A 51,594-nucleotide genomic window follows, 5' to 3' on the forward strand; every position below is an offset into this window, starting at 1 on the left:
CAGCAAAGATGCGCTTGAGATCAAAGTGAAACTCACACTGACGCACATGTTGGCTGGGGAGGTGATTCAGAAGACTGATCGTTTATCTCTGTGTTCAGGTAACCACATCTGTGGGTGCTGTATTCATGTTTACATCACGATGATAGAGTCTCAACTAACCACACTGCTTCACTCCTCTCTCTCTCTCTCTCTCTCTCTCTCTCTCTCTCTCTTTCATCGTGACATTGTGTTGTGGAGGACTCATGGATCACGGCCAGAAAGCAGTTCCCCCTCTCCTCCACCCTCCCCTCGCCTCCTTGCTCTCACATCAAACCTGACCTTCAGAAACGAACTGCAGGCCCACTTCAAGCTTGTGTTGCGGTTTTGGCAAATGGCAAAAAGAGGCAATGTAGGAGGGAGATGGTGATAGGAACGCAACAATTACATTGGAGGAGAAAAGATGGTTAAAAAGATTTGATTTGACATTATTCATGCAGCTATGTGGAGGCAGAGAAAAGGATAGTGGAGGGGAACTGAAAAGAAGGGTGGTACAAAGCTGAAATCTGAACTGCTGCCAAAGTATTGTAAGAGTAACTGCTCCGCCTGCAGCTGTCCTGGTAATCTTTCCCACAGCACTCCCCCCCCACCTCCACATCTGTCCTCATTCCTCCTCTCCTCTCCTCTGATGAGGATCCGATCACCAAAACAAAGGAGCATTCTTGGTGCTATAGGAAACCTGGCCACACACTAACATAATCTAAAAGTGGGTTTTCCAAAGAAAGAGAGAGACAAAGTTGAAACGACTCCCGAGCTGATGCACTTGTGTTTAAATGGAGGAGAAAGGAGGGGACGTTAAATGGAAAATGGCTGTGTGCCAAGTGGCAAAGTGCCCTTTCAGCTGTCTGCTTGTTTTATACCGACTCCTCCATCACAAACATTGCCGAGGACAAGCTTTGGTTTATGTGTGCGCGCGTGCAAGCGTACCTGCAATAACTTGTTCTGTTTACCACCCACTGTAAAAGGCCTTGTTTCGCAGACAGTTCAGACGTGTCTGTTTTGGACTGGGGACAGAGAGACATGTAATTTAGAGTGCAGCCTTATTTCCTGTCAAAGACTCATAAAGACAGATGATAGCACACTCGTGAACGTGTGCCTGTCACAGACCTCTTGACAAATATGCTACTATGTGTGTGTGCGTGCCTGTAAGTGCGCAGATCAGTCAAACTCCTCTCTTCCCTGCATGCATTCAAAGAAATGTATTGTCTGCTCTTATCTGTGCATCAGTGCAGAAGGAGGAGAGGAGGAGGAGCTGCAAGGGTGTAGTTAACCCTCCTCCCCCATCCCCCCATCCCTACCCTGCTTTTGAGCTGTGAGATATATTCACCTTTTAGCGCTGACAAAACAACATATAGTGCATGCTACTGAATGATGAATGTTGCTATTGATGGCGAAACTGGTGTCCTGTCCTCTCAGTCTTTGAGACGACTTCAATTAACAAGGCAGAAAATTAAAGATGGAAAAGCAAAGACAAAAATATTATACATATGAATGTTTCCTTACAGAGGGGCTGAATGAGCATACAAAATGTGGACATTATATATATGACCATCATTGTCAGCAGCTCCCAAACTAGGTGACTACATATAAAATGTTTTGAAGAAATATGTTAAACCACATTCATAACAATACAAAATCGTTCACAATGAAGCCAATGTTCCCTTAAGCCAGTACTATTGACGAACGGTCTTCATAAGACCCTTCATGTTGCTCTTTTCCATATCTTGGCATTTATAAGGAAAATGTAACAACATCCAACCACAGTGTATGTAAAAGGTGAACAAAGCATCAACTTTTGGCATTCCTGATTTTTAGAGAAACTTCACAGATCCTGGTGAGTCTAAATGAGAAACTGAGGGATGCTGAATGCTAATACAATAGCAATGTGTGGATTACAAGGTAGCCAGGCTCTAAGAATACCCGGCTTTCATTTTTATTTCATGCTACATGAAATTTAAGAGGCGTTATGTTGAATTAAATAAGACATGAATCTACAAAATCTGAAGATAATCTGATTAGCAAAACAGTCACAGAAGCTATAAAAGTGAGCGGCAGGGACATTTTTTTTCACAGGCGTCTATATAGTTCAAGGATCAAATAAGTTAGCCCCTTGTCTACCATTGAAATCATAATTTCTATATGGTCTGTGCATGGAATAAATATAAAATATGTATTTAGAATATGTGTTTACTAATAGTGTCAAAGAATGCTAATCCACGTAGCCTTTATCGTGGTACCGCTAGCGCAGCCTTCTGGGCAAATAATGGGGAGTTTATTCCTGTTTTGTGGTGAAAGGAGCCACTGGTTGCTTTGTCTTGCTGCTTTGTCTCTAATTCAGAAAATGTTTTATAGCCCTTGTCAGCATGGTGGACTTGCAGCCTTGCATGTCTCCTCATGCAGGATCAACAACATACACTATTAATAAGGGGAACCATTACAAGCAATGTTTCAGAGCAGAACTGAATGAATAAATGAATGCAGTTACACTGCAAGCAGGAAAATTTAAAAAAGGTTAAAAATGTCTAAAAATCTGTGAACTCATCAACATCCTCCAAATTCTTTTAAAAGTCTCCTTCATTCATTGACAGTCAGTGAATGAATATTGATTTCATTTATTATACTTGATTATACCTGAAATTGACTTGCTATTGGAAAAATATAATTACTGCATTAACGTTGTCAAGTAGAGCAACTTATATTAAGACATCCAAAAAGCACAAGTGCATAAAAAACTACTTAACCTCAGTATGAGGGTACTTGTGATTAGTTAACTTCCATAAGTGTTTAAATGTTAAGTAGTTTGAGTTGGCAAACTTGAGTCTCTCAGTACAGTATGGTAGCATTGGTATATAAAACCATTCACTCTGGTACAGTATAAGTATTGTTTCTGCTTAGTTCCCAGCAGAGTAGTAACAACAGTGAATGCAATAAAACAAAGACCTCTCTTTAAAAAGGTCTCTGTTTGCTGTTAAATCCTAGAACAGATCTGGAGGCTTTGCCCAGTATATTCTGTAAATGGTATCAAGTGGGTTTTAGCTGCTATTTTGTTAAGTTAAGATAAGAAACATGCTCAAAATTCCCCAGCATCCAGTATACCCCACTGTGCCTGATTGTCTGTGTCCTGACATGAGAAAGCCTGGCTGGGTACAGGCCAGCTGGAGCAGCGTTGAGCTCCTCTGAGAACCTGAGTTACAAAGACTCACTGTGCTGGAGTGGCACAGAAAACCTCTCCCTGGCAGCAGCTCTGAGGGTTAACCAATGCTGGGCAACACTTAAAAAGTGATTTTCTGTCTGCCTTTCACCTCCACGCTCTTTGCTCTGCTTTCTTACTGGCATCAGCTTTTCTGTCTGTCCCTGTCAATCGGTTCTCTCCGGTTCTCTTCAGGTGGATCCATTTAGCAGGTTGAATGACTCATCCCGTCTTTCTCTTTCCGTCCGTCAACTTTCTCTTTCCTTTCCTGTCTCTTTCTTTTTCATTTGTCTCTGGCTCTCTGTGTAAGTGTGATTGGTTATTTATCCAGCAGCCACTACATGTGATTAGTTTCGAAATAGCTTGCCCTTTTGTCCGTTACTCCATCAGCAGCATTGTTTTTTCAAAAAAGAGTCAGAGTGATTATCCTGCCCTGTTTTTATAAGTGTTTTATACATAATCCCTTGACAACAAGACTGTGATGTCATCACCGTGAGAATTTTAGACCAAGATCAGGCTCACTGAGCTTGAAACATGGCACTAATCCCACTGTAAGTGGCCTAAAATCCAGTCCAGGTGACAACTGAGCAGACGGAGAAAGTAAGGCTGCGGGGAAATCCCTTTCTATTTGGAGATCTGAATTCCCCACCCTCCCACCCGCTCTTCCCCGTCCTGCTGCCGTTACCTTGAACTTAAGCTGTTTACAAAAAATCCCCACCAAAAAAAACTGTCAAAGAGCCAAAGCCCTACCTGAGACAAGGTAGTACACTAGTCTGTCTTTCATTGCCATAGCTACAGAAGTTTTAATCACATTGCCGTTTTGTGGAAAAACACATGTAACCCCAAAAGTTATCTGCAACATTTAACAGGATTTCCAATTTTTCAGATATTTTTGTTTTGTCATTCAGGAGTTAAACGGAAAGCCAAAGAATGTCTTGGACTGAGCTTTGGGTGTAATCCCTTGATCCCTGCTGGTTACTGCAGTGCTCCTGTCCTAAACACGCTAATGCAAATACTACACCGTATCAAGAATAAGACTAAGACCTTTGAGAGAGCCATAAATACCCACTGGTTATTCAAATAAGTCACATTTTATTTTCTGCAATCCAAGAACAAACAGCAAATATTTGACTTTCAGTTTTTGTTCAGCATCAGATAAGCTCAGATCCTACAACAGGTGGGGACTCTCAGCTTTACTACCCTGAAGGTGAGCAAAGACCTGATCAAAGAGATGAGCAAAGGTGACCAAAGAGAAGAGTCATTTTACTGCTAATGGCATGTAGGTTTGTCAAAAGCTTAGCTCTTTTAAGTGTTAATATTTAAAGTCATTATGGTTTGACTGCTTATTTACTTTCCTGCCAAGAGTTAGATGGGAGCAGCTATCCCAGCACAGTAGTAGAGGAATCCAGTCATGTACGTTTCTTCTTCTTCTTCTTCTTCTTCTTCTTCTTCTTCTTCTTCTTCTTCCTCCTCCAGCTGTTCCCTTTAGGGGTTGTCCTTAGTTCCCTCCTCTGTCACACCTTGAGCATCTTTAAAGTTCATTAATTGACAAATTCTAAACAATTTTATTTCTACAAAAACAACAATTTGCCACTTTTTGGAGTCTCTTGGCCAAAAACCATGCTCTTCCAAATATCTTAGCTGGATGAATCGCAAACAACCAGAATAAACAAAATTGCAAGAATAAAGAAAATATATTATTAATTTTGCCCAGACTGCTGAAAATGAAGTGTTTTGCTTAAAATCTCTCGCGGATCTAAATTTGTTGTAGGTCTAGTTCCTCGTGTCAGCAGGTAATAATGTAAAACCTAATCAAGTGTTGGCTATAACACACATGTGTATATTAGTTTGCAAAGTTCACTTGGTCAGGTGACAAGTTTGTATTCAGCGGCACCCTCAGGTGAACTATACCCACATTCATATGGACTTCAGTAAAGGGCAGCTCCTGACCTGTGACCCCTATAAAGGTTTGGGGAAAGCTAGAGGGGATGAGTAGCTGACTTAGTTGACCTGTTTAGCATGTTTAGAGCTAAGGTTGACCTCAGAATCATGGCCACTGGGTCAGTCCAAGGTGTGAAGCCAATGACCCGACATCTAAGCTGTTACTCCTTTGTCTTTTTGCTTCCAGTACAGAAACCCAAGCAAGAAATCGAAGTCACACCAGCTTATTCTCCCTTCCCTGTTTCCACCTTCTCAAATCCCCGGGCCGACCTATGTAAATAAACGTGTGTACACGCGGTCGACTCACCTCTACTCCCCACCATCTCCTACTTAAATAAACATATGGGGGGAAGTGAGGGGTTAATAAGGCCAAGTTTAGGGAGAAGAAGAAGAACGGGGGGAGCGATGGAGGCATGGAAGGAGGGGTGGAAGGTGAGGGAGACCCAGGGGAGCTCATTATACTAAGTCAAAGTGCACACGCACACACACACATTCTGATGCACACCTCCAAACTTTTTTAACACACACACGGAGACTTGTTACTCTCCATGTGTAACATATGCTGGCTTAAAGCCCCATTAACACACAAGTTTTATAAGCGCACTTACTGAAAGCAGTAACCCAAAAACCTTACTGTTTGCTGGTGAGGTGAAGCCCACAAGTGACAAAATAACAGTAACTTTCAAGGATATTAAACTGAGTGTAGCAATGATCTTAGTGTTTTTTTCTCTCTCTCTCTAGAGTTTAAGATAACATTTTCTTCAGGAGCAGGCAGGTATATATGTGTTGCACTACAAATATATTTTGTTTTTTAGCTTTTCTCTGAATCTCTCCAGCTTGGCACTGTTTATTTACAAGTGCTTGTTTTATGATCATCGCTTTAATTGATAGTTAACTATGGCTCTGCACTCCCACTGTTGGATGAACATAAACAAGTGCTAAAGAAAAACACGTGTTACCCTCTCTCAGCTCTGTGTGTGTGTGCATGCACATGACCTGGGGTGTGAGAGCCAGGAAAGCCAGACTGGTTTCATTATGCTCCAAACTAGCCCATTACAGTTCAGGGAGAATCGTCCAAACCTTTAAAAAGTTTCTATGGCATTACCATCTCAACTTCAACTTTCCCCACTCTCTTCTTGTTCCTCACCTCTGCCTCCACTTTCCTCCCCCTCTCTGTCCACCACATGACACACACACAAACGTGCAAATTGCCACGCACGCAAGCTCACGTGCGTGCAAACACACACACACACACACACACACACACAAATGTGCAAACTGCCACGCACACAAGCTCACGTGCATGCAAACACACACACACACATAGAGGAACGTGGCATTCATTCTCTTTTCCCCCAGCGATAAAGTTTCACAGCCACCTTCTCTCTGCCCTCTCAGATTGACTGCCCTCTGCTTAAACATAAATAAACTGGTGGAAAAGTTTTATTTTCATCAAATATTCTTATTGCTGGAGCATTTTGGGCTCCTCACTTTCATTCCCTGTGATGTTCAATTCAGGTTTCTGCGAAAGGGCGACAACAACAGGAGGACTCGCTCTGTCAGAGCCTGGTTAGTGGTCAGTTTTTAACTAGGTCAAGGTGATTTTATCACAGTGGATTCACAGTGGTTCTCAGACTCTAACCCCCAAATAGAAATGTAACAGCTTTTATAGTTTTAGGTCTTTCTATAGTTTAATACTGATAATTAAACTTCAGGACCTGAAGTGGGAGCCCACCATCACCTCCGTCATCAAGAAAGCCCAGCAGAGGATGTACTTCCTGAGGCAGCTGAAGAAATTCAACCTGCCAACACGGACGATGATGCAGTTCTACACTGCAATCATCGAGTCCATCCTCACCTCCTCCATCACCGTGTGGTACGCTGGAGCCACTATCAGGGACAAACAGAGACTGCAGCGTGTTGTGCGCTCTGCTGAGAAGGTGATTGGCTGCAGACTCCCAACTTTGCAGGACCTGTACACCTCCAGGACACTGGGGCGTGCAGCTCGGATCTCAGCTGACCCTTCTCACCCTGGACACAGTCTGTTTGACCTGCTCCCCTCAGGCAGGAGGCTCCGGTCCATTCGCACCAGAACCTCTCGCCATAAGAACAGTTTCTTCCCCTCTGCTGTTGGACACATGAACAATAACCATATGACTGTCCCCGCCACTAACACATGACCCTACGCTGTGTCACTGCATCATTCCATGTTTGGCACTGATCACCACCTGCACTCATGTATATATCTATCTACGTAGCACTTTTAATTCTTATTCTCATGTATATATCTCATGTATATCTCATGCACATATCTTTCTACGTAGCACTTTTAATTCTTATTCCTACTTTTATTTTTTCATGTCTATTTAAGTGCTATTTATGACACTATGTTTGCACTGAAGCACCGCAGCAATTTCCTAATGTTGTAAACCTGCTCAACATTTGGCAATAAACCCCCTTTCTGATTCTGATTCTGATAATGGTGAAATTCATAGACTCCATAAGAAGGATGGATGCTCCCACCAAGTCACCACACTAAACTTTAGAAAGATGACTGTCACCATCTTGCTAAAGTTGTTTTTTAGTTATCAGAAGAAACTTGTCTTTGGATTTGGTGCATCACAAAGATGTGCCTGCTAATCAGTGCCAAGTTACATACAGATAAATACTATGATTTCACTCACCAAAACTAACACTGACACCACACACATGGTTGAGAGAAGCAGTTTGGGGACTCCATTTAACTGAGTATAGGCCCTAATTATACAAAATTAAGCTGCAACAGAATTTAAACCTCTTCAGTTGTAATGAATGGGGGAAAATGTCAACCAAACCAAATCCATTTCTTCTACAAGGCTGGAAATATGTGTATTTGCTGCTCTAAAGTTAGGCATTTTACCACGGGAGTCCATAGGGGTTAACTCCCCTTTTTAGTTAGCCTTAAAATAACTATTGGAGGAACTACCATGTTCACCCTTCCATGTTTGCTTTATTTTTCAGGCCCAGTTGCCACCTGGCAGCCTTACCCGATTTTGCATTAAGCCAAAAAGGAGCTGAGCAAACAAACTGTGTGCTTTTGCCAACAGATTTGACATCAGTTTCTTCATCTAACTCTAACCAACAAATGAGTATGTTTCAGAAAAGTCCAAACTACTCATTTAGGAGAGAAGTAGGAGAAACTGCACTTTCAATAATTACAGTGCAGATGTCTCTGTTGCAAAGCATTTTAATGACTCAAAGAGGTCTAGCACATCTGCGTTGTATGGCAGGGCTGGTGGTCTGTGATTCTTATTGGGTTGTGTTTGATTTCTCATCTTAATGTGCCCTGCATTATGATCGTGCACACATACACATCGCACACTCTGTTATATGAGCCATTTACCGTGTCGCCATGATAAAGCTCTTGGCGCTCTGCTGAAGCTGTTTTAAAGCCCAGACACCCTTAGCCATTACTCAGGTGATATGCCAGCAGCCCGTGATCAATGTGTCTCTAATAGAGAGGATGAGGGAGGGCAAAAAGCGAGAGAAAGGCAGCAATATTGATAGAGAGAGGCAAAGATAAGCACATAGAGGGATTGCACTTTTACCTTCACATTTATCACCTTCTTCATTCAGAGCAATAGCCGGCCCTGACCTGTGCTGCAGTAATAGCCTGTCTGGATGCTGTATTTACGAGGTGTCATCAAAACAATTGCATTTATCTCGGCACCCAGATCATACACTTTCATCATTATGTCTTCACCTCTGTGTATGCAGGTGTGTGTGTGTGTCATGACCCATGCTTCAGCAGGAGTGAGGAAAGCTCAGGGGTGACTGTTGACTGTGATGCGGTTAATACTTCTTAAAGTTCAGCCAAATCCTGAGGTCATCACTCATGTGTCTGACCTTCAATCTGTTCACGTAGCTTATGTCCTATCAGTAAGTCTATCTAAGTCATACTTGGGCGGTCGGTACACAGAAATGCCTTCGGGCTTTGCAGCAGTTTTCAGAATGTAAACACTGTGAATCATAAAGAGGATTGAAGAGCACTGTGATGGAAGAAGAAACAAAGTGAGGGCTTTGGCTGTGCAGTGTTATGTCTGTGCATGGGAAAGGGAAGCTGAAGAAGCGAAAACTTTGATAAGCCGGGTTGAGTGAAATGGGGGAGGTGCCATTGTGTGAGTGTGTGTTAGACTGGTTTAACGTGTGTGGGAGATGTGGAGAGCGGAGCGGGTGAGAGTGCCAGGCGATGTAGGGTGGAGAGAGAGCGGGGGCGCGTCTGGAAAGTATCAAACCTCAGCTTTTCATATGTGTGAGTGCACGTGCATATGTGGTGCGTTGTGGAGCCCCTCTGGTCTCTGGCTTGTTAACCTGCAGGTCACGGGCAGCTTCAGGTGATGAAGTCAATGCCTGGCACACAAGACGAGAATAATGAGCTCTTCCAGAAAAAGCACATGTTCGTGAATAAGAATACATACATACATACATGTGTTCGGGTGTTTTTAATGCTCTTTACATCGAAGTGCTGTTTTCACATTTAGGAAATCGTGCTTACTTGTCAACCGATTCCCCTCTTGTGGCTAAATAGCAACATACACAGCAACCAACTGGCTGTAGATTCATATGTAACCTGCAACATATTTTGACTTACAGTATGATTTTGGCATACCAGGTGCATGCATAAAGCTTATCTCCATTCTATTTAAATCACTTCTCCAGAAAACCCTCATCTGAAGCATCTGAGAGGAAAACATCTTATTTTCTGAGATGGACTGAAGGCCACTCCTTTTAGAGCAGCCTGTATTTCTTTGATCATGGGTAGTGTGTGTGTGTGTGTGTGTGTGTGTGTGTGTGTGTGTGTGTGTGTGTGTGTGTGTGCGTGCGTGCTCATTCTACAGAAAGAAAGAGGCCAGCAGCTGGTATTGTGTGTGTTACCCCGTGAGACCTGGTTGGGGCTGGTGTTGTATTACATGTACTGGTGTTGCTGAGGCGAGGTGGGGTGAGTTGGTTCGATAGCCAAGAAGTGAGGGGTGATAGATGAACATGGTGATGCAGGGTGAGTGGTGAGGGGGTGGATACTGGCCAATTATGCCCAGACATCCAAAGCCGTTCTCATGCTCTGGCACTGGCTATTGTAGTCTGGAATTTGAGAAATCCATTTGATCAGCACGGTGTGTCTGTGTGGGTGTTATTTTGGATGGCTCCTGAGGACAAAACAGCCATCAGACAAGGAAAAGAGAGAACAGACAGAGGAGACACAGTGCAAGGCTTACCTGATGAATACACGAACCTTCAACACACATTTGAAAGCTTAGGCCACGGCCTAAGACTCAACATTTTCATCAGTAAGAATGCAGCACTACATGTTTGGAAAACTGCAAACTATATGCAATCTTTTAGAAAAAAAATGTTGTCCAGGCGATGGAAAAGAAAAAAGAACAACATTCCAGTTCACATTGTGTGGATGACAAGGGTGGAAAGGAGGAGCACTCTGAGATATTTTATCTGCCCCTGCACTATTTTGCACCTCTGCACTCAAAGGGAATCCCATCTTTTCTCTTTGACCTCAGCATTCCTCAGACTGAGAGTGAATGCAAGGTCAGAGCATGTGTGTGTATGTGTGTGAGAGACACAAGTGCTCACCTTCAGACTACTTAAGGTAATTAATTCGATCCTCAGCCATGCAGTTTTGATGGTTGAATAACCCAAAGAGAAAACCTACACCTGGGTTTAATGTCTCAGTTAAGGTCGTCCTGCTGAGATGATTTTTCTGCAGCTGAAAGTTCGAGTCTTTCATCGGTCTCTGGAAGTTTGTGATGCTTTATAGATTTACGAACACATGACTATGTGTCTTTGAAATGAATAATAAAGTGGGGGGGGGGGGGGGGGGGGTTCAGCTATACAAAACTGGAATTATTCATTTCCTTTCTCTGGCTTTTCACTACACAGGGTGCATCCTGCACAGGCCACCCATCTGTTGCAGGGCTAACAGAGAGACAGCAACTCACACTTGCATTCAGATCTATGGGCAATTTAGAATCACCAGTTAACCTAACCCATTTAATTCTGTGTCTTTGGAGTATTGGAGGAAGCCAGAGTGCACAGGGACAACCCATGCAAACTCTACACAGAAATGCTCCAGCCAGATGGTGAAGTCCAACTCAGGACCTTGCTGTGAGGCAACAGTGCTAATTACGCCGTCACCACACCTCTACATGGAGTGTAGGGAGGGGCGGGTAGCTCTTTGGAAGTACTGCTAAAAACCTGAAACTCTGAAAAGTGAAGTGCCTCAATCCCACATCTTTTAATGTTACTCTTTGTGGCTGGAAATCACAAATCCATTATCTAGCAAGGTTTCTGCTTCATAATTCTAAATGTGGTGTTATGAACTAAAGTACAATCAGATAAATAGTAAAAGATTTAGCTTAATTAAAAACATATTCCAGTAGCATAATGCTCATTGGTACATTAAAGACATAATTATGCATAATCTGCAAGCTGAGGCAGCGCAACGAAAACAGAAAAGCGTGAGAAGGTTTTGAAAGTCTGCATATTATGAGAAATACAACATTACTGAAAGTAGAGCTCACCTTTACTACCAGTGTCCTCTATCATCTTTTTAATGTGTGAAAATACAAGTAGTCATTTCATTACATGTGGTACCACTCCCTATCACTGCAGTTGTTGAGAACAAGTTGGTTCTTTTGCCAATAGCTCAGCGAGGATTCCATTTAACACATACTGCCACCTACTGACAGAAAGCACTACTGCAGCAAAGGCAGCATGGTAATATTTCCATGCCAGGTTGTAGGAGGACACCTAGTGGCAAATTACACATGAGGACCTTGTTTAAAACTGTTGAAAAATTGTACAAAAAGGGAAAGGCTCAGAAAGCACAAAACAAATGTGAAAAATGTGTTTATTTGGGGATAAGTAGTTTGGGGATAAGGCATTTCTGCTTCAGTGTTGGAAATGTTGCATGACTGAAAATACAAGTCACCTAACTGGGTACGTGCACCGGATTTATGTGAATTATTAACCAAAGATTTCCAGGTCAAAGAGTAATGTGATTTCAGATGTGGGTGTAGCGCAGGTATTTCTTTCCAGAAGGCACTTCTTCAGTTGTCACACCATTAGGAAACAGAGACGCAGCTTCAGCATCTGAGAGCGAGGGAATGACCATGACTTTGTCACCGGGCTGAAAAACATGTAAGGGTATTTTAGACACAGGGTATACGCCTTTACTATTTCATCATACGACATTCCCCCAATAAACCACTTTTTAGGAATAAACCTAAAATGTTAAATGAAATTTAGGAGGCAGTTAGCCGACCTTAAAAATGGTTGGTGCTTCAGACCAAGAAAAGTTTAACACAAATTTAAAACTGACCCCCCAAAAAACAAGACGTAACATGCTATTGGTGGATTTTGAGTCAGCTAGCTTGGAAAGAACCATTCTGCATTCAGCCTTAGTGCTAGGCCAATTGTCTACTCACTGCAGGCCCATATTTAATAGAACTTAAAAGCACTTTATGAGTCTTTATTAGCAAAAAGTGAATATTTCCCAACTATTTAAATCATTTCTATAAAACACTAATGTTTTATAATATGACAGACTGCTATAGTCTTAGTTGGAGAAAAATTTCAATGGAAAAAATAATAATAAAATAAAATGAACAGGCTGGGTCCCAGGACGATATTTACCAGATACTGAATGTGAGTTTTTACATTTGTCATAATAACATTATTTGCTATTTGCAGTCTAGTTCAATTATGCACACTTGGCATGGATAACTTATTAAGAGCTGCTGCTCAGTAGCTGCGCAGGTGGCGTTACATCAGTTCTTGTTCTCTGTTGATGACCTCGCTTGCTGACTGATGCCTTCACTACGTACCTTCCAGTCAACTGGTGTGGCAACCTTCTTCTGTGCAGTCAGCTGCAGAGAGTCAATAACTCTGAGCAGCTCATCAAAGTTTCTTCCTGTAGTTGCAGGGTATAGGATGGACAACTTCAGCTTCTTGTCAGGGCCGATCACAAACACCTAAAGTGGAACGAGATAACACTCCTTAACCACAACACTCTGGATATACTCTGTGTTTTAGATTTAAAAAAAATTCAATATGTCCAAAAATGCTAAAACAGTAAAAAGGGTTTCCTTGCTAACTGAATTAAAATAATTAAATAACTGGCCACCTTGTTAGGTATGTCTGAAGTTCAATGAAGAAGAAAAGGGGATTTAAGTGAACATTGTTGTTTTTGCCATATGGGCTCTCTGAGCATTTCAGAAAATGTTGAGAATGTTTAAAAAAAGAAAAAAAAGAAAAACATTTTTAAAAACTGTGAGCAGTAGTTCTCTGTGTGAAAAGTGCCTTGTTGATGCCACAGGTCATCAACAATGACACACCAGTCAGGTTAGAACAGGACACTGAGGCTAGGGCTGTTCGATATAACAATATATATCGGATGACCATATAAAAACGTCTATCGTTTCATTTTACGCTATCGTTTGTTTCGTGGTGTCGCAAAACAAACTGTTTACGGCAATATTTTTTTCATCATTTTGATGGCTATATTAATTTCTTAAAGTTCTCTCTTTCTCTTATATTTAATATAACCACACTACGGAAGGACAACCGTGGTTAGCAACAACGACAGTAACAGCATCGCGTGTCCGCTTGTTTATGTTCCACATAAACCTTTCACAATAAAGCTCAAGATCCTGTTGAGACTTTTCAAAATAAACTGAATCACGTGAAAGAGCAGATTATTTACGGATGAGAATTAAAAAAGAGCCGCCAGGTGCTAAAAAAAATAAACCTTAGACTCAAACGTTAGAACAGGCTTTTCCTCGCAGCACGCTGTGTAATAATTACTCACAAAGAAAACGGCGGCCTTTACAACTTATGTCTAAAAATGTATAGTTTCATGCATCGGTTAATTAAAACACTCGACTCCAGCTACATGACGCGCAGCTGGAAACACTTCCCACAAGACGAGCTGCCTGAGATTCACAGAATTTACAGAAAATGTTACATTTTTGTGATTTATATCGTTATTAGACGATAGAATTCTTATATCGGGATATGAGATTTTGGTCATATCGCACAGCCCTAACTGAGGCTACAGTTCACACACCAAAACAGGACAACAAAAAGGAAAGACAATACTGGATCTGATAAATCTAAATTTCGGCAGTGAGATTTGGATAGTATGGTCAACTTTGACATTTGTGTCATGTCACAAAGCTCAAATGATCTCAAACTGGTTTCTTGAACATGAAAATGAGTTCACTATCCACCAATGACTCATTGCTATCCACCAATGGCCCTCTCAGTCACCAGATCTCAAACCAATGAAGCACCTTCAGGATGTGGTGGAATGGGAGCATCGCGTCATAAATGTGCAGCTGACAAATCTACAGCAACTGTGTAATGCGATCGTGTCAACACGGACCAAAAACCTCTGAGGAATGTTTCCAGCACCTTATTGAATCTGAACATTGCCCGGGACTAGCAAGGTGTGGCTAACAGAGTGGCCAGCAAGTGTACATTTCTGTTTAACTGTAAAAATCAATACTTTTTTCAAGTATTAACTACCAGGTATGGTGGGTAATTAAAACAGCAAGTATAAAGCCAAAACATTTCACAAGCATGCAAGTCAGTGCAGATCTTATTGCAAAATAAAAATATGCATCTAATTGTTGTCTGTTCTTTCACAATTATAGTGCTATTTTTTGTTTTACTTTTATTTATTGAAGAAAATAAAAAGTGAATGGGTTTCTCACACAGCGAGCAGTGAGGGGCATGCCATCTTTGTCTTTCTCATCTGGGTCCAGCATACCCATCAGGACTGACAGCTCCCTCTTGTCATCAGCGATGATGGGGAAAGGCAGGTCAGTATCAGCGTTTTTGCTAACAGCCATCACATCCTGTTCAGAGACAAGAGATACAGTCAGCTTTTAAATGGTTGTTAGTTCACATTTCATCCTCTGTTAATAATTGTGTCCCTCCTGGCAGCCATCTCTCCACTATTGCAGCACAGGTTTGATGAGTGATCACAGATCCTCGGCATGTAATCTTTAACTACTGGATAAGGAACAGCAGCATGTTTTATAAAGGCCATAAGTATATTCGCCTGTAGTACTATCATTGTTAATTTGAAGAATAAACGTGGTAGAAGTAGAAGAAGAAAAAGAATCCATAATAGTTTAACTTTCTTTGACAAACAAAATACATTAAAAATAGTTTACATTGGTAAAAAAAAGTTTAAATGATATGTAGAATTATATATTTAAGTCAAAATTAAATCTGTATTTTTATAAAGTAAAAAGGTAAAACCACAGCTGGTGACCAAAGTGCTCTACTGTATTATACTCTATTATAAATACTTAATACTCCAGATTATTTTAAGTAGAAGATTTCACAGATTTAAAGAAAAAGAAAAAGCAGCACAGCTCTGATCCACTCAGAGAAACATTTTGTAGACTATTATAAAAGTTTGGTGCTTTTTGCTTGACCAGGATCAGCTATGATTCCTTACACTCAAAGTAATGTACAAATAACAGCTGTAGTAAAGTCCACATTAAAAAAGTGTGATAACAATAATAATAATATACACTACAACAGAAACAAGAAAAACAAGAAAGAGACAATAATTAAGTAAGTAATCATTATAATAAACATTATTTCTTCCTCAGTGTATTTTACACTTAATATCATTTTCATACTTTAGTTCCAGTTGAAGGTTGTAAATTTACTTTCATATTCCTTCTTTCTTGCCATGCAAAACTATTTCATTACACCCCTTGCTGGTTTTGAAAATAACTACCATTTAGTGCTTCTGATGAGGTGCATGTTTCTATATACTATTTGCAGCACTTAACCTACTGTATGTGCTTCTTACTGGAAACTTAACTCGAGTTGGGACTTGAAGGCTAAATTACTTAATTACTCTTAGACCAGACATGTAGGAGCACTAAAGTTAAGATAAACAGGGTTTTTCTCCCAACGGAGCAGACAGAACCAGATCTTCCCAGTCCACGGACATGAGACAATTATTATCTCTGGAAATGTGAAGAAATTAAGCTTAGGATAGATTGTATAACCTGATAATACCAGGTTGAGTTTGAAGATAATGGTCAATATCTCAATAATATGTACTTTTCAGCAAGGGTGTCCTGAAGAACTTAAAGAAAAAAAAGTTCTTATACAGTTTGTACTTGTGCATTCCTAACCTTGCTCCAGCTGTTGTGATCAGCAACACTGTCAATGGACAAGGCAATCATCTTTACGCCTCGTTTCTTGAACTCATTGCTGATGTTGGCAGCACGGGCGAGCTCAGTGGTGCATACAGGAGTGAAGTCCCTCGGGTGGGAGAACAGGATACCCCATCTGCAGGGGAAAAGAGATGTTGTTCCAACTCAACAAGGCCTCTGTTTGGAGCATCAATTAAAAGTAAAAATAAAATGTTAAAATAAAAAGTTTCAATGTGTTCGATCATCTTTATAACAGTCATTATGTGCAATTCAAATCTTTATAGACAGGGTGTGTTACAAAAATCAAGTTACAAGTTCAAGGTAACCACAAGCTGAAGAGACTTGTAAAACAATAAGCAAGTTTTCATGCTTTCACCACCTTGTGCTTCCAACATGCTTTACAAACTGATACTGAGAAATATTCTGAAAGAAAAAGATAATTAAAGAGTAGGAGCCGAAACAAAAGAAAAAAAAGAAAAAAAAAGGAGGATGAAATAGCAGAGAAAGGGGAACAAAAGGAGGAGAGTAATTTCCAAACACAGGCTAAAGCAACAAGTATCTGTGAGTATGACAGAGAGAACAAGACTTTAAATCCACTAAGGAGTTACCTGTTGGTCTTTTTAAAGTAGCTTTGGAATCATGTGAGTTTGGGGTCTGCCATGACTTCGATGGATTTGCCCTTCAGTCTGTTGTGACCCCTCATCACATGGTTTAGAAGCATTATGATCAGCTGATTATTGGGTGACTAAACCAGTTTGGGTTTTTTGTTTGCTTCTTTGATGTTTTTGGCTAAATATCCTACGACTACCAGGCTTCAAATGAGGCTGAACAAAGTTTGTTCACCTCTTGGGATTAGAATTTGAACTGGTAGGGGGGGAAAAATCCAAATGAGGGGGGAAAGGCACAAGGAAAAGCTTGAAACGGTTTGAACAGATGGCTGCCTCACACAGTCCAACATTTCCGAGGAGGGAAAAATAAGGAAGTTATTATGCAGTCACCAAAACTGGGTGGTGTTCTCATGTTGATGAAAGCTGGAATTATCTGATCCAGTTATACTTTTGATAACGCAATGTGTGCCAAAACTTTAGGATAGCAGAATGACTGTTTTCATTCTTTTTTTCCCCAAATATTCTGCTTTCTCTGGCAAAAACTGCAAGGCGTTTGATTTGTAGGGATATAAAACTGCATATAGGAGAAGCCTGAATTTTGAATGGTTTGCCATAAATCATTGCAAATTATTTTCTTGGGTATTTACAAATCAGCTAACAACTACATGTTTCAGTTTTTCCGAAGGAAAGAAAAACACCCCAGATATTTAAGTAGTGTTGAAAAGTGTTCCTGTTTAAAGCACATCGTTTCCCCCACTCTTCTCTCCTCCCCATAAAAAACGATGTGCTTTAAACAGGAACACTTTTCAACACTACTTAAATATCTGGGGTGTTTTTCAAAGGACGTTGCATCATGTTATTGGGACACCTCACAGCAAAATGTGCATTTCCACATTTCACCTCGAGCTGTGTGTGGGGGTGTGTTAAATATTATACATGCACACAGTGCTCTTTTTTTCTCTGCTCTTTTAACCAATCGAGCCTATTATTGTTGGATGTTTGAAGGATGTGTGCACTGCCAAGTTCAACAATAGGCACACAACAAGGAGTGCAATTAAACCTCAGTGGAGAACAGACTAGAGGGAAAACAAACAGCCACGCACACAACCGTTTCACATAGTTTACACCTCCAGTATCTAATGAACTGCTTCTTGTAGTCGATTTTATTGTCTAACAGTTTACCTGTTAACAGCGTGTAGTTAAGACTGTTAACTAAGTTTTTTGTTTGTGTAGTTGACAAACTACAAGTGTCTCTAAACCAATAGGTCACGCTTGTTTAACGCCGTCTATGTCAGCCGCCATAACTGGCGAGTAAGATCTGGGAAAAATCTGCTAAAGCTTTTAATCGAGAGGAATCGCGAAGGGATGGTAACTGACTGAGCACGCAATAAGCTGCACTGTTGCAGCATTATTACCAAAACCCACTTAAAACAAGTTACAGTGCGACGTCTGTATGCTGCAAGATGACACTCACGAGTTGCCCAGGAAGTCGTGAAACTTGATCCTGCCGATGCTGGTGTCGGCCTCGAAATTTGGGAATTCGTCTCCCAACAGAAGTCCAGGCATGCTCGACTCTCCTGTTCAGCTCAAACACCAGAGATAACGGACAGGAGCAAAATGCTGACCCCACTGCGCAATATGTCAATGGATCCGGATAGAGGCGGATCCATTCGGTCCAGCGTAGCTCACCGACCAACCAGAGAAGAGTCCTAAAACACGTGGGTTTTTTCCGACATCTTTCGACATTAACTATCGAAACAAACAGAGAATAACGACGCAAACGTATTAGAAAAAAATAATTAAAAACTTTTCAAAAAATAATGTGCAAAGTGTAAGAAAGATATATTGCTAATGTAAAAACGAAGACCAAAATTAATAAATTAATTCATTAAAATATGGAGAACTCGTCATAAATTTTAGGCCTTGTCAGTTTGCTATAAAAAAAATCATTTTTATAGAAAATGAATTAAACGAACGTTCTCTAAAAAATAAATAGACTTAAAAACAAAAGATAAAAAAGATTGCAAATATTAAACCGTACTAACTCAGTTTTATAGAAATCAAATACATGCAAACTTAAAACTACTCAATTTTATACATGTATTTATTCAATTATTTGTTTATTTATTTTGAAAATACACAATTTCTACACAATTTTAGTCGCGATAACTTTGCTAAGGGAATAAAATAGTTTCGAAAACACAGCTTCCCAGGATACTTTGCGAGAAGAACAACAAATATGGCGTCACGGCTCATCTTTTCCTGGACGTGATAAGAATTGTGAAACGTACAACAGATGAGCTAAAGAAGCGACAACCGGGACAGCACTGCAGAAAATTTACCGCTGCTGTGCATCTACACTACACATACCTGTCTACGCCGGTGAGTTAACGGACACCATGCCCTCTCCTAAAGCGAAAAACCCCGGTCGCAGCGGAGGAAGCCCGGTGCTCGGGAGCTCCAACGGTCGCTACGAGTTCATGTCTCTGACAAAGCCGCTAAACCGGTCTTCACCGCCACACCTGCTCCAGCGCCAGGGCTCCGACCCGACCACGGCCCGCCTTCGAGCCTCTGAAAGCCCCACTCGGCGCCGGGGCTCCGGCTCCTCCACGGGCTCCGCGAGCGGTCAGGGGCCACCTGAAGAGGATGGTATCCGGCTCAACCCCTCCCTCATTCGCGTAGCGCTCAGCTCCCTGTTGGCCATCGACCTGTGGCTGTCCAAGCAGCTGGGAGTGTGTGCCTGTGAGGACTCGTCCTGGGGCAGTGTGCGCCCCTTAATGAAGCTCTTAGAGATATCGGGACATGGTATCCCGTGGCTGGCTGGTACCGCCTACTGTCTGTACAAGAGCGACAGTGCTGCAGGACAAGAAGTCATGCTCAACCTTTTCATGGGTAAAACTCTGCTTTTTGTGTTCTTTCATGTTGCTTCTTCTTCCAGCATCGTATGTAATCACAGATAAACCCCTCTCAATACATATCAGTGCGCCACTGAGCTGGGTTTGGTGTCACAGCTCCTTGCTCCTTCCCGGTCCTGATTTGTCCTGCACAGTTCTTCTTTCATAATTTCTTCACTTAAGCAACAGAAGAGCTGATCCCACCTCTCATAACGCGTCAGATAATGAGTATATAGGGTTATCTTTGTGTAATTGGTGTTGGCTGGCTCTCACCTGTAGATGTCACCTGTTACACCTTTTGTGATGTTCCTTCACAGCTTGGGAAACTGGTAAAAGTATAAGATTATATGAAATAGGTCTTAATCTGGAAAACTGGATAGCTATGTAAAATGTTGACTGAAGTGCCAAAGTGGTCTGGGGCTTCTTTGCCTCCAGGGAGTGTCCATGTGATGCTGTGTGAAGCCACAGCAAGGAAATGCATGTGATAGTGATGTTTTCAGAAGAGTAGGGTCAAGACCGGAGTATTCTGCAGTGAAACCAGAAATGCCAAAGACCTATATTTGGATTCTAGACCGAGTTATAAACAGTTCTTTAATTACCGAGGTTGTGTTCAGAGTCATAATTGGATTAAGCAGTTGGTATCAGTAAAGCCCACAGTGTCGTGATTGCATGTACTTATTTATTGTGGTTTTACATTATACATTTATTGCTGTTCGGTGGCAGTATTACCTCGGTAATATCATAGGAAAACAAACATGCAGAGTTTCAGAATGTTTAATGGGCTTCTAAGCTAAAAATATGAGTAATAGTTTCATATGAAATTGACCTATGACAAAGTGTGATGGACATTTTCTCTATTTTATGACCTGCTTTCCACTTTCAGATATTAAGGAGAAGTCAGAAACTGAATTAAGCTGCCGTTTAAGCTGGATCAGGCAGAAACTTTATGTTAAGGGGCATTAAATAACAGACTATTGAATAAGGGCTTCCCTAGTTAAACCTCATTTACCACAATAGAGAGATGTGCCCCAAGGGTATTGAATAAAAAGTTCAATATGTCCCCATAGTCTTTCAGTAATCATTTAATATTTACTTGCCAACCCTCCCAAATGCATAATGTTAGTGAGTAAGCACCAACTACTGTGGTTCATATCAGCATTAAATAAACACAAGGCTTTAAGAAGTATTACCTTAAGTAGTTTAGAGCCAGTAAGCATTGGTATTGGTAAAATCCCAGCTCTTCATCAAAACATGTTTGGAACAAGACTCCCTCTTACACAGCACTCTGATGTGGGGGCTAAGTAGTGCACTTACTTCAAAAGAACAGCTTAAAAGGGAAGCAGCAAGCTGCTGTGTGATAATGCAAACCGTCTAAACCCTTTTCTCTCTATGGTTATTAACCTCAGGTCTTAAAAGCAGCAGATAATAATGTAACCACATAGTAGTTGTCAGTAATGATGGATGCAATGTGCATTTCTGTTTTCATTTTGCTGAAGCCCTTTCATTAGATTCGTAGAAGCGAATTGGCTTCATGCCACCTGAGTGTTGCATTAATTTTTCAGTGCTGCAGCCCAGGAGACCAAAGGCTTTTCATTCTCTCAATGCAGAAACACGACTTAAAAACTGCAGTCATTCCTGTAATCAGTGCTGCTGTTGTATCTTTCCCTTTCATCATACTGTGAAATTCTTTGTGATATCATTGTGGTGCAAATAACAGTTAGGTTTTGTTTTTTGTTTTTTTCAATAAGAAAACCCTGGTTCAAACAACAACAATCTTTACCAGATTGCAGATTATTGTAGGCCTTCTACAAGTCTAAAAATCTGCAAGTCAAGTTAACTTTTCACTTTTAATAGGAAAAAATAAAGGTTAACACAAAGTTTAATTCATCTGCTTAATCTTCAAGATCCTGGAGGATTTGCTGGCACTGAAATGGACTAAATAGTCTATGGTCTGGTTCTTACCTGGTGCTTTTCTACTCTACTTGATCACTGTAAACACTTCATACAACATGCTTCATTCACATTTGTTTGTTTGTTTTAATGTGGCTGTGTTGTTGTTGTTGTTTCATGCATTGTAGCATATCTCCATCTTCTTCCCCTGCAGGCCTGCTGCTGGACCTGATCTTGGTTGGCATTGTTAAGGCGGTGGTGCGTCGGCGTCGGCCAGCACATAATCGTATGGACATGTTCGCCACCTTTTCTGTGGACCGCTACTCCTTCCCCTCCGGACATGCCACGCGTGCCGCCATGTGTGGCCGCTTCCTGCTGGCTCACCTCGTGCTGGCTGCCCCGTTGAGAGTCCTCGTTCTGCTGTGGGTGGGCCTGGTAGGGTTGAGTCGAGTGATGCTGGGCAGGCACAATGTGACTGATGTGATGTTTGGGTTCTGGATGGGCTATTGCCAGTACAACCTTGTGGAAATGCTGTGGCTGTCCCCTCAAACACTGCAAGGGCTGCTGGGACAGTCAGCTTAAGGACTTAAGGAAATGGTAGTTTATATTTGAGTAAAGGAGCACGTACACACCTTTTTCCCTTATAGTAATATATTCTCACTGAATTGAAAGCAGCACTATTTCTAAGGTTGGGATCATTTTAAAAATACATTTACTTTGTAACAAAACGATATTTGCTGAAGAGAAATATGAATAATGTTGTGGAGCATAAAGTTGTGTTAAAACAAAAATTGTTTTGTTATAAAATAAATGTTTTTATACATTCAAATAAATATTAAGAATACTTTTTACATCCCATAAGTGTTGTATTGGAGATTATGCTGACACTAGAGAGTAGATCTTTATCAAAAAAAAAACCCCCAAAAAAACGAAGAGTTTTTCATGTTGTGTGACAACTAAGTCCACTACTAGCCCTCTTTCTGAGGTAGCTGCTAGCACGTCTATAACAAGTAGCAGGTTAATCCCAACAGATTACAGGAGAACAGGTTTGACCATTTACCTTGAAGTTCTCTAACTCACTTATGACACTTCTGTAGCTTGATTCAAGGATACAATATAAAGTCTAAACTCAATTTTACATTCACAACACAGTTTAATGGGCTCTTACTTACTTTACACATCCACAAACTTTATAAGCAAGCTCAGTTCAGTCTTTACAAAATCTAGCAAAAAGTTTTTAAAAGTGAAACAGATGTGTTGAACACAATGTTATGCTACCACAACATTCCACCAGTGGCAGCTTATTCGCGTGCATCAAAAGAAGTGTACTTTAGAGTTGCTGCACAGCTTCAAACACTGTCTGAAAGTTTACAGTGAAATAAGTTGTTCAATCTGGAAACCATGGCAAAAACGTATTAAATAGTAGTATTTATTAAACATAACGGGAAAAACTGAATTAAAAATATCCAGAATGTAACTTGTTTTATAATTTATGAATCAGACATGCTGGGTTTTTGTTTTTGTTTTTTAATGAAAGATTGTATAACTACTCTGTGAATAGTTTTTTTTTTTTTCACAATTCACATTTACTTGCTGACATCAAATGAAAACTGCACATATAGCAAACTTGCTTACCTGTCTTCACCTGCCCCCCTCTAGCCTTTCTAGGTGCTAATCATGATATAAGCCCTAACATGTCCTCAAAGCTTTGTTCACAGAGCACAGAGGGCCTTTTTTCTTCTTTACGTGACTACTGATCAGATAAGAAGACATAACATTCTTTTAAGGAGGCACATCCAAACCCTCATAAAGATTAATTGCACCCCATATATTTGTCTGTTTCACTTTAACACTATCTCTCTTTCATTAATAGTCAACCAAAACTGTACATGTAACTGATAACTTATCAGCTCTGAAGGATTACATACACTTAACCGTAATGTTATCAGGTCGTCTACATATATCACTTGCAGAAATTTGCAAACGCAGTATAGTTGGCATATCAGAATTGTACAGTGTATTTGCTTAAAGGGACAATTCACCCAAAAATCAATTGGCTTAAGAGTTGTCTTCACTTAAATGGAATAAGACACTGCACATTTGTCTTTATTAGGCAGGAATGCAGTATAATGCACACACTTGGGTCTTAAGTACTACAGGAGTATATACTGTATATAGACGTTTTCATTGTGAAATTTACTGAAAAACTAATGAAAAAAAGTAACTTGATTCACTTGAATGACTCACAGGTGTGCTGTTTTAAATATATATAAAAGATTGTAAATATATTGCATGGTTAGGTTTTTTCATTCACATTTAAATGCTCTTGGACATTAAATACATAATCGTATATGAAGGGGAAAAAAATAATGATCTGTAGTTTCATTAACCAATTTTTCAGTCTTGTTTTCTGGTTTTCTTTTAAGCCCTTTGCTGCATTAGAACTTTGCACAAAAAGTAAAAGTTTGTTGTATTTCTTTGTTGTAGCAATGCTTCTGGGCGATAAATCTTATACTGCTGGAGAACCTGTTGTTTCCCCCTAAATGGTGCCACATTTGTAAGGGAAATGCATTTGTGGGTTGTGCAGCAGAGTTGAGTATTGCCAAATCTTCTCTGCCAATGCCAAACAGCTTATTCTGCTATTGATTCTTTGTTTTTGAGCTTCTGACTAGCAGCACCAGTGACCCTGCCAGTTAGTGCTCCAAACATGCTACGTTTGACTGATCTGGATAGGGCTCTTGCCAACTTCAAGAGCAACTTCAAGGGGATGTTGTCCAAAATAAAATTGCAGCATTATTTGGAGTGAGCTCTAATACCTTCTCCAAATTAAAGATCAAGTTCCATATAACGGATGAAGTCAGAAGTAGGCCATGAAGCGCATGTCACAAGAAGACAACACCACATGAAAACCGTTTCCTCACCCTGTCAGAACCTCGAAACTGCAGGCTGTCTTCTACAGAGGACAAAATGCTGGACAATATGGTGAGACAATCCAGAACAGACTCCACACAGCCAGTCTTATGAGGCCGCCAGGAGGCCTACCATGACTGCCCTTCACAGTAAGGCCCATTTGCATTGTTGGTGTGAGTAACATGTGCACTGAAACCTGAAAGTGTGGAGGAACATTCAGTAATGCGTCCAGATTCTGTCCACAGCAGTCAGATCGCCTCTTAAAGTATGGACTCACTACTTTTGAACATTGAACGGGGTCCTTCCAGAGTTTGGAAGTTGAGAGGATGGTGTTCGTTGATTTCCAATGAACACATATGGGATCAACTTGTGCGTGCTGTTTGTGCGAGAGTTACCAGCACAACCAGACTGGCTGATTTGTGACAAATACTGGTTGAAGAATGGGATGCGATCCCATAGCAGTGTGTGACCAACCTGGTAACCAGCATGAGCAGGAGATGCCAGGTTATTGTGGCTGCGTATGGTTCGTCCGCATGCTACTGAAGCCCGATTGTTAATTTACAAACTGCTAAATTGCCAACATGTCTTGTGTCTTCAAACCTCAATAATTCAACTCAATAAACGACACAAACAAGAGTAAAGAGCAGACTAAGTTTTGCATTGCCAGAGGAGATTTGGCAAGGTTTTCATGGGGGCAAACCACGTACTCAATACTTCTGCTCAAACCACAAAAGCATTTTTCTTACAAATATGGCAGCATTTAAGGGGAAATAAACAGGATTTCCAACGGTATGAAATATATAGTGTTACAACAAAGAAATAACTGAGCAAACACAAATTTCCTGACTTTTGTGATAAATTTGGAAGCAAATTAGAAGATAGCTGCAGGGGCGTAATTTCCAGGGGGGTTAGGGGTGTTATGACCCCCACCCCCCCCCCCCCACCCAATAATCAGACCCAACCAATATAACCCACCCAATAAAATTATGAATTATCTTGCATACATAGACTGTTTATTTTCTTTACTCATTTCAGTTATTATCTACAAAATAGTTGGATGTTTAATCATCTGGGAATTTACCCACATTTATTTATTTAGACAGAGATCTTGACACCCCCCCCCCAAATGCATGGAATGCATGGGTAAACACCTGGAATGAAATAATTTCCTCAAGTCCATACCTGATTGCTCTGTCTGAAAATTAAAAATTTCAGTCCAAGAAAATATTGCCTAAAATGTTCTTATTGAAAATTTGTCCTAATTCCTACACTGTGAAATAATTCCTAACAATACTAGAGTTTTACTTTTTTACTTCTTTTTAATGCTCCACCAATGTTTAAAAAAATGAGGGCAATAATCTAGATAAGTAAATAGAAAACTAATAAGCTGATTTCTTTTAAATTACACAATTTATTTGCCACTTGTGCCAAAGCAGCAAGCAGTTATTTTGTTGGTATCACATTTAGGTGATGCCATGTTTAGGTTTACTATTTCATTTATTATGTTATGATATGGTGTGTGCTGCAAGGGGTTCATGGATGAATGGACATGAGGTATATGGTTTTGTTTCTGCATTGTACATGTACTAAGATGCATCGATAAATGTGGAATATGCATTTGTGGAAATCGCCATCGCCAAAAGGACTGAATAATGTCTCTTTTTCAACTACAATAATGAGTGATATAATGTTCGTAGATTATATATTTGATGACCTGGCTCTTTTACCTACTGAACCCGATGTGAATTTCAATTTTTAGTCAAAACACAAGAAACAGTCATGTTTCACTGGGTTAGGTATCACTGGGTTAATAATTATCCACACCGACCCAATGACTGAACCTGTACACGAAGTTTTTCAGTTCACATATTGCTGTATTTCCCAGATTTATTTTGATGTTTAATCCATTTTGGTGCAATGCCACTATCAGTAGTTGATTAAATGCCCAAGTGAGGTCCAACATTAACAATAAAATTTTAAATGACGCAAGTAGTTAAGATGTTGTAACTGAAATGTGTGTTTGACGTTGGCATTGTCACAGAGGCTATTGACCCTTCCCATTAGAACGTGGAGGGCGTGAGAAGAGACGTAGTTAACCTTTTTGTGTCCTTGAAGCTGCTCCACTTGTGTGCCAAATCTGAGTGAATGTTTATTTCTTCTTCTTCTTCTTCTTCCTGGTAAAATTGCAGTGTTATTTAGGAAATTTTGCTTCTACTAGGGATGCACATTGGCTCCATAGATGATGGCAGTGGCTAATATTTAATCTGTAATCGGTGCATTCATTTTGCACTCACTTACTGTTCAAAGATGTGGGATTAGAAGGTGAAAGTACATTTTCAAATAGTTTTTTTAATGATAAATATTTTTTTCTTTCCCAGTACAACAGAGAAAATGAAGGGATATGAACATTAGCTGCCAGTCGAATCAATACTTCAAATAGCAGTATCAGCTAATCACCATCAGTCCATCATTATAAAACTAAGCTTAGTAAGTTGAATGGGAATTTTAAATCCTTTTTGATTGGTTTATAATTCAAGAAAGGAAAAAATAGTTGTGCTAGTACTACAAAGAAAAGCAAAGAAACATTATGAATATGTTTTTGAATCTGTGAATGAGTTTTAATGCCGTGTTTGAAGTGTATGGCTAAACCACTCTGTCAGGAGGGAGAAAATACTTGAGTCAGTTGCACAACAGCTTGCTCACTTCAAACACACACCTCAGTACTGCCAGAGACAAGAAGTTACATCAGTTTTTTTGTCCTGTATTACGTGTATTTGACAAAAAGAAAGTTTCGTGTCCGTCTCTGGGGTCTTTTTTTTTTCCCACCGGTTTGTGCTAGTTGGTCTAAGCCAGATCCAGATACCTGTATGAACTCAGCAGACTGTTCCCACTCAGATATTTTATTGACCTTGTGCAATCTGTGCTGTCTCTGCAATAACTAACCAATGATCTTCCCAGTGCCAGTGAGAAAGGTTTCAGCTTTGAAGATTTTCACTTCATTACACTTTGGTTGTAAATCTAAATATGCTGGATGGTAATTTTTGTGACCAAATAATTTTTATGATTGATTCTTTTCTTTTTTTAAGACTAAAAATGTTTAAAAAAATTAGTTGTGTATGTTGTGTACTGAAAGATTTTGCACATTTCTCATAACCTGTACTGTAACAGTTGAGAAACTTTATGAACAAAATGTATTTCTTATTCTATACATTTTTCAAACATGAAGCTTCTATACATTTTACTGCACTCATTGCCTGCTAAATACTATGAACTTCACTGTACATCACTTGTATAGATCTTATAATGTACATTTATGTATACGTCTGTGTGTGTGGTTATGCTGTATTATAGTCCGTGGATTTGAATTTGCTGTTGAAAATTATCCCGTAATTTGATTGTAAGAATTTGTAATTAAATGGGGAACCAATCTAAAACTGTTTTGCGTCATGTGTAATAGATGGATACATTAATAGAGTTCTGTGCGTATCATTATTGCTCCTTCTTCCCATTGCTCACTATTGTCACTCATTTGCACTCCTCTTCCTACTTAAAATAACACGAATTGAACTTTAGTCAAAGTCAAACCCATTTTGATTTTGGTAAACATGGTTCAGCTTGGTAGCTTCCTTTTTTGGACAGGACTGAGAGAAAGAAAAAAAGAGTGTGTATAGTTACCCTCTCTGTATAAAAGTCTGTGCTCAGGTGATGCTTGCCCCACTTGAGAGGCACACCAAATCACCACAGGAAGATCAAGGTAAGCAAAAAGAGACACTTTCTGCAATATAAAGCTTCCATATGTGTGTCGGGATTTTTAAATCAGCAATATTTCTAAGTGTGTCATGGGGTACAAAGGGTTTAAAATAGCTTGTGATTACTTGAATATAAGATGGCGTATTTCTTTTAATTTATTAACATAATTTTGCATTGTTATGATATTGTTATGATAACCATGCTCCAATGATATAATGACAAAATGGTAAATGGCCTGCATTTGTATAGCGCTTTACTCAGTCCCTAAGGACTCAGTCCCTAAGGACTTCACACACTGGCAATGGCAAGCTACGTTGTAGCCACAGCTGCCCTGGGGCGCACTGACAGAGGCGAGGCTGCCAGACACTGGCGCCACCGGGCCCTCTGACCACCACAAGTAGGCAAACATGGGGTTAGTATCTTGCCCAAGGACATTTGGCATGTTTGAGGTCTTTCAAAGAACTTTGATGTCACCTTTGCTCTTCTGTTTCTGAGAAGAATGTTTTATGACAGATGCCAGGATTAGGAATTTGTAGAGTTCAGTCATGTAAAACATGGTTAAACCATCAATTGCTCTAAATTGTTGCAGTCACTACTTTAAATCAAGTAAACTAACTGAGGATTATTGGAAAGGGATTGCCACGTGACCGTTTTATCTCGGTCTGGTAAAAATCTCTCGAGCATTTTAAACGAGCTGGAAACTAATTTAAGCTTCATTCTTAAACAGGAAAACTGTTCAGTATTAATACAGTTTTCTATGCATGTTTTCTTTTGTATTTCTTTTTTAACATTAAGATCTTGTCACCTGAATATAGTGCAATTGACGGTTTCCTTGGTTACAAATTTACATTTTCATACTTAATTTCACAAATGTTCAAAATTACAGGTACATTTTCCAACATCTGGTTGCAGGTCCATCATGGTGCACAGAGTAGCAGTGATCGGGGCAGGCCCCTCTGGTCTGACCAGCATAAAGGCTTGTCTGGAAGAAGGCATGGAGCCAACCTGCTTTGAAAGTAGTGACGACATGGGCGGACTGTGGAAATTCAAGGCAAGTCTACATTTAAGAAGACAAACATGTTGACAAGCAAACTGTTCGTGTGAAACTGAGTAAAATTCTTTGTTGTCTTTTAAAACTATTTCTCTGCAGGAAGTTTCGGAGCCCAACAGGGCTAGTATCTACCGGTCACTTACAATCAATATCTCAAAGGAGATGATGTGCTACAGTGACTTCCCCATTCCCTCTGATTATCCCAACTACATGCATCACTCTAAAATCCTGAACTACTTCCGAATGTATGCAGACCACTTTAAACTCCTAAAATACATTCGCTTCCAGGTAATAAAAACAAAGAAGAGTAGAATGAGAGAAAAGCACATTCTTCAAAACTGTTTTGGTGACATTTGGCAGATATCTGAAAACCTGAATCGGCCTACATTGTTATTTTTTAGACCTTAGTGAAAAGTGTGAGAAAAGCACCGGACTATTCTCGCACTGGCAGGTGGGAGGTGTTGACTGAAAAGAGAGATGGACATGAGGAGAGGCATGTCTTTGATGCAGTGATCTGCTGCTCTGGTCACTACACCTACCCTAACCTCCCACTCAAAGATTTCCCAGGTAAAATGTTTTGCATTTATCCTGAAAAGGCTTTGATTAAAATATGGCTGATTTTTAAAAATCAACCCTTAAAAAAATAACTGTCTTGTTTTTATACCTTTGTGTGTTAGTCTTTTCATATGACACCTCTGTTATGTTGCAGGAATTGAGACATTTGAAGGAAAATATCTCCACAGCTGGGACTACAAAGGACCTGAAGACATGTATGGAAAAAGAGTGGTGGTAATCGGAATTGGAAACTCTGGAGGTGACATTGCTGTGGAAACCAGCAGAGTTGCAGAGCAGGTTGAAGAAAGCTTTTTCGTTCTTCTTATCTTCTTTTGATTAGAGATAGAAAAAAAACTCCTTCATGAGTTTTGGTGAATTCTGTCTTTCCCATTCTCCAGGTGTACATGAGCACTCGTCGTGGTGCTTGGATCATCCGGCAAGTTTCCGACAATGGTGTGCCAGTTGACATGAAGTACAACACACGCTTTGTTCATATCCTGTTTCAGCTATTCCCAATCAACTTCTTCAATTGGTTTGGTGAGAAGAAACTCAATGCCATGTATGACCACACCATGTACGCCCTAAAACCCAAACACAGGTAGGTGGTGTCACGCCCACATAGATTTTGACTCAGGCCAAGGTAATGAGATCAATCACAGTGCGTTAGTTCCCTATAATATACACCAATCAGGCATGACATTGTGACCACCTGCCCAATACTGTGTTGGTCCCCCTTTTGTTCCCAAAACAGCCCTTACCTTTTAAGGCGCTGACTCCACTAGACCCCTGAAGGTGTGCAGTGCTATCTGGCACAAAGATGTTAGCAACAAATCATTTGAGTCCTGTAAACTACAAGGTGGGATCTCTGTAGGTCAGATTTGTTTGTCCCACACATCCCACAGGATTGAGATTTGGGGAACTTGGAGGCCAAGTCAACACCTCAAGCTCATTGTGCTTCTCATATCATTGCTGGACCATTTTTGCTTTGTGGCAAGGCACATTATCCTGCTGAAATAGGCATCAGGGAACACAGTTTCCATGGAAACTGCAACAATGCTTAGGTTGGTGGTACATGTCAAAGTAACTTCTCCATGGATGGCAGGACCCAAGGTTTCCCTTCAGAACAGTACCTACAGCATCACGCTGCCTCCGGCAGCTTTCCTTGTTCCTATAGCGCCATCCTGTTTACAGATGTTCCTCAAGGTAAGCGATGCACACTTAGCCAGCCAGCAACGTGATATAAAAGAAAACATTAACAATACTAATCCCTGCAGACTGGGAACACCCCACATGAGCTGTAATTTTGGAGGTGCTCTGCTCCAGTCATCTGGTCATCACAAACTCTCTCAATCCCCTATGTTTAGCCAATTCTCTGTTTTTAACACATTGAATCTGAGGACAAAATGTTCACTTGCTCCCTTATAAAGAGATAACTGGTGTTACTGACTTCACCTGTCAGTTGTCGTAATGTTATGCCAGATTGGTGTATAACGCTGTGCTGTCAGATGAGGGATTCTGCTTCTCATTAAAATACTCTACTCTAGGCTCTTCAGTCAGATCCCAGTAATCAATGATGACTTACCAATGAAGATTCTGTCCGGGGCAGTCATCATCAAACCAAATGTGAAGGAAATCTGTGGGTGCACTGTGGTGTTTGATGATGGAAGTACTGTGGAAAAGGTCAGAGAAGAGTTTTCTTCAACTTTCTCCAAGATCTTTGTTCAGTGAAGACTTAGTTTAATACCATATTTCTTTGTTGTCACAGGTGGACACTATTGTATTTGCCACAGGGTACAACTATGATTTCCCCTACTTGCCAAAAAACGCCATGTACAAGTCTGGGCACCGTGCGGGTCTGTACAAGCATGTTTTCCCCCCAACCCTAGAGCATCCTACTTTGGCTGTCGTGGGTTTCATTCATGCCCTTGGAGCCATCATGCCTCAGGCTGAAATGCAGGCCCGTTGGGTCACTCGTGTCTTCAAAGGTAAGGTAGTCTGTTATTACTAACAGTTAGCATGCCTAACTGTTAGTTACAAATTAGTTCATTTATATTTACAAATTACCTTTTTTGCTGCCTAGGACATAAAAAACTGCCGTCAAGCCAGTCCATGATCAAGGCTGTTGAAAAAGATACAAAAAATATTGAAAAAAGGTAACTATTTGTCTTATTAAATACTTCAACCTGTCTTTTACCATTGTCCTTTCTCCTGTTATATGTCAGAAGATGCTCTAGCTATAGTGAGATTGGTTAGCAAGGTGCATAGAGAGGTTAGACAGGTGTATTGTCATAATACCTAAACATACAAATGCTCATTAGTCTGAACATGTAAATAAATTAATACTCACATTCTTTTTTCTTTGTAAGCAAACTGTACACATACATAATTTTCATTATCCATGTAATTGCATTTAAAAAGCAAACGGCACCATTTTAAAAAATCCAGTTAGAAATCTGAATTTGAAGCCAGCTGCTTGCATACCCTGACAATTCTAGCATGTGATTTTTTTTTCCTTTTTTCCTTTTAAAGTTCAGACTGTAAAGGTTGCAGCTGCGTCATACCACATTTTAATCTTACACATTTTATAGCCATTAAAAGGTGTTTAATTTTAGACTTTTAATATTGCAATGATCAAGAACACTTAGCATTGGAATTTTTAGACTCTGGAAGCAATCATAATATCAAACCTAAGTATAAACAAGGAATGCTTTATTCTAGCATATCTATTCTGCGCTATACTCTTATATCTTATACTTCTATACCATGTTAGTGCCACTTTAGAATAATACTATTCTTTATATTATTCTCTCCACAGTTACATTGTTTCAAAGCTGACCCCACTGCAGGTGGACTTTGTTTCCTACATGGATGAAATAGCTGGAGAGATTGGTGTAAGGCCAAGCCTCCTCTGGCTCTTCTTCACAGACTACCCCTTGTTCAAGAGGGTTCTCTGGGGGCCCGTTACCGCCTACCAGTACCGGCTGATGGGACCAGGGAAATGGGAGGGAGCCCACAGGGCAATCTTTACCCAGTTTGATCGCATGTTCCAGCCTCTAAAAACCAGAAAGGTTTGATGTTACACTTTTTCTTCTGCAGTCTTCTTTGTTACTGTTGTGCATGATTTTAACATGAAGTAAAAATCATCACCACCCCCCCCCCCCCCCCCCCCCCCCCCGTAGCTGGAACCAGAACAGCCCTCCACTGCTCGTCGACTGGTTAAAATGAGCTTGACTGTCATGGTTGGAGGAGCTGCTATCTACTACTTTCATACTCGCAAGCCAGATGTCATCCCCACACTGCTGTCCAACATGCGTCCACAAAGAGTCTGATCAAGCTTCAGGGTCCAACAATGAGCAGAGGACTCTGAAACACACCAAATGAAATAAAGAAAAACACAAATTCTACTATTTCTGTAGTTCTTTAAAATATTTAGTTCACTATACTCCTGTTTGGAATTATTGAGCGATTAAAAAGGTGTCTGCTGATTTGTGTGTTATTCTATTTTTCATATGTGTGGTTATTTTAATGCATAGATTTAAAGCAACATTTTTTTCTTTAAAAAACCCAGAAACATTTAGTTATAACACATTTAAAGTGCATTCCTTGCAGTACAGGAACTTAGGCTGACAGTGGATAGAAATGAATAAGTTCATACCAATGCAGATGACAGATTTTTTAAAATTATATTATTATTCTTTATTCTTTCTTTTATTGACAGATTTTCTGGATTGTTGAATCTCAACCAGGAAAACAGTTAGAAAAAGGTCTTATTCACATCACATTTTAAGTTATAACTGTAGAGTGTGAGTCCGGTGTGGATAAAGTAGTGTATGATCTGAATGGTATCTTGTGTGCAGCTCTACTCAAACAAAAAAGGGTATCTTCTGAGAAGAAAATGCAAAATCATTTCCTGATTCCCAAGTTCCTAATGTTGCAAAATGACTGGTGGCTTGTGTCAGCCAAACACTTTTATTGTGATAATAATGAAATAATGAAAATAACTATTCAAAATATGAAAAGGCATATCTGCTGATTTAAGAACTTCTGGAAATTACAGCTGTATACAGTACAGCTAGTATGACTAAGTCATTTATTAATGTATATATTTCCACCTCTGAGTAGCTCCCTATAGCACAGGTGTCAAACTCCAGGCCCCGACGGCCGGTGTCCTGCAGGTTTTAGATGTGTCCTTGATCCAACACAGCTGATTCAAATGACTAAATCACCTCCTCAACATATCTTGAAGTTCTCCAGAGGCCTGGTAATGAACTAATCATTTGATTCAGGTGTGTTGACCCAGAGTGATATCTAAAACCTGCAGGACACTGGCCCTCAAGTCCTGGAGTTTGACACCCCTGCCCTATAGTAAAAACATGGTGTCAAAGAAAAAAAACACCTCTGGTTTTTAACTTGGGAACTACTGCAGGCCAAAATACCAGTTAGACCAGACAGTGACTGATCCTGTAAAGGAAAATGTTTCTTTAAAAAAAAAAAGGGGGGGGGGGGGGGGTTTATAAACCCGTTCAACCCCCTTTGCCGTCATTTGATACCTTTCCATGCATTTCAACACACTGAACCTTTTTTAGCCAAACAAAACAGTACAGATGGAAATCAAGCCAATTATTCACACTCCCCAGCATGTTCGTACATACAGAAAAAAGCACACTGTATCTATTGAAATATTTTTTTAGCCAAAAAACAATAATAAAAGCAGGTTTGCTTTGCATTTCAGTTTGTTATTACCCTCCTGACTAAACCTGAAAACCATAAAGAAAAGATTTTAACATGAAGAACACAGAAGTGTGTTCCAGACTGTCCCAGAATTCAAAGCTTTTATTGCTTAAGATTAATTATTGTTTCATTTATTTATACGTATAGTATTGGTGGAATGTCTCCGTTAACAACTACAATCTAACGAGTGGACCTTGTTTTGTTGTTTTGCATTATGCTTAACTTAATCTGAACATTAGATTTCGTTTCACTGCCAGAGTGGAAATTTCCATCAGGCTGGGCAAAGTCTGTTTCTCTCTGTCAGTGTTACTTTTCTGTCCTTTTTCCCTCTGTATTATCTCTCCACTACCTTGTATGCTCTCTTTGATTTTCTGATATGCGGCTTATTCTTCTTTTTTTTTCGTCACTATTCTGCAACTCAAATGTACATTTTTTTGGTTGTTGTTTTTTTTTTTTACACCCAACTCAGAGAAGCAACAAAGTGGGCACTGGGGGCATTTTTTGAACCCATGAACCTCTTGACCCCAATTTTAACTGATTTATGGCTTCTAGTAGCCATTCATAATTACACAATGAGTTTGCAAGCCATCTGTGATCTATGTCCAGGCTGGGCACACAGTCAGGGAGGCAGCTGGCTATCAATCATTTACCTATTTTGCGGCATGCGCACACATTCACGCACTACAAAGAGCATCTCTTACAGTTGTTTATTAGCCTCTGCTCAAACACACCACCTACTGTAAAGCAAAGAATATTTGTTTTACAACTAGATCCAGTTTTTGTTACCTTTTTATAAAAGTCATCTAACAACATGCTAAATTAACAGTCCGATTAGCTTTACTTCCCTAATGAGCTTATGCCTGTCCACAGCTACAAAGGACTCTGGGTTGGCTGCCAATTACACCCATGAGGTGAGAACTGCTTTATTAAATCATCCGAGCTAAGACCGCCCCCATTTCCAGTACATGCTACAGGAATATATTATTACTATTTTTTCTGTATGTTTCTTTGAAAGAAAAAAGAACTTAAATTCTTTTTTTTTCTTCAATATTCAAATAAAATGCATCTATATACATGACGCATACCACGTCCTTTCTAATCGATCTTAGAAGAACATTTGGTCTTTTCATCCCTATGTTGGGGAGGGGGAAGCCTGTCATTGGTCGCTGTCTCAGTGGGGCTATAAAAGTCGGTGCTCTGATGATTCTCTTTCCTCTTTCCAGACACAGAGCCAACAAACATACCAGGATCAAGGTAAGAAAGAAACCTGGCGTCCTTCAGTTTTGTTTCCCTACACACTCTGACACACATGCACACACATTTTTTGGGATAGCACAAGTAAATTTATCATTTCTAATCCCTGAATTTTCTGCATTTTCAGGGGCTGATTCCCACATGTGCACATAAAAAATAATTGCATGACAGTCGAGGCTGAAAAATTATACAAAGTGACTACCCAAAAAAGAATATTTGCATTTTCATTCTTGCATTTCTGTGCTGTGCACGGTTGCGATAAAGAAATAATCTGTAAAATGCATAACTGCAGAGATGAAAGTGAAAAGTACAGAATAGGTTTGACATCCAAAGCAAGCTTGTAAAAGCAAAGTATCAACAGGCTGCAAAAATATGACTGCAGAGCAAATTAGCTGAGCAAACTACATCCAAAGGGTCATTCCAAAGTTTCAGTGCTATTACAGCAAAATCACCTTTGGCCTTCATGCAAGTTCTAGGAACTGACAAAGTTTTATGACAGAAGTGGGGACTAAGGGTTGCTGTGCTGTGCAGTATCCTGGGAATCCAGAAATATAAATGAAGCTAAACCCATTAGTGCTTACTGTGTAATCAGCAAAATGCTGGGAACAGTTTGTTCTGCTATTTGTACTGTAAAGCACCTAAATGACACATGAAGTTTGTTTTTTTTAAACTAAATAATGATTTATTTGTATTCCACTTGGAGCTAACCCCCATTTTCCACTCAATAGCAGTATGCTCACACTTAACTAGTGGCAAAACTATTGTATTTCTAAATAAAACATTATATAGCAGTGTCTCATGACCACCATATTTACATGTCATAGTGCAGCATGTGACAAATGTAAACAGCTAACACTGTGCACTTCTTAAAGCATGGAAACAATCAAGGGGGATTCACTTCTTGTCTTTTTGGCAAAACATTGCAGTAGTGAGTTGCTGCATGTTAGATATATCAGTCTGAAAAAGTGTGATTATTTCAACAGATAATTTTACTGTATAAGTAGAATGAACCAATATTAGGTGATGGAGAAATGACTATTGATATATATATCTATATATATATATATATATATATATATATATATATATATATATATATATATATATATATATATATATATGCTTCCTAACCTGATGGTGTATCCAAAAACATGGAAAAGCTGAGGGAATTTAGATCAAAGTCTATCTAGTTAAATGTTTCTGTGGCTCAATTGGCTTGTAGGTTTTGTAGGTAAGCTATTATTTAAGTCGATGGTGTCTGAGGTGGAATGAGATATTTTTAGATGTGTTAGGCTATTTACATTTTTATATTGCTTTTTAGCTACCCTAACTTTCACAGGAGGCTTCTTTTTTTCCCCCAGGCCATCTACCCATTCATTTTCTGCTGCTTATAGAGATTAGGGTTGCAGGGGCAGGAGTCTAAGTAGAGAAGCCACTTCCTCCAGTTTCCCCACGGGGATACCGAGATATTCCCCGGCCAGCTGGGATATAAAATTTCTCCAGCATTTCCTGGTCTCCTCTTTTGGTCATTACCCAGAGCTCATAGCCCTAAGTGAGGGTGAAAAAAGTACAGACATTCTGTGCTTAAGCAGAAGCGCAGATACTAGTGTTGTAAAGTACTCTAGTAAAAGTTCAAAAACAAATTCAAATTCTTTACTCAAGTGAAAAAGTACAGGTTATGAAATGTACTCAGAGTAAGAAAGTAAAAAGTAGCTCTTTGGAGGAAGTTCCACCAGATATTTTTGTTTAAAGCTAATTGAACCTTGTGCTATATTCATGTAATAATAAAGTATTATCAGTAGGGGAATGCAATTTTTTATTTCAGTCCAAATATTAATTCTAATAAATGTATTCAATTTGAATCTGGTAAGTAGAGCATGAGCAGAGAAAAAAAGGAAGGGAGATTCAGCCTGTGGGGAAACCTAAAATCAGTTTTGGAAGCACCTCTTGGATTATTCCTCAGATGTCCAGCACATGCAGTCTGGCGGTGGAATTCAAAATGGGGAAAATGTGGAAAGAGTAGGGACTCATAGGGAAGTAGAGGAGCAGAGAACTATAATGGAATCTAAAGAAACGGAAGTGGAACCATTTATCCCTGTCAATGGTGCTTATAAGCCTCAGAACCACTCACAGTCTTTGCTTGTCTACAAGTTAGCACACAGCCCTCCGTGACTGCCCAGCCACAGCAGCTTAGCCAATCCTGGCACAAAGATTTGAAAATCTCAGGTCAGTTCGATGAACCAGGCCAGAAAGATACATTGACATTTTCCCACCTTGCTTATCAGATTTAAAATGGACTGAAAAGGGGTTATAATGAAATCAGCTGTTTGGCCAGTTAAAGAAATTAAGTGGAGTGGCTGGGTCTCAGACAACATTCTATCAGCCAATGGGGAATGGTCAGGTGGAAAGGATGAACGGGACACTGGTGCAAAAGCTTAAGACACTGACTCACACAGAAATCAAACTGGAAGGAGCCCCTAAACAAGCTGGTGTATGACTACAACTATAAACAATTGTGATGTGACCTGTTATTTACCATTCTATATTCTCCATGGGAGATCACCCAGACTTCCAGTTGATATGTTTTTGGGCTGCACTCTAAGTCAGCGTTCAATGATCAACATGAGTATGTAGAGAAATGGAAGGAAGGTATAGAGGAAGTCTATGGCATTGCCAAACAAAATGCTCAAAAGGCTGCTGAAAGGAGTAAGAAGTACTATAACACAAAAGAAGTTCAGTGCTGCAACCCGGTGAACATGTCTTGATTAAGAATCTGACACCCAGGGGAAGACCAGCCAATCTGTTCCTGGGAGAACATAGTTCACATAGTAGTGAGCCCAGTGGGTTCTGACCTGCCAATCTATGAAGTGAAACCAGAAAGGGGAAAAGGACGCTCCAAAGGCCTGCACAGAAACTTCTTAATGCCCTGTGATCAATCGCCTGTTGACACAACTGGAGCCCCCCAGAAGGGACCAAAGAAAACAGGAAAGGAGGCACCGGCCTGAAACGCAAATTCAGGAATCTGAGGAAGACAGTGGAGATGAGTATGAGCTACATTAATAACCACTCCAAGCTTCCACCCTGTCAATGGAAAGAAACGGCCTTCTTGGTCAATCAGAGATGGATATTGTACATAACTGCACACCAGCAGGAGGAAAATTTGAAAAGCCAGTTTTCGTAGTTTTCGAGTTCAGTGAGCCTAGTGAAAATCTGGACATAAACTTACATGCTTAAAACTTGCCTGATGGGAACCTACCGCATGCATCCCTATCCTCAAATGCAGTGGCTGAACCTGAAAAGACACCTGCCACAGAGAGCGAGAGAGGCACCCAGCAAGATGCATGACCTATGATAAGGGCAGCATTCCTTCCTTTTACAGTGTCCAGCCAGTATCCGTGTTGTTACCTGTGTGTCACGCTCCATTTCTCGTCCCATGGCTGCCACCCCTGCAGCCATACTTTCAGCCCTCCTTCATGTATGGACTCATGCAAGTCTGTGTGCAGACTGTTGCCATGAATAATTCATAGACTGTTCACAAACACCATTGCCATGGGCACTGAAAATGCTGTCTGCATAGTTAATTGCTCTTAATAACTCGTGGACTTTCCAAAGAATACCCATAGACTGTTTATGTGGTACTCTGTTACCAATTATGGATTGTGGTCTGTGTCTTTAAACTGTGACCCCTGACCTTTGTTCGTGTGCAAGCTGGCAGAACAAGAGCTTCAGTGTCAATTTCATGAGAGACTAGTAAAAAAAAAGAGAGCGAGAGAAAGTAGAAACATTTGTGAGAAGATTTTGCAATTGTTTAATGTCGAGACAGCATCTATTTTGTTGGGAAGCGTGCAAGAAGATAAAATAACAACAAATTTTAACACATTTTTTAATAAAAACAGTATTAATATTCTGTGATTTATCTAAGGAGGTTACACAGGTATAGGACATGTTTTATAAGATACGTTTGAGAATTATTTTTAAAGTAAACTTTGTTTATTTCCTCCCTTACTGTTAAATATTAAGTGTTATCTGTGATCTACGAAGTGGTCTGAATCGGGTCACTTGAGATTGATTGCTTTTGTCTCCACCCATTTAGCTGGGGGAAATCCTCATTCGAGTAAAAGTTCTCAGTGAGGAAGCACCAGCTTGTCACTTTTGTGGTTATTTCTCCCTTGCAGGTATGCTTACAGTGTTGAGTGTTACTAAAATGAGTTATGGAGGGAAAAAAAGGTGCATGTTAATACTATTCCAAGTATGAAAAGAATATGTATATTAGTTAGAAAGTTTTGCAATGTGTGAGCAAACTCCCAGCAATGGGTTAAATACAGCCTGTGATAGAGCTGTAATGTACGAGTGTAAACCCATTAATCTAGTTAATTCTATATTTGAGATATATCATTTGAGTAAAAGTTTTCAGTGAGGAAACACCCGCTTGTTACATTTGGGATCATTCAGGGGTGTAACATGAGACCCAAGCTTTTTACTCTCAGATTCCACAGAGGGTGGGTCAAGAGTGTCATGGGGGTAGGAATCTGAAAGAAGCCTTCTGCCTTTCTTGGCAAAGAATACAGAAAGAAGTGAGTTCTCGCCAGAAATGAGGCAACTGTTGTTAGCTGGCTTTATATAAATGAAATAAAATTAAAATGATTTGAACTGGAAGCTAACTGACAAAACAAGCAGAAGCTGGATTTAGTTTGGGAGGAAAAAGGAAGAAAAAAAGAAGAAAATTAATTATATCTGGAAACTGTGTGCGAGCGTGGGAACACAGAAAACAGAGATCTCAAGCGGGCAGGTCCCAAGGATTTAGGATAGGGTAAGACAAATGGGACCTGTGGAGAGTGCCAAGCCAGACAGGAGTTTGGCAACATAGATAAATTCCTTGTGGAGACTGGTCATGTGGCCAATGGTGGAGGCTGAGATGGTTGTATCATTTGCAGGGGTAGATGATTTATACATGAATGAGACACAAGTGAGAATAATCCAAATAATTCCAAAGGAGCAAGTAAAAGTAATGCAAGATACTCAGGAACTAACCAAAACATGGAGACTAGACTTTCACTGGACATAGAGGCAGGTAATCAGGCATTAACAGAAAGACAAGAGGGAGCTGAAATCACTGCAAACAATAAAAATCAAGACATAAACCAGAACACACAATCTTAAAATCAGACTCATCACTTAAATATCCATCAAGGAAAACAGAAACAGATTCAATTATATCAAAAGAAATAACACAAAACTGCTGGAAAAACTAGATGAATCAAAACAGGAATCCAGATGTCCAATAAAAAAGAATCAAAACTACAGATACTAGGGAAAAAACACTCAAAACTCAAACACCACAAAATAGCCAAGGACTGAAACATTGGGGGCATTTGAATACTGCAAAGTCTGTTTGCCAAATTTCAGAGAGCTAAAGATAAAAAAGAACATAAGGTTGGTAATCTGCTTCTCAAGGGTTCGAATCTGCAGCATGTTTACTTACAAAAGAAAGAGAGAAGCCAAAGCATAGATACTGAGTCAAACCTATCAATGCCTCCAAACACAAAAATCGATTGGTCTGATAAGGAAATGCTGACATTTGTGTTTCAAAGCAAATACTTTATAAAAATGTGCAGAAGCCCCTGGTCACGTAGAGTGTTTGGAGTGCCTGTGTCTCACTCTTCATATGTTTAGATTTTCGCCTTTCTTCAACATGAAAACAAACATGATGAAAAGACATTTTATGTGGTTTATAGACTGCCTGTGCAAATTAGATCAATATTCAGATTGATTCTTGCCTGAACTTTTACGTAAGTGTTATTTTCATGTAAGATATATTTTAAGTGTACAAAGAGCAGGTAAGGTCAAACTACTGTTTTTGCTTTTCAAACTATTTTTTAAAGACACTTATTGAACTTATTGATCAAGAAGAACTCTCTCGTAATATCTTTCCTGACATTTATCCCCCTCGTTTTCAGGACCTATATTTTAAGTTATATTTTAATCAAGGTATTCCATTTACACGGCACACAGTTTTGCATTCTTCTTTACATTCTTAATGGTTCTAAATAGCGTCATAAAAGCAATGCAGAAACGATCTTCTTAAGAGTATTTCTTAACTTATTGACTTGTTTTGGGACTTTTGAGCTGATCAATCATCCGCCTTTCATGTTTGCGTGTTTGTTAAAATCTGACTGAGTATTTAAACTGGAGGACAGGATCACTCATTTCATCTCGCTCTATACAGAAGAGGTAAGGCTGACACAGGGCTCGTGTTTATGGTAATATGACTTTTAAATGCAATCGGTTACAGACTGTAAGATATGCTCTAAGACGTACGGCTTCATTATCTGTGTAATCTATCTGTAACAGGAGTTATCTGACTTTCGTAAAATTTTAGATGTGTAGAGTTACATGAATATTACGGCAAGTAAATGTGCAACTGTATAAGCAATGCAATACATGTTGCAATGGAAACAACCAATAAGGTTTCCCTTTTTCTTTACAAAAGCTTTCGGTATTGAGTTTCACTGCAACTTTGTCTCTTCCTGTACGATATCGTACTATACGGTGTCTTGTTTAACTTTAATTTTCCCTTTTTTCTCCTTTGATAAATATTTTTCTCCTGTTGCAGATCCATCATGGTTCACAAAGTAGCAGTGATCGGGGCAGGACCCTGTGGTCTGACCAGCGTAAAGGCTTGTCTGGATGAGGGCATGGAGCCAACCTGCTTTGAAAGCAGTGATGACATGGGCGGACTGTGGAAATTCAAGGCAAGACTTTAGTCTAGAGAAAGATTCACTACTGACTGTGACTATTTTTCATATAAAATTTAATGTACAATTTTAAACTATTATTTCTTAACATCTGTTGTCTGGAACGTCTTCTCTGCAGGAAGTGTCAGAACCAAACAGAGCTAGTATCTATCGTTCCCTTACTATCAATGTGTGGAAGGAGATGATGTGCTACAGTGACTACCCAATCCCTGCAGACTACCCCAACTACATGCACCACTCTAAAATCTTGAACTACTTCAGAATGTATGCAGACCACTTTAAACTACTGCAATACATTCGCTTCCAGGTAGCAAGATAGAAAGAAGAGCGATCAATTTTATTATACCCTATATTAATATTTATATGTATAAACTGACCTGCTATTATATTTATTGTATCTTAGACCAAAGTCAAGAGTGTGAAACAGAGACCGGACTTTTCTCGCACTGGTCAGTGGGATGTGGTGACTGAGACTAGAGATGGATACGAGGAGAACCACATTTTTGATGCCATTATCTGCTGCACTGGTCACTTCAACTATCCTAACCTGCCACTCAAAGACTTCCCAGGTGAGTGAATATCTGTACCACCACATGATAAATGTTAAAACATGACTGTATAAAAATTCCACTCTGTTGTCTGAAAGGAATTGAGACATTTGAAGGAAAATACTCCCATAGCTGGGACTACAAGGGGCCTGAAGACATGCATGGGAAGAGAGTTGTGGTCATCGGCATCGGCAACTCAGGAGGTGACATCGCGGTGGAGGGCAGCAGAGTTGCAGAGCAGGTTGGTAGTGCTCTCTAAGTGCTCAGCTTTCTTCCTAACATTTTAGTGTCCCTTTTTTTTGTCTGATAGTGTGCCAATCTGGTTTGATGCGCCTTTTGCATCCTCATTCCTCAAGCTTTACCTCCTAAAATAAAGAGCACAAGGATGCCCTTCATCCCGTGAGATAAGACAATTTCACGTTAGTGTTACTTCTTTCTTTCTGTGTCTTGTCTTACAGATGTATCTGAGCACTCGTAGTGGTGCTTGGGTCATTCGTCAGGTTTCTGACAATGGTCTTCCAGTGGACAGGTTCAACACACGCTTTGTCCATATCATGTTCAGGCTGTTGCCAATGAGATTTCTCAACTGGCTTGGTGAGAAAAAGCTCAACTCCATGTATGATCACGCCATGTATGGCCTCAAACCCAAACACAGGTGGGATATGTAAATTCTTCCCTAACGCCACGGTTTCGCTGAATGCAATCTATCACATATCAGCTGATTGTCTCATCTTGTTTGCTAAACTGTTCACCATACCAAAATTGTCCATAGACTGTGTATCTGCTATGAAGTGAACACTATTTAAATCATAATTTGTCTATTGGGCATGTGGGCAATCGTGGCTCAAGAGTTGGGAGTTTGCCTCGTAATCGGAAGGCTGCCGGTTCGAGACCCGGCTTGGACAGTCTCGGTCGTTGTGTCCTTGGGCAAGATACTTCACCCGTTGCCTACTGGTGGTGGTCAGAGGGCCCGGTGGCGCCAGTGTCCGGCAGCCTCGCCTCTGTCAGTGCGCCCCAGGGTGGCTGTAGCTACAATGTAGCTTGCCATCACCAGTGGGTGAATGTGTGTATGAATGGGTGAATGACTGGATGTGTAAAGCGCTTTGGGGTCCTTAGGGACTAGTAAAGCGCTATATAAATGCAGGGCATTTACCATGTAGTTTACCACGTAGTTATCAGAATATATTATTATATATGAATTTTACATGTCTGTCTTTCCTCTGCTGCCCTCACCTCATCAGGCTCTTCAGCCAGATCCCAGTGATCAATGACGATCTGCCCTTCCGGATTTTGTCTGGGTCGGTCATCGTCAAACCAAACATAAAAGAGATCCGTGGTTCCACTGTGGTGTTTGATGATGGCAGTACTGCAGAAAATGTCAGAGAACCAAATTATCTGATGTGCTTTAAATATTCCAGTTCTTAATGTCATTAAAAACAATTTCAGCTCTTCTTTCTTGTCCTCTTTATTACAGGTGGACCTGATTGTGTTTGCCACAGGATATAACTACGATTTCCCCTACTTGCCAAAAAATGCCATATACAAGTCTGGGCACCGTATTGGACTGTACAAACATGTTTTTCCTCCAATCCTAGAGCAGCCTACCCTAGCTATTGTGGGTTTTATCCATTCTGACGGAGCCATCATGCCTCAAGCTGAAATGCAGGCCCGTTTTGTCACTCGTGTCTTCAAAGGTGAGGAATTTCCAATAAAAGAAAATTTAAAAACTGAGGTGAAATAAAATCTTTTACAGTTAAATATCAAATACATTGCATTTTACTAATGATTGTCGCTGGTCACTGTGTTGTCTTCGTAGCGCTTGTTAAAAATAACACAGCATCCACTTATGATTGCGAGCTACCGCTCCAAACATTTTATTAACATCCTTATACCACACCACAGACCAGTCTTCTTTTATGCGCTCTCCCTGGAGGCATTCATGACCTCCTCAATACAGGTTCTGAAACAACTTCACTTTTCTTCACAGTCTCATGGCCATCTAGTAGTTTCAAATCAGACACCGTCTCTGCATGTGACACATAAGCATTTTCATCTTCCTCACCACATTGTTCCTCCTGAAATGTCTCTTTAGTCTTCAGTAAGTTGCGATGGTTCCTTCTGAGCACATGATCTTCTTCAGTTCTTACGTTCTTACATATGATCTTGGACCTGCTTCCTGAAGAACAATGGCTTTCCTGTTCCATGCATTCTGATCTTGGATTCTCACTACATCATCCTTTGCAAGCAATCCAAGTGCTCTTGTTCCCTTGTCATATTGCTGTTTTTGTTTCCATTTCAGATGCTCTTGCTTTTTATAATTTCTTCACTCTGCTTGCTCTCTGCATAGCAGGGCAAAGTTGTGTGTAGCTTACGACTCGTCAGCAGTTCTGCAGGGGATAAACCACAGTCAAGAGGAGCAGCCCTGTAGCTCAGCAGAGCTAAATAAGGATCTGATTGACTGTCTGTAGCCTTCTTCAGAAGCTGCTTGATGATATGCACTCCTTTTTCAGCCTGTGGATGTTGAGGACTTGATGTGACATGTTTAAAGCCATATTCTCTTGCGAAATTCTGCCATTCTTTGCAATTATAGCAAGGACCATTGTCACAAATGACAGTTTCTGGTATTCCATGCCTGGCAAAGATGGACTTCACATGTGTGATCACATTATTAGCAGTAGTACTTGTAAGTAGAGCAATCTCAGGAAAGTTAGAGTAATAATCTATAACCAACAGATAGTCTTTCCCATTAAAATGAAATAAATCTGTTCCTACTTTCCTCCACGGTGCTGTAGGACGTTCAGGAATCATCATGGGTTCCCTTGCCTGTCTGCTCTGAAACTTCTTACATGTTTCACACTTTCCGATCATGTTCTCAATGTCTTTATTAATACCAGGCCAGTACACAGCATCTCTAGCCCTCCTTTTACACTTTTCTATTCCCAGGTGTCCCTCACGTATTCTTTGAAGTACCACCTGTCTCAGACTACCGGTATGTGGTATCACGATCCTATTGCCTCTCAACAGCAGTCCATTTACCACGCTAAGTTCTGATCTAACATGATAATACTTTGAACAGGACTCTTTGGGTCAGTCTCCTTGGATATTTTCCATCACTGTTTGCAGCTCCCTGTCTGCAGCTGTCTCCTCACATACTTGTTTTATCTTTGCGTCAGACACTGGCAGAGACTCCACTATCATATTAACATGATCATCTACTTCTTTCTCAGTGGAGCTTGCTTGACACACCTGTGATGCTCGTGACAGTGCATCTGCTAAAGCTAAATACTTGCCTGGTGTGTATATCAAGTCAAAACTATACCTCTGCAGTTTCATCATGAGACGCTGAATCCTCGGCGACATCTCATTCAGATTTTTCTTAATGACTGACACAAGAGGACAATGATCTGTCTCAACTGTAAAGGTAGAAAGACCATAAACATAACAGTGAAAAATATCAAGTCCATATGCCAGCCCAAGACATTCTTTCTCAATCTGAGCATATTTGGTTTCAGCCTTAGTCATGGATCTAGAAGCATAAACAATTGGTTTCCAGCTCCCCTCTTCAGCTTGAGGTAAAACAGCTCCAAGCCCATTCTTTGAGGCATCTGTTGAGATTTTCAGACTCTTAGTTGGATCATAATATGCAAGCACTGGGCGCGTTGTCAGTGTGGTCTTTAAATCATTCCATTCTTGTTCATGCCTCGCTGTCCATTTAAATTCCATGGAATCACGAAGTAACTCCCTTAGTGCTGATGTTCTCACTGACAAGTTAGGTATGAATTTTCCAACAAAGTTGATCATTCCCATCACTCTGAGCACACCTCTCTTATCTGTTGGGTGTGGTATGGTTGCAATGGCTTTTATTTTTCTTTCATCTGGCTCAAGACCTCCAGCAGAGAATTTGTCTCCCAAAAATGTTATTTCCTTTACACCAAAATGACAATGCTTCCGGTGGCTTCAAATTTCCATCTCAAACAGAACTTTGAACTGCTATCGCTTCCACACTCTCGCTTTTACTCCTGGTACTATTTCTTGTCTTCATAGGGCTTGTTAAAAATAACACAGCATCCACTTATGCTTTGCGAGCTACCGCTCCAAAACATTTTATTAACATCCTTATGCCACGCCACAGACTAGTCTTCTTTTATGTGCTCCCCCTGGAGGCATTCATGAGCTTTCTTAAATACAGTGCCCCCTGCTGGTAAACCTTATCATTACATCAACATCTACATATCAACACAGTCACTATCTTTACTCTTGCTTTCTCTCTTTTGCTCTTCAGGACATAAGAAACTGCCCTCAAACCAGGCCATGATCAAAGCTGTTGAGAATGACACCAAGAAGATTGCAAAAAAGTATTTAAAAACTAATTTTCCCCTCTTTAATTTAGTAATAATAAGAATATTTTTTGCAAATCATTTACCAAAAAAGTGAAGAAATCATTTAAACCTTTCAACCCTTCCTTGTTTAAAACTAGGTGTGTGGGTCTAATATTCTATTGGTTAACTTATTTGTTTTTTGACTTATCCTCTTTACAGCTATGTTGTGTCAAAGTTAACACCTCTGCAGGTGGACTTTGTTGAGCACATGGACGACTTAGCAAAGGACATTGGAGTGCAACCAAATCTCCTCTGGCTCTTCCTCACAGACTTCCCTCTATTTAAGAAAGTTCTGTGGGGGCCTGTTACAGCCTACCAGTACCGGTTGATGGGACCAGGAAAATGGGAGGGGGCACGCAAGGCAATCTTCACTCAGTATGACCGCATGTACCAACCTCTAAAAACTAGACAGGTCTGAAAAAAGCGTTTATTTTGCATACTCTGAGTTTTGCTGTATGCACCGGTCAGCCAATCAAAGATGCATTCTTATAATCTTTTCATATGTCTCCTCCAGCTGAATGCACAACAGAGTTCAACGACAGGTTTCCTGATCAAGCTTAGCTTGACATTCATGGCTGGAGGAGCTGCAATCTACTACATCCACCGCAACCCAACCACCATCTCCACCCTCGTGTCCAAGCTGCGTCCACAATCAGTCTGATTGAATGAGAAACCCAGCACCAGTATCTCATCTTGCACCTCCTTTGATACTTAGGGTTTCAAAATAATTTGAGAAATAACAGTGAAGCTATTAAGAGACAATACCAGTCACTAATTCCCATAGTTAGTAACACCACACTGAAAACAATGACAGAGGCTTGACTTGGGTTTGACATGTTGCATAAAATACCATTATAAGAAGATCTGTTAATGTCATATACTGACTCATTTAAGTACTGTAACCATTTCTAGGGTAACATATAATTAGGATCCTATGATTACTTATTTCTTTGATATGCTAAGAGGTTATACACTGTAAGATATTACAGCAGATTATCATGTTTTCTGTCAGCAGTATATTACATTATTAAAGACTTTAAAAGCTGTACTGAATAATTTATAAATATTCAGTATGTGCTCCGAATTGTTTGTTTTATTTATTAATTTATACGTTCTGTTTTTGATGTCTCTTGGCCTGTTGTATGAGGTTTAACAATATCAGTCTCTGTGAATCTGTTCACTTAACTTCTTATCAAATACAAGGTCAAGGGGTCATCGACACACTTGGTGTATGTGAGACAATGAAATAAGATAAACTTCTGTCAGTGCGTCCCAGGGTGGCTGTGGCTACAATGTAGCTTGCCATCACCAGTGTGTGAATGTGTGTGTGAATGGGTGGATGACTGGATGTGTAAAGCGCTTTGGGGTCAATAGGGACTAGTAAGGCGCTATACAAATATCGCGATGGGCGTAGCTCAAGAGTTGGGAGTTCGCCTTGTAATTGGGAGGCTGCCGGTTTGAGCCCCGGCTTGGACAGTCGCTGTGTCCTTGGGCAAGACACTTCACCCGTTGCCTACTGGTGGTGGTCAGAGGGCCTGGCGGTGCCAGTGTCCGGCAGCCTCGCCTCTGTCAGTGTGCCCCAGGGTGGCTGTGGCTACAATGTAGCTTGCCATCACCAGTGTGTGAATGGGTGGATGACTGGATTTGTAAAGCGCTTTGGGGTCCCTAGGGACTAGTAAAGCGCTATACAAATACTTACCATTTACCATATAAAAGATGTGGTCAAATCATTGTAATTTTGTCATTAAACTACCTCAGAGCTGTTTGACTGAGAGAAGGCAAAAATACTTTTAACTAATATTTAACTAATATTGATGACCTTTATTACATTTTCTGTTAGTTATCTAAAAGATATAGTTTGGAAAATATTTTAGAAGTCCCTGTCCATGAATGTTGTTTTCTGCTAGAGAAAGTAGTTAAAAAAAAATAAAAGACCAATGATAAGTTTATTTATTACACTGTCAGAATCAGAAAGACATATCTTCATTGATACGAAGACATGTCTTTTACATTCTGCCCACTGGGGGCGTTGTTCTACAGCGCAGTCATGACTGTTGCAGGGACAAACACAAACATCTGCAGGTGCAATATCAAACTGTAATCTGGGTATAGTTTTACAAGGATGATGATTTTGTTAATAACTCTGTAAGTGATTATGGTTTTTGTAATTGTTTCAACTGTTTACACCTTTGGACAGTGTTGGGGAGTAACAGAATACATGTACCGCCGTTACGTATTTAAAATAAAAAGTATGAGTAACTGTATTCCGTTATAGTTACCGTTTAAAAAGGTGGTATTTAGAATACAGTTACTTTGTTGAAATAAATGGATTACTTTATTATTTTCCTGTTTCATATTGTGGCGGGTCAGGCCGGTTTGGGTTTTTTGGGGTTTTTTTTGCCTGTTTGGGTTTTGTTTGACAGCTATGTTCTGTTGTTCCAGGCAGCAGCGTTACGGTTGCCATGGTGACGCGCTCTCTCTGCGAGCACTTTTGTTGTTGTTGTTGTTGTTGTTGTTGTGCTAAGCTAATAGGCTTAAAAAATGTAGCCTAATGGTATGGGGCACCGTTTGTAAAGTGAAACATGCTGAAATTAACGGCAACATTTTTCCACATTTAGCTCAAAACAAGTCCTTTTTTACAACATTTAGTAAAATATTTGTAACTTTTCATATTTAAAACAGAATTTTAAATGTTAAATATTCAATCTAAATGTTAAATCTAAATATTATATTTATATCTAAATGTTAAATGTTAAATCTAAATATTATATTTAAATCTAAATCTAAATTTTAATTCTATATATTATATTTAAATCTAAATGCTAAATCTAAATATTATATTTAAATCTAAATCTAAATGTTAAATCTAAATGTTTAGGCTAACATGCAAATTTATTGCACGGATCAGCGGAAATACCAAAATAAAAGCTTTCCGAAAACCTCCGGTGCAAAAGTGTGCCGGTAGTGGTCAGACACGGTCTCACTCCCTAAGCGTAATAATTTTCGCTAGGTGACAAATTGTCAACATTTTATGCTTTCGGGTACACAACACGTTCCTAAATGATGGCATCGAAAACAGGAGAGCACATGAGAACCGTTTGGCCTCAATCTACACATGTTCGATCATTTTCTAAAAATCGCTTTGGAAAACACTATTTTACGTAATTTAACTGCTAGTTAAGGAAAGGAATGAGGTTATGGTTAAGGTTAGGTTTAGGGCTGGAACACATGGCTGGAACGACTATTATGGCGGGACCTTCATTCCACTGGAATTCAGCCATAACCCGGCACAGACCACGAGAAAGCACGTCCGGCAATTTAGCTGAAAACATCGGAAGATCCATTTTGTCGGCCATCCAAAGGTTCAGCAGTAGTGCACTCTTAGCAGCTGCAGTCTCCACTTCACAATCACTGCAGCACATGTCCAGCGATTTTGCTGGACATGTGCTGCAGAGGTCCCTTTACTACAGTTCGGAGCCGCGGACCTTCAGTAATAGTAATAAATCACACAGCAACAGTACATTCATGCAGTTGTAAAAAGCATGATAATATATTAAGTAATCCAAAGTATTCAGAATACGTTACTCTCATTGAGTAACGTAACGGAATCTGTAGTGGAATACATTTTAAAAGTAACCTTCCCAACACTGCCTTTGGATTATATCATCAGATAATTCAACAGGCTGATGTTTTTGGTGTCCTTAAAAGGAATGTTTAGGGGCAAGAGGGTGGCAACATCATCAACAATGTTTTAATGAAATAAGAAATAAATTACAGGGAATTCAGCCAAACTAACATTAGTTCAGAGAAACACCCAAAGCATGCTGTGAACTTCTCTGTCCTTCTTCTGAATCACTGAGTGCCCCAT

At 40.0% G+C, this 51,594-nt stretch overlaps 4 protein-coding genes across 6 annotated transcripts; 3 read left to right on the plus strand and 1 right to left on the minus strand.

Annotated features, from left to right (window-relative positions):
* Nucleotides 1-12,051: 12,051 nt before the first annotated feature.
* On the minus strand, nucleotides 12,052-18,745 carry prdx6 (peroxiredoxin 6). Its single transcript, XM_085263895.1, has 5 exons — nucleotides 18,484-18,745; nucleotides 16,381-16,537; nucleotides 14,932-15,075; nucleotides 13,042-13,188; nucleotides 12,052-12,344 (listed from the first exon to the last, which is right to left on the minus strand). Exons 1-5 carry the CDS (start codon nucleotides 18,573-18,575, stop codon nucleotides 12,219-12,221), a joined length of 666 nt encoding a protein of 221 aa, XP_085120021.1. The 5' UTR covers nucleotides 18,576-18,745; the 3' UTR covers nucleotides 12,052-12,218.
* Nucleotides 18,746-19,178: 433 nt separating this feature from the next.
* Nucleotides 19,179-28,137, plus strand: plpp6 (phospholipid phosphatase 6). The gene is made up of 2 exons (XM_085263894.1): nucleotides 19,179-19,901; nucleotides 22,008-28,137. Exons 1-2 carry the CDS (start codon nucleotides 19,409-19,411, stop codon nucleotides 22,373-22,375), a joined length of 861 nt encoding a protein of 286 aa, XP_085120020.1. The 5' UTR covers nucleotides 19,179-19,408; the 3' UTR covers nucleotides 22,376-28,137.
* A 182-nt stretch (nucleotides 28,138-28,319) lies between these two features.
* LOC146546575 (flavin-containing monooxygenase 5-like) lies at nucleotides 28,320-33,463 on the plus strand. Of its 2 annotated transcripts, XM_085264094.1 has the most exons (12): nucleotides 28,335-28,457; nucleotides 28,703-28,865; nucleotides 29,366-29,508; nucleotides 29,608-29,792; nucleotides 29,906-30,071; nucleotides 30,214-30,356; nucleotides 30,458-30,657; nucleotides 31,604-31,739; nucleotides 31,825-32,044; nucleotides 32,140-32,212; nucleotides 32,875-33,127; nucleotides 33,239-33,463. In XM_085264094.1, the coding sequence occupies exons 2-12, from the start codon at nucleotides 28,861-28,863 to the stop codon at nucleotides 33,386-33,388; spliced, it is 1,674 nt and encodes a 557-aa protein (XP_085120220.1). In that variant the 5' UTR covers nucleotides 28,335-28,457; nucleotides 28,703-28,860; the 3' UTR covers nucleotides 33,389-33,463. The 2 variants fall into 2 exon arrangements, with proteins under 2 accessions (XP_085120221.1, XP_085120220.1); XM_085264095.1 differs by lacking the exon at nucleotides 28,703-28,865 and having other exon boundaries at nucleotides 28,320-28,457.
* Nucleotides 33,464-36,016: 2,553 nt separating this feature from the next.
* LOC146546576 (flavin-containing monooxygenase 5-like) lies at nucleotides 36,017-50,197 on the plus strand. 2 transcript variants are annotated; one of them, XM_085264096.1, is made up of 11 exons: nucleotides 36,017-36,044; nucleotides 42,658-42,796; nucleotides 42,918-43,106; nucleotides 43,203-43,368; nucleotides 43,446-43,588; nucleotides 43,806-44,002; nucleotides 44,589-44,724; nucleotides 44,822-45,041; nucleotides 47,630-47,702; nucleotides 47,886-48,138; nucleotides 48,241-50,196. In XM_085264096.1, the coding sequence occupies exons 2-11, from the start codon at nucleotides 42,665-42,667 to the stop codon at nucleotides 48,385-48,387; spliced, it is 1,656 nt and encodes a 551-aa protein (XP_085120222.1). In that variant the 5' UTR covers nucleotides 36,017-36,044; nucleotides 42,658-42,664; the 3' UTR covers nucleotides 48,388-50,196. The 2 variants fall into 2 exon arrangements, with proteins under 2 accessions (XP_085120222.1, XP_085120223.1); XM_085264097.1 differs by lacking the exon at nucleotides 36,017-36,044 and adding an exon at nucleotides 40,162-40,219 and having other exon boundaries at nucleotides 48,241-50,197.
* The last annotated feature ends 1,397 nt before the right edge of the window (nucleotides 50,198-51,594 follow it).

The sequence above is a fragment of the Mchenga conophoros genome, linkage group LG23 (assembly GCF_057382185.1).
Source record: "Mchenga conophoros isolate Kocher_MC1m ecotype Shallow Benthic linkage group LG23, M_conophoros_male_GT1.1, whole genome shotgun sequence".
NCBI lineage: Eukaryota > Metazoa > Chordata > Actinopteri > Cichliformes > Cichlidae > Mchenga > Mchenga conophoros.

Excerpts from the sequence above, each read along its gene's own strand:
- prdx6 (XM_085263895.1), bottom strand. The coding sequence starts at position 18,575 with ATGCCTGGACTTCTGTTGGGAGACGAATTCCCAAATTTCGAGGCCGAC. Across the intron at positions 15,076-16,380 it reads ATCACAACAGCTGGAGCAAG|GATGTGATGGCTGTTAGCAA; the intron begins GTTAGGAATGCA and ends GTCTCTGAACAG. Across the intron at positions 13,189-14,931 it reads TGCCCCTCACTGCTCGCTGT|GTGTTTGTGATCGGCCCTGA; the intron begins GTGAGAAACCCA and ends GTTCCACTTTAG.
- LOC146546576 (XM_085264096.1), top strand. The coding sequence starts at position 42,665 with ATGGTTCACAAAGTAGCAGTGATCGGGGCAGGACCCTGTGGTCTGACC. Across the intron at positions 43,589-43,805 it reads GCAGCAGAGTTGCAGAGCAG|ATGTATCTGAGCACTCGTAG; the intron begins GTTGGTAGTGCT and ends CTTGTCTTACAG. Across the intron at positions 45,042-47,629 it reads TGTCACTCGTGTCTTCAAAG|GACATAAGAAACTGCCCTCA; the intron begins GTGAGGAATTTC and ends TTTGCTCTTCAG.
- LOC146546575 (XM_085264094.1), top strand. Across the intron at positions 30,072-30,213 it reads CCCACTCAAAGATTTCCCAG|GAATTGAGACATTTGAAGGA; the intron begins GTAAAATGTTTT and ends GTTATGTTGCAG. Across the intron at positions 32,045-32,139 it reads GGTCACTCGTGTCTTCAAAG|GACATAAAAAACTGCCGTCA; the intron begins GTAAGGTAGTCT and ends TTTGCTGCCTAG.
- plpp6 (XM_085263894.1), top strand. The coding sequence starts at position 19,409 with ATGCCCTCTCCTAAAGCGAAAAACCCCGGTCGCAGCGGAGGAAGCCCG. Across the intron at positions 19,902-22,007 it reads CATGCTCAACCTTTTCATGG|GCCTGCTGCTGGACCTGATC; the intron begins GTAAAACTCTGC and ends CTTCCCCTGCAG.